Source organism: Haemaphysalis longicornis, unplaced genomic scaffold, assembly GCF_048455015.1.
Source record: "Haemaphysalis longicornis isolate Haplotype H1 unplaced genomic scaffold, Haemaphysalis longicornis Haplotype H1 scaffold_14, whole genome shotgun sequence".
Lineage (NCBI taxonomy): Eukaryota > Metazoa > Arthropoda > Arachnida > Ixodida > Ixodidae > Haemaphysalis > Haemaphysalis longicornis.
The window spans coordinates 2,312,688-2,384,776 of NW_027526245.1; the positions used below are offsets into that span (position 1 = coordinate 2,312,688).

At 47.6% G+C, this 72,089-nt stretch overlaps 1 long non-coding RNA gene across 1 annotated transcript; it reads left to right on the forward strand.

The window, feature by feature from the left end:
- Window positions 1-16,370: 16,370 nt before the first annotated feature.
- Window positions 16,371-32,907, forward strand: LOC144164946 (uncharacterized). Its single transcript, XR_013321263.1, has 3 exons — window positions 16,371-16,487; window positions 27,643-27,700; window positions 32,631-32,907. It is a non-coding gene; the product is annotated as an uncharacterized LOC144164946 (long non-coding RNA).
- The last annotated feature ends 39,182 nt before the right edge of the window (window positions 32,908-72,089 follow it).

The window sequence follows — 72,089 nt, forward strand, 5'->3', positions numbered from 1 at the left end:
CGTTCCACTGCTACAGGCCGGGTTCCTCGATGACAGTGCTCCAGTACGGCAGAGACGTGCGTGAATCGACACGGCGGACCTTCAAGGTTTATGGAACCGCGTGGCCATGCTCAACGCGCGTTCCAAGGAGAACGTGAAACCTAGCTAGTGGAACCTTTCCTTACTGTTGGCGCATTGTTTTTCATATATCAGCAGGAGGTTCCGCGGGCAACAGCAGGCGGCGGTTTTCTGCAGTAGCTGTAGAATATCATTCGCTATCAAAAAACCAAGCATCCATGATTTTTTTAAATAAAAGAACACTGTAAATATGCCCTGGGTACTAATTTCCTGTCTTATATTTGCTTAACTTCTTGTTCTGGTTCAACAAAGTTGACAAGTATGTTACATATAAACCGGGCTTACACGTTTACCTTTTGCGGTGAGGATAGACTACCATTGCGCAATATCTATTTTACTTTGGCCGGGTGACTGAATCGAGTCACAGACAGACCAATATTTCTGGGTTTAAATACCCCAAGAAAGGCTATCGTCTTTAAATGTGTATTTTAGATTAAAAAGCCCCTACACTTTTCGTTATGTACAGTCACTTTGACTCAAGCTTCGCCCACGTTTCTCTCCTGCTAAATAATACCGCCATTTATAAGCCAAAACTTGGTTTGATAGGTTGAAACGATCCTCCATGTGAATTTCTGTAGTTTGTTGATTTATTTATTTATTAAAATACCAACAAAGCTCGAAGGCGTTTCAAAGGGATGTGTTTAACGATTCATACAATACTAGTTACAGCCTTTTTAATTGATGTAGGATCCGCAATGCTGGCGATTGAGGCGGGGAGGTGGTTCCAGTCGTCGGAAGTTTTAGGAAGGAGCGAGTAAAAATAGGTGTTTGCATGACGGTTAGGAACCCCTACCTTGAACCTGTCATTGTTAAGTGCAGAGTTGTAGGATTTAGCAGAAATAAGAACCTGTTTTAGGGTGGCGTTAGTTAGATTAGGGGATGAAAAAGGCACAAGCGCGCAATTTTCCTTCTAGCACGAAGGTCACTGAGTTTAGGAGAAGATTTAATTGAAGTTATGCTAGCGGTTGGGGAGCAGTTTGTGACAATGAAACGAGCATCCCGGTTCTGAATCGCTTCTAAGGATAAAGACAACGCAACCACATGAAGGTCCCCAATTTTCTAGGTCCTTGCAGGCCAGCTGATCTAAATATTTGCGTTTGCATAGCCCAAGAAAGTATTTCGCCGATAGCAGCTAATGAGAGGGGAAAGTTGGGCAATTTAGTAGTGGGCTTACTACTTATGCGTATTTCTGGCATAAAGTAGACGAGAACAGCGAACAAGAATGCGCCAGGGAGGGTTAAACATAACAAGCCATTAACAAGTATTCTCTAGCCTCTGTCCATCCGCATTATGTTGTTCGTTTTGGTGTATTTTGCACTAATAAACATTTCCCCACTAGTAATGCTATTTCGTAAAGCCCCCAAGCTAATCTTTTGGTTAAACGTACAAGCGGCTCGGCCCGCTAATCGTTTTGGGCTCTTTTTCTTGATCTACAGAGCACAGCGTCATGTATTAGGCATCTCCTTCAACAAGGAAACGCCTTTTTATGGCGAGAGTTTCATGGGGCGTGCGGGTAACATACAATGCACGTCTATCAGGAAGACTCTTTCGCTGCCCGTTCGGGCACGTTGGAAAAAACACCCGTACATACAACCAGCAGCTGCTTGTGGGGTCTTCAACCGAAGTTCGGGACCCTTCCCAAACCAACCCCGGCTGTGACGACGTCAACGGCGAGCGAAGCCAGCCTGCAAACCGGGAGGGCCCCGCCATCCTTGTTGAGTATCCCACGGGCCCCGAGATAAATCCACGGCGATAGGTTTGTAGACGCCGAAAATTGGCTGGAAATCGACTGTATGGCGGAATTTAGTGCGTGTGGCGAAGATAGGATTCTAAGAAATTTGTATTTCTCCCTCAAAGATATCGCAATGAAAATGTTCGAGAACAACGAATCTTCGCCCATGCGGCACAGAAAGTGTGTCCGCTTTGTGGCATGTACGGCCAGCATCAACGTTCTGACATCCACGGATCATGGGATGAACGGCCAACATTCGGCAAACAGCTCTTCGGTTTATCTCCGGCCACCCGTGTTAAGACGCACAACGGCATCCACCCGGCCGCCAGATACTCAGTCCAATTTCGGCTTCCGATGTTGAGAAAGAGAACGGCCGAAGCACGACTTTAGGGCATCCGTGAAAACAACATGCAGAATAGATTGAGAATGAAAGTACTTCATTCTGGGCAACCGCGCGAAAAAAATGACGTGCATGAAGGGAGCGGACAGCACGAGCGCTGACTCACAACTAGTTTATTCACGGGATCCGTGCGGAAAATAAACGTTTACAATAGATGAGAAAGAGAGAAACAACATTCAAATCAAACACGATCCCTCGAACCCCCTCCCCCACACCGTTGGAACTTAAAACCTTAACATGAAACTCATGAAGAATGAACAGAGGGCCACACCTGGCTGATAATGGGGATACAAAACATCGGAACATCACGAATAACGGCACGTGCTAGCCAAGTTGATGCTCCGATGTTTTGTATCCCAGTTATCAGCCCGGTGTGACCCGCTGTTCATTCTTCATGGGTTTCATGTTAAGGTTTTGAGTGCTGACGATGTGCTTGAGGGGGTACGAGAGAGTGTGTTTGATTTGAATGTTTTGTTTCTCTCTCTCCCTGTCTCTCTCTTCTGTTGTAAACGTTTATTTTCCGCAGGAATCCCGTGAATAAACTAGTTGTGAGTCAGCGCTCGTCCTGTCCGTTCCCTTTGTCCACGTCTTTTTTCGCGCTGTTCCGCAGACTGACGCCATAAAAACTTGTCCAGCTCACCCCTCTCTTACATGAAAGTACTTGTTGAATCTCTCCTAGGATCAGCCCTGTGAAAGATCACGGTAAAGTAGATCCAGTAGACAATTTTTTTCAGAAAAGATGGGCAAATACTGGACATACTTTTTTGTGTGAAGGAAAATATATTTAATGCTGCTGAGTGTTTTGTGGAGTACCAAATCCTTCGTAAAGGCATTCGTCCCCGTTTTATATACAACAAACCTGGTCAAGCAACTGTCGTAAAAATAGTTCATTTAGTCAGAGCATGGAAGTGTTCAGAAAGATTGTCCTTAAAGAAATTGGCTACAAGCGGCACTTTTATCTTTGTGAAATTCAACCCACTCAATTATGGGCCTTCCGTCCCCGCCGACTTCTCCCCGTTTATTACAAGTAAGCCGCCCCACAGAAGATATCAGGACCAGGACAATACATCTATTCCAGCTCTGCAAAGCATTGAATATTTCCTCTATTCGCAGTAAAAGAGGCACAGCAATTAAGGGAAAGACCATTTGTGAGCACTGTCTAATAAATAAATTTGCGTGTCAAGTAACGCTGATAATTAAGCAAGGCTGCGCTGAAGGCTGGGCGGCTGGTGGTTGCGCGCGGGCTCACTTTGATGTGGATGCAGTGGACTCAAACTGCTGGGTTTTGTTCTGCTGCACAGCGCGATTGAGTCATCTGCTTGCGCTGAATGCAGTGGTCGTCCACCGGCCTCTGTACAGTCCTTAGCACGGCCGAATTGCCGGCAGCGTTAGTCCGGCTGGAGTCCGACGACCGCATCTCGGCTGTCCTCCGGTGGCCGCACTTCGGCCGCACACGGGTGGCATTGGTATGGCCGGAGCCCTACGGCTAGAATCTGGCCGTATGAACGTAAGCCGGTCGACTGGCCGACGTACAGTGGCCGTTGGACAGCTATTGGAGTACGGCCGTATACGGCCGAAAGGCCCACATTTGGACACGGGCCAAACATAGCTGCCGGAAAAAGGCCGCGCAGAAAATCACCTGCCAAAGTACACCGGCTTGAGTTACGCCGAACAGTCCTGTGCTGCCTGGGCGATTACTCCCTTGCCGGAATTTGGCCGGCAGCTGCTGACCACATAACCGGCAACGAAAGGAAAGACAGCGCAGAGGTCACTCTGGAGGTGCGAGTGGAAAAGCCGAATGAGTCGGTTGGCCTTTTTGATTGAGGACGTGTGCCAGCTATTTAGACAAGCCGATGTAAACATGTACGAAACAAAGAAAGTGCGCCATTTATTGCGCGGTGTAAAAAGCTACTACTGTTTGCGGGGTTTATGCGTTATACTCCGGGTACATTATCCGACTTCATTCGGGACACGACCACAAATAAACATGCAGTCCAGAAACCGTTTCTCTGGTACGCCCGTTTCCCCGACCTTGCCACCGCTAGCTGCTATGCATTGTCGCAGGGTAATGGCAGTGTTGCTACTATGCGGGAGCCCAAAGGGAGGATCGTACCGGAGGAACTACAGCGCTCAGAGCTCCATCCTCAGCCACGGGTCATCGTCATCTTCAACGTAGTTCCTGACGAGTTGCGGCAGGTAATGCTCCTGCGTTTTCGACGAGCACTCCTGCTCCGTGCTACGAAGCAGTGTCCTCTCACCTCATTGTGTACACCGACGTGCCACTGCACAACTGCTCCGTAGACCCCAATTATAAGGTCCCGCATCTCCAGAATTTCAGAGCTATAAGAACCGTGCTACGTGACATAAACAAAGCCAATGTGCGAAAAGCCGTATAATGGCACATGGTGGACAGTCAGGCCGCATGCTATCACTGTTGCGAAGCGCGATATGTTCTGCGCCATTGCCATTCTCGCCGAATATGCCTAGGGAGATTTTTTCGCGCTTCTCTGCTGACCTACTAAGGGAATGCCCTAACAACATCCAGAAGTGTCCAGGGGAAAATTTGCGCCCTTCGCAGCCGCCTCAACCACTCCAGTCCCTGCCTCTCTCGCCGTGAAGCTTTATGTCGCCTAGACGCCCGTCCTCAAAACTATTAGTGACCGGACCTCCACTTCCCGCAGGGGGCAACTAAATGCGACGTCCTCCGATGGTAGTGCCATCTTCACTAAAGTACATCATCCATGTACTCCACGAACCGATTAACATCCCGATTCGACTTCGACGACCCTGTATGATGACTACCCGACAGATGTCGCCGATGCGTCGTCACAACTTGGGAATGGTGTCGGCAGAGATTGCAATTATTAGGCCTCTTGGATTATAGTGTTCGAATCGTCCTAGGACAGCCCGGGACGTAACCCGGCGCTCGATTTTTTATGCATTTCCATGTGGCTTTGGACCCGAATGCAGTACTGGGACTGCCTGCGAACCACCCAGGAATAATAAATTGTGAAGCCCATGGTCGAGGAGCTGCCTTAAATAAAGAAGCTACCTTTTAAAAGCTCTTCTAGACACTGATGATGAGTCGTCAGTGGTGAGCAGCCAGTTATCAACCGAACGGAAGGAGTTTATAACTCGATGACATGGTCCGCAGATTCTAAAGGCTGGCAGCCACCAGGCGACGGCGATCGTCGTGTTATGGCCAAACCTCAAATACGCGGTACACCTTTTCCTTGCTTTTACTTTGTCCTTCGCGAGTGTCCAGAGATGCCCATTCCAGGTTTCGACTTGCTTCACGACTACGGCGAAATTATTGAATTGAAGTTTGGGAGTTACTCGTCACATTCTCCGCCGAGGGAGCTTTTAAAAACGTAGAGCAATCACCAAAGAATGACAGAGCCGCCAGGAGCCCGCATGTTTGTATGAGTACAGTGCGAAGAAGGCACCGCAGGCAGAATCACCGAAGGAAATGGGTTCCGTTCACTTGAACGATGAGTCTGCGTAGCCAGAGGGCTTCTTCAGCTCCGCATCCACCAGACTGAAATTGTGGTAACGAACTTCAGCAATACAGAGTGACGCCTGGCTAGAAAACTGGGGTGACCTATCTGGACGAAGCTGGGGAGTTCACCAGATAAGGGGCATCGCTGGAGATGCAGAAAATAATTAAAGAACTCTTCTCGAGAAAGGCGACACCTCAATCCCCTACTCATTCGCGATGTGAAAGTTCGGATGATCTTAAACCTAATGAAAGAGCAAACACGCCGACTACAGAGCATTATTTATTCTTTTGATGACTGCTTTGTTTCCTCGTCCACGATAAGGTGCCCGTGAGAACTAACCAGCTGATAGGCGGAGTTCCTCGAGTATGAATGTGATTGTTTGTTTTATTTATTGAACATGCACATTTATTTTGTTTGTGCTCATTAGGTAGGCCTATCGAATGGGGAGAGCCTAGCGATACGTTTGGCATTTTTGTTCTTTATATTAAACATCGAATGGCGCGTCCTCCAATGTTTGTCAAAGGGACCACCTGACACCCTGACAGCTGAAAAATTAAAAAGTAATATGCATATCCGTTTTCAGTGGACGCTATTGACACTGCCAAATTTTTAGTGAGGACGCAGTTTAGTTCATGTGCCCTTGTATCATAGGCTTCACTTTATTCCTTGAGAGCGCACCGTTTCTTTTTTGCCATTGTTCGTTTTACTTCAAACACAGTATTCGGCGCCGTTCACGATTTGCAAATAAGAGCTTGTGGTGGGAACCAGGCTGCGCGAAATTGTGTAACTATTTTGCTAGCTTGTGTAATTATCCACCTTTGAGAGTATAATTTTTAAAAAGAAATATTTTATTTTGTTTCTGCTCATATTGGAGGCCTTTCTTTGGTTTGCCAGAGCTCAGCGGCTATTTTTGGCCGAGTGAGGTATGTACGTTCACCTTTCAGCACTGGAATTTTTATTTCGAGTAAAAATTCTTTTGTGCATTTTGCGCACAGAATTAGTCCTCACAGTCGTAGAAACAATGAAGTCAGCTCAGAGTGCAAGTATTTATGAATTTACGGGCATGACAAATAATTAGATCGTTAGGTAATTAACCTTTTTTGGTTTAGTTGAAAAGATTTCCGTGTGTTCGTAATGGCTGTGACACGCTGAGCCTATAGAAAAAAAATACCGCTTATTGTGGGGGTATGTGCAGATTCATGGGCATTTTTATAAACCAGGATTTCAGTTTCCCCAACCGCCCCTTGTTATACAATGGGTCCACTGAAGCTATGTTTGTTTGTGTTGATATATGTTGAAAAGAGGTGTCCTTGAAGAACTCACTCCCACAAAAATATATTTTCTGTTTTGTTCTCAAGGCGTGAAAGAATATTTTGTGTAGTGTCAAATTATAACACCACGTCCGAAAGGGTTGACGCCAGCGTCAATCATAGTCGCCAGACGTTTCTTTGGACGTTTGATGAGCATGGCAAGTAGCGACGCCTATTGCACAGAGAAATACACTGAATGAACCTATTGCGCTGTTACCTTAAAACAGCCGTGCCATTCTTGAGGCTCCTTCATATTGGGTCACACTTATAAATGCCGGCCGAGTTTGAGACTACGCGTGTTTTTAAACAAAGCATTTATGGCGCCAAGTCCTTTAATTAAGTAGCGTACGAGTTCTATCGGCCGCTGTTTTTGATATCGGGCTTGAGAGCTCATGTTTGTCTCAGTACATTCGCATTGCCTATTAGCACTTAAACTTGCATGGGCGTCTGATAGCATAGACCTTTATATTAAACGCTCTCTACATTTTTTCCGTCGTATATTTCATGCCGGCACGCGCTCATGCCACGACACGGTGCAAAGTGAAGTGATACAACATTATCGAGCATTCTGAAATGTACACAAAACTCTAAAAGTCGGCCTACAAATACTCCGCAAAAACAATTAGCCAAAACTTAATCCAACCTACTCCAGTGTCAGTCCCCCGGAAACAGCGCAGCTGTGTTTCTATCAGTGTTGCAGAATGGGCGTCTCCATTCTATTCCAATTCCATTCCGGGGAATTACAAGTTGCCTAAATTCTATTCCTTTCAATTCCTCGGAATGCCGGAACATCGCCCATTCCCACTCCGGGAATTGCCGGGCAGTCCAATTCCATTCCTCTAATTGTTCAACGTTTTATTGGGTGATTAACTAAGTTACAATGAACCCACCATTAAGCTGATGTTATTACACGCGTTAAGAACTGCTGAAATACGCAAAACACGTAACCACGGTCTAGGGATAGTGGCTTTGTGTCATATCTCGTTCAGTGCAATCACCCTACTAATTCCCACAGAGGCAGTTCCACAGGTAGGTATTATAGTATTTGCATGGTCAGCACGTATTTACAAGGTGCAATGCTTTATTATTGTTTAAGTGTGAATGTGTTGATGCTAACGTGACGACATTTTCTATTTTTGTGTTGACAAAAGTATGGTTGAAGAAGACATTATATTCCTTAAGCAGTTAACACGCGTATGGAGCGGTCGTGAGCATGGTTAGAACTATAATTTTGTTAACAAGGAAGAGAACCTCCGGATCTGGTGGTATCAGTTGGAAGAATTACCGCTCGAGCACCTTTTCCTGCCTTTGCACCAAATACGGATCACGGGCCACACAGGTCGTCAGCACTCGCGCATGTCAAGCGCGCCTCGAAAGCACGGATGGGTTCAGAACTTCCTGTGTTTGCGTGTTCGTAGGTAGGAATGCAATGCCGCCCTTGCCGAAAAGCTTAGTTACGTGCGTCAGGTATCATCCACTGCGCACGAGCGAAAGTTCGAACAGGCTGTGCTTAGAGTATGCGCGACCTTTGTATGGGTGTCTCGATAAGAACCAATGCGCAGGGAGAATTCTTTTTTCTCTCGTTAGTGTATACTGGGATAGTGCATTGGTTCGTATACTAATCTGCGTCTTGTTTTTTTTTTCTTTTAAAAATTGGGAGATTGTTCACACTTTAGCACCACGCAACCTTTGGCTCCAGCTAACTGAAGGACCTGGAGAATGCGTTGCGGCCTTGGACTTAGCAAAACTGAGTCCAAGGCCTGCGTAACTAATTGTATAACTGAGGCCTGTAGAACTAATTTGAGGAGTTGCATGCAGTGGAGTAGCAATGAAGGTTCCCCGAAGTGTCCTCTGGTCTGGGCGATCAACCGAAAGAAAAGCTGTAAAGGAAAATGATAACGACAATGACACGTTCGGCAGCCGGTCAGTCTAGGGTTCTGGAAATCCCTACGCCAGAAAAAAGTGCGTAGCTGTCCTCGTTGATATATTGTAGGGTTTAACGCGCCGAAGCAACGCAGGCTATAAGGCACGTCGTAGTGGAGGGCTCCGGATTCATTTTGATCACCTTAGGCCGGAATCTCGTACACACGGGCGTTTTTGCTTTTCGCCTCCATCAAGAAAGCGGCCGCCGCGGCCGGGAATCGAACCGCGACCTCGTGCTCAGCAGCGCAATTAGGTCTCCTCGTGAATTTTAAATGCAGAGCATTTCAGTACCTCACGATGTCACCCGCGTTGACGTCCGTAGTCCGCACCGTCGTTGTCCCTACTATATAAAATATAATACTATCCGGTGCCCGGTTTCGATCCCTCGACCCTGCGGGCGGAACGCAATGTACATGGTGCCCTACCCACTGCGCCACAAAGCCGACACAGAATGGGACGCTACGAACGCGCCTTATATCGTTGACTCATTCAAATTACTGCTGACGAGCGCTCTCTCGTCAGCAGTTGCCACAAGTGCAACAACATTAACGTAACGCAAACTACTTAACGTCGCGCGCCCCCGGAAATGCTCTGAATTTGATCGTGCCCCTCGCGAGGGGGATGTTTCACTGCGTCTTCTCTCGGTCGCGGGACCCGTGGCGCCATCTAGCGGAGGCGCGGCACAACTCGTAGCACTTTGAAAAGATGCGGCGCCAGCCAGCTGTGTGTGTGCATGCCGCACTTGTACAAATGGCGAGTGCATTGGCTGTCCACAGAGCAAAGCATTCGCACAAGTAAGCCGCTGCAGTCAGTCAGTTAGTTAGTTAGTTAACAACTCCCCAAGAATTTGCTTTCCTTGCTTTGTAAACAAAGCGAAACACGCAAGAATGACGAAATTTCCTTGACTCATTCAAACTACGTCAAGAAGCTGCTGATACAACGCATTCACTACCACCAACTCCCCAAACACTAAACGTTAACGCAATACACCCACCCCCTATGCGACGCATTTACTCGAGTCCCCCTCGCGGGGAGATGGGCCCAATTTGTCGTTCGCGCGCGCTCCGGTCGCTAACATCTGTGGCGTGATCTTTGTCATCCGTTTGATTCTCACAATAGCGGTGAGTAGCAATACACAGTAGTCCCTTTCTTTTTCCTTTTTTATATGCTGCAATACAGGTCTCAAGCTGCCTTAAAGGTCGAAAAAAAGTTTATTTTGGTTTCATTCATCAAAATTACGTAACAAAATGGTGTGAGCCAAATGTGCGCTTCGCCGTTCAGTTCTGAGAACACAAAGTATAAATGACGGCTGCTTCAACGAAAAACAAAAAAAAAGTAAACTAATACAGTTGCCTTCTACCTGTGTGTTGCGCTTGACAAACGAGCTGCTTAAAGAGGTGTTTGAGAGCCGGTTTTGCTTCGTCTGTCACTAAAAGAGATGCCGTGTAAAACATGCGTTCCACGTCAGCTGACGTCACATTTACAACGGAAACTGCCCTCGCGAGTCGGGAAAGCAATGGAAAGTGGCTAGCGTTCGCTTTCCGTTAGGTCGGGACCGTTTAGGAACAAAGCTGGCAGCGTGCAGCTTGCAGGCGCAGGCGTGACCGCAGTTCCTATCGCATGGGCTCTCCTGTTTCGGGTGGATTCTCGAACCAATATTTTAGGCCTTTAGAACCAATATTCCAGAAGTTGTGAGAAGTTCAAACAGGAGAAACAGATCATTGCCTTGAAAGTAAACGAGAACATCACCTTCCCCGAAGCGTGAAAGAGGTTCGCCTCCTTCCCTCTGGGCAGGTACGCCGAAGCAGCTCGCCGGGGCGGAGCGGTGTCTGGTTTCGGCGGGGACCAAGTACCGCGAGTCGGACTTGGTCCCGTTCCTCCACACCGTTCGCTGAGCCAGCAGCGGTTGTGGTGGCAACCTCTTCCGTCGGGACCGGTGCCGCTCCCGTCCGTGCCTCCCCATCGTCCAGTGCGTTGGAGGGTGCCATGGACACCACGAGCCCCGCACCGGCTCCCACCGCCACCGCACCGCCCGTGCCACTTCTGGTGCCTCCGACACCACCGGCGGTGGCGGCTCAAACGAAGGGCCCCCGAAGGGGGGTAAAGTCCGGGGGGCCCAGTTCGACGGGCACACCCAGGACATCGGACGACGAGATGGACGTCGTGCCGTTCTTGCCTGCAACGCAGCGCAAGGAGCGGCCTCCGACGTCCAAGCCTTCAGATAGGCCGCCCAAAAAGCCCAATCCAAGAGCCGCAGCCCCGAAAGACGACACATAAACATACACACTCCAGTAGCTCTCACACTACATAATGGGAAGAGAAAATATTGTTCAATGGAACTGCAGAGGCCTTATGAATAATCTTGACGACGTGTATGAGATTCTGCATACCAATCAGCCAAGTGTAATGTGTGTTCAGGAAACACATTTGAATTCTAAACACACAAATTTCTTGAATAGTTACCTGGTATACAGGAAAGACAGGGATGGCTGCACACACTCTTCTGGCGGTGTGGCCATAATCGTCCGGAAATCCTTAGCATGCCACCCTGTCACCTTGAACACTATCCTTGAGGCTGTAGCAATACGCTTAATAATATTTAATAGGTTGATAACGGTATGCTCCATATACATTCCTCCTGATGTTTCACTTACGAGCTCCGACTTCGAGGCGCTGGTTGACCAGCTGCCCGAACCATACATCCTTACAGGCGACCTTAATGCTCACAACTCTCTTTGGGGCTCTTCTCGTACCGCGGCGCCCTATCCCTGTGTGTTTGAGAACCGGTTGCTGCGACGACTTTGGCGGCAACACCACTGCTCCCTCAAGTGGGGGTCTAGGCTCCTGCTCCTACGCCTTAGTGACGTATGACCTGCCGTAGACTTAAGGAAAGCCTGGGCCCGCAAAACCCAAATTTTGCGTGCAGGACGTGCACGTTTCACTGTTTGCGAACAAATATAACAGGCAACAAAAATTCCCCAATTGTAGTGCCGGTTTTTCATTTTTTCCGACGGTCTTTCATCGATGAATATGTCGACGAAAGACCGTCATCTTTTGCCGACATTGGCCAAGATAGCATCAGATACGTGTCAAAGTTTTTAATACATGGCTAACGCGGAAAAAAAATTAGCAGTGGCTTAGCTCGGCTATGCCAGTATATTTGTAGCCTGAGTTAAGATTCAGCTGGTTATTCTTAGCTTTCCTTTTAGTCTAGGATTGGCTTGTTTAACATGATTACTCCTGCTTCAATGACACACACACACAGTAAACGTAATATGTTACACCGTTATATTTATCAAGCGGCTCCGACGCCGCGTCACCAATCGCCACCAGACCTAAGCTGGTTCCACAGGTGCACGCCGGTGTTACTGCGCGCACGAGTCATTGGTTCCACACCCAGCCACCCATCGCATGATCATCAAGTGGACCAGGCCGCCACGTGCGGAACGGAGGTCGACGAAGACGCTGGGCGCGTGGGGTGTGTGAGAGATGCTGGGCAACAAGCAACGTTCTGGGCGCCGTGTGACGTCACTGCTCCTCGCGCATGCGCAGCACGGCTCTCCAGGAGCCAAGCGAAACTGCTCAACCTCGGCCAGTGTTCCTCACGCTACAAAAGACTAGATTGAGCTTTAAGGCATTTTACTACACTGAGCTAGCATAGTAGAGCTGTTGGCTGCCCGAACAGACTATTAGGGGACCGCGGCTCGATCCTATGATCGTTTTCTTTTGTTATTGCATTAGTGGCATTGGTTTTTGCCCCCTATAATCACGCACAAAACTGAAAAAGCTCCTAGCAGCAGAGTGAAAATACAAGAGAGGTGGAGTTAAACAGATGCCACATAAACATGGTGGTTTCTGCAGTGGTGAGGTTTGATTGGGGCAGTTGACCAACCCCAATCATACCCTCATCGGTTACCCCACCCAGGTTCCAACAGAACCTTACTGGCCCCACAAAGCACCTAGACGCGTGCATGTTGCTGATGTCTGATAGTGCCCCGATAAAACCTCTTATTGGCCCCCAGGAACATATTCAGCCCACCAAGAGGTTATTGTTGGAATTTTATTTCGGCACCTCGAAACATTGCTAGAAATAGGCCCTACAAATCCGATCTCATGTACGTAGAGAGAAAAAAATTCCAGCCATTGTATTTTGCAAGAGCGGCACCCTAGCGGAGCTTTATAACTACAGAGATTAGACTTGTGAGAGTAACTACAATATAAGTGGGATTTATTGCACGATAGGTAAGGCCAAAACCGCTAAACAAAGATACAGCGCTTCATGACGCTGTAATCCTCTCCCGCATGCCCCCATACACGAACAAAAGGCCAGCATCAAGGATCTTGTAAACGCTGCAGTCTTCGCCCAGCATAATAAGCTTTAATGGTTTTTTACTCGCCGTCGATGGCGCTGTGAAGTTTGAGGCGTAGACTTGAAAAACAAAAAAATTTGTCGGGCGGTAGAGTCTGCTCATGTGATTTGAAACGTGTAAGCTTACCGGGACTTATCAAGAACTTCTCACCTGCAACACCATGTTTGCGTGTCTGTGTTCGCACCATTTTTTTTTACGTTTAGTAGAACTGCTTTGACTGGCTGCACCATAAGTAGCAGATTCTCTAGAATCATAGTTCCCTCAGTCTGGCTTGTACTTGTGCTCCAGCGTCGACACGCCCCATTGCCAAGCGACACCTGGTAGACTAACTCTTGTTCTTGCATTGTCAAACGTTGCCAGCTAGCACTGAAGTTCATTCATTCATTCATTCATTCATTCATTCATTCATTCATTCATTCATTCAGCTTTATTCACTTTTGTTTTACATAGTTTTTTCTCTGGTCTGCCTAAGCACCGAATGCTTGTTGGCTTTCCAGGCAGTTGGTGTAAACATACACAAAAGAGAATAAGCACACTCTACAATTTGAACATGAACAATACTTTTAAGTCAAAAATTACATAGCAGAATTATGCATTGCAACACAATATAAACAGCAAAAACGTACCTGTGGACAGCACAAATGTATTCCACTCTTCACCCATATGAGTTTCCTGAGACACAATATTCGCGAATTTTCTTAAACGTTTTCCTCCGTGTTTTTAAATTATACAAATGGTTTCGGAGAGCACTGAAAAATTCTGGCACGTAATGTTTTCGCATTTTTTTCCCATAGTTTGTGAACACTCGCGGCTTCACGAACCTTTCTGTTTTTCTTAGCGTTCTACTTTTCCTAACCGGAACTTTGAACTGCTTGCAGAAGTAATATCGAGTTAGTGCCTCATACCGAAAAAGCTGGTGCACCTGAAGTATACCTAAATAAGAATACTTGTCCTCTATTTTTGCATCTTGAAACTTTGTTCCATAGGCAATACTGTTTGCTATTCTGTTAATTACTCGGTTTATACATTGTTGTTTATGATCTGAGCAGGAACCATACAGGGTAATTCCATAATTCAAAATTCCTTCCGCCAGTGATTTATATATGGTTTGTCTTAATTTCAATGGGGCCTTCCCTCTTAAGTTGTGAATCATAGCTGCTACACCCCTTAATGTCTTGCATACAAACAGCACTTGTTTATTCCACGTGAAGTGTTGGTTAAAGAAAAGGCCTAAATATTTTACTTCGGGTTCTAATTCTAATTCAAGTAAAGCCCTCTAATAAATATTTCTAATAAAGTAATAATTCTAATAAAGTAAAGCCCTCCGCTCGTAATTTGGAAACGCTGGTTAAGCTCCCGCACGAATACAAACATGTTTTTACAACCAACCTTTATATGACCAGGATCCCAGGGTGACGCGCCGGGGGCAACAATTTACATAGCTAGACGCATTGAGTGCATAAAAAAATCATAAATGGGTTCTGTGGCCTCTGTAGTTTCAAGTGAGACGGCTCATATTGTCCGGGAAAAATATCTTCCTAGCAACGCACTTATATTTACAAGTAAAATTGAATTTAAGAGTATTGGTGCAAGCTTGGTCTTTCTAAGCAGGCATTCCCGCATTGTGGCTTGCACAGTCAAACATTGCCGTCTGCCGAAGGAGTAGCCTTAAAGACCCCCTTTTAAGTGCAGAGGACTTTATGGGCTCGCCTTGTCGTCTTAGTCCGCTAACGGTCGATGCGGATGCCGGAATCAGGCGGCACAGCGAGATAACGGCGAGATGTAGAGCCTTCTGTACCGGGGTCAGGGAGCCACGCTGAGGCTTCGAAAAACCACGCGGTATAAATAGTCATACCCATTCGAACCTCGTGACCCGCTGGCGCTTGTGATACATCTGCTTGTTGTTTAGTGCGAAATCTGTGTATATAACCGTCAGCCGCCGCGTTTTTTTTAGTTAGGAACGCTATGCACTTCCGACAACTTTCACATTGAGTGGAACGGCTTTAATTTTCTTATTTATTTCTTGAATAGTGTACATGTCTAACAGGAGACATGTCTAACAGGAATTTATAGTCCTCTCCATACTGTCGCCTCTTTCCCGGGTCTGTAACGCGCAGCGTCTCTCTCCCCCCTGATATTGTGCAGTGCTCTGAATTTTAAGACGTAAGAGGGGCACTAGAGCCTGCCCCGTGAATAGGGTAGCCCGGCTTTAATTAAATACAGTTGGCTATACTAACCAATCTCGTGTGTCCTTCGTCTGTCATGCGATATTGCGCCACTGTTTTTGATAATTATAAATAGCAAATACACAACATAAAAAAAAACAATGTAACAAACCGCACGCTGAGCTTCCGTCTTCACCCGGTGGGAGGACTCTATTTTTATTTTAGGGTGCCCTACGTTTGAAGGCACACACGTGAAAAAACTGGGTGGGTGACCTCCTACAGGTCTGGCATAAAACGAAGAGGCAAGTAGCTCGCAAGATGTTTTTTAGTTTGCTTTGGGGAGTATAAAAAATGAATGTGTCCAAAAAGGATTTTCCCCAATATCAATCTGTGCTACACTTTTAGAAGGCTCCTAAACAGGTCGTATCGGTTGTTGCTTTTAACTTGGTTGAAAAAGCAACTGAGCTTTTGATCCTCGACATCCTGTCTACACACTTTAGGCGCCCTCAGGATGGTTTTATATCATCCTTACTGACTGCGTAACTATTAGTCAGGTTAGTACCATTAGTGGCAGGTAGTGTTTTTTTTACTACCGCCTTATAAGCTAGCTGCGGAAAGGCCAGCCACAAGACCCAAATTTTGTCTACAGGCATATGAGACAATGTACCTCTCAAAAAGACAATCTTTCTGTTGTACGCGCAAGACGAACGTGAAAGGTAAAAACACAAAAAACTCAGGGTTCTATGACAACACCTTCTATTGTTTTTTGCAACGATTCTTTTTCATATCTAAAGGAAGCTTGTCATAAAAATAGTTCTCGGTGTATGGGTTTATGCATTTATCTTTCGTCCTTGAGAGTATAAAGTGGGATAGGCGTTCAGAACAAATCTGCTGCTGGCATAGAAACTGTTTAAGCAACCATGAAATCAATTGGAATTTTTGTAATTATCTCTGTCTTAACTGCTCAGCTGTGAGTATTGCTTTCAGCAACAATTTGATTTACATTATCAGAAGGTTGAACCAGTGGAACAGGCCCATGCGTCTTGGTCTTCGAACGAACAAAAATGAATGCGCTTGATTATGTGCTTCTTTTATGAGAGTTGGGTTCTCTTTAATAATTTCGAGTATAAGAAAAGTTTTTCTGCGCGAGAAAAGGCGATCCTTGCTCGTTTACTGCGCAGTAAAGCTCATCTTTGAATGCCCTTTTTGCAATCAATTACCAATTTTAAGCTGGTTAGCGGAAAAATATCTTTAGGAAACACTTAAACTCTTACAAAACCCGAGTGGAGGGAGATGTTTTAAAATTCGCTATAACTGCGCTTGTATTAATTGCACATTAAAGGGATGCGGAATAAATTAGCAAGCATGAACACCTTATTTATTCGAATTATAGACATACTTGTAACCTGAGCGCCAAGCTTTAGGCAGGAGTGGGTGAACGTGGTACAAGAACATAAACAAAAAAAACGCAGAGATAGAAAGTTCAATTTTCTGTAGAACGGCCACTACTATACAGTATTTACGCAGTTGTACCTGCACTTGTATGTACAACAGAGTGGCTTTTAAGGCATGGTTATGACAAACATATACAAACAATGCAATAAGTAGGGCCACACGCACTCAGTGAATAGCAGGACAACAGAGAAACGGTCAGCAACTTTTTTGCCACAATACCAACAGTAAAAGCAATTATGAAACTTCTTTTAAAAAACGGGAATACAGGGTAGCAGTTGACCGTATTAAAAGGTAACGCATGCCAATCAGCTGCCTTAACATAATATATAACAGAATAAATATATTTGCATATGGGCGTAATGTTTTCACATCATGAAAACAGTCACATCAGAAGGCCCGACGAGAGACTGAGCTCCGAACCCCTTCGTTAAGTTTAAGCTTGTTACCCTACCCAGAGAACCATTTTAAGGCCTTGGTGAGAAACGGGAAACCCGCACAGTAAGTTACCATCTGAGGGGTTACCATAAGGACATTGATTTGGACAAATTACGTAGCAGTTTTTAATAACGAGTTCGTAGCTGAAGCAACTTGCAAGTACCAATGTGCACGTACTTAGGCACTGAGTACCCTCGCATAGAGAATTCTGTTTAAAGAAATGCCGTTATAAAAAAATTACGATTTTTACGAACTTTTAGTGAAAAAATTACGAACTTTTAGTGAAGCGACAATATTTCAATTTCAATAGCCTCGTCTACATCCGTATTTTTCGTACATATTGACGAAACCTTTCAGCTTACTAAGCAACATGCATGCTTTATGCGCATCACCTATGAGTGTACTAAGGAGTAGTGTTTGTAACGTTTAGTGCGCACTTAAACCGTCAACCTTTTATTGGTAGCATACCAATATCTCGACAATTTTTTGTTTTGTAATGTCCATTTTTAGCATCGTCGTTTGGTGCTACTTTCTCGTGCCTTTTTTTGAAGCCGTTTGTTTCTGACAATGGCCGATGTGGCCGCGTAAACTATTCTGGTTTAACAGTAGCTAGGACGGCAAAACGTACATTGTTTCTCTCACGGCACCCCTGTTCTCCCCGAAATAAAGAGCGATGAATGAATGAAACTTTATTAACAAATCGGGAGCTTCGTAGCGTAGTTGGGGAAGAAGGAAGAAGCAAAAGGGAGTAGGATAGCCGTCGGGTCTTCCGGCCAGATTTGCCTCTCGCACGAGCTCCCACAAGGAAAGGATCGTGCTCGCTGCGTCCGAGTGAGGAGCGGGGTGGTCCATTCCTCCAATGAGGTAACGCATGTACCCGTGCGCTTGTTCCTCAGCGGTGAAAAGCCGGGGCAGGCCCACAGTGGGTGCCTTAACGTTGACGAGACATCGGTATTGCACGTGCTGCAGGTCGCAGTGGCTGCCTGTTCGCCCTCCCCGTTTTGATCGGATAAATACCTTCGCGCACCTGCTGCCTATTGGATTTCCCAGGCCTCCCAAAGGGTTGCCTGGGGAATCCGCTAGGTTGCCGATAACTAGCCGAAGGCTAAGGACCTGGACGTTGTTGCTTGTATTTGGTACCTGTGAAAGCTTCACAATAAATAATTTCAATTTTAATGCCAGAACGGCTTATGCCTGCGCGACTGGTTGGCGCTGGGAATCTTGGTCTGAGCAGCTCAGGGCCAGTGTTCTTTATTGGTTGGAGGTTATTTAGGGGTAAGGGTGGAAGGGACACGCTTACTTGTGGTGGTGTACTCAGGATACTGAGGCGCAGCTTGTGCAGAGCAGAGAGTGGCAGGCTTAAGCATTGATTTTGTTGATAGATGGCTTGGTATGGAAGTGATTTAATTCAAAGGGGACGCTACAGTAGTTCCTCTTAAAGCTTGGGATTGGTGAGCGGAGGGGTAGCTTGTTGTGGGAGATAACGTAGAGGTCAGTAACCTTCCTTTGAGTGGTGAATGTGTCCCTGGCACCGCAAGTGCATTGACAGGAACAGGTCACACCAGGTGCACGCGTGACAATTTGCCATGATGCATTATTTGCAGAGCAGGAGCGCCTGGACGTGACTGCGGTTTAAAGGTGGAGGCGTGCGGCAATAATCAAGCAAAAGTATGAGTATTGAGCAATCTGGTACACCCGCAAGCCTACAGCTTTGACCGCATCGCCACCGGCTGATACAACACGATAATATCATGTCCATAAATATTATACCGTAGCCGTCGTTAGCGAAAAAGGGGGACGTGGAAAACATCGCAAAAAAGCGAAGGGGAAGAGTTTTGAACTTGTGCGATTGCCGACAGGCGGAAGTTTTCAAAAACCGAAAAGAATGGAAGACAAAAAAAATTGTTAGGGGCAGAGCGCTCTACCTCCGTGTATTTTGTTTTGCTTTTGTTGCTTTGCGTTGTTTAATGTTTTAGAATATTCCGACTTGCCCGATCTCCCAGTCGAACTTAGTAGGTATCCTATTGGACGATTTTCAAAGAATGCTTTGCCGTAGGTGTAGGCACGTTCACACCGATATAGACGGGGATGCCTTGGAGAACGGCTTGCTGAAGTTACCTGTTCAGGTGTCTTTTGTATGTCTCGGAACAGAACGGCCGATGAATAAAAATGTCTGTAAAAGAGCCAATGTACAGTCGTCAAACCTCTTAACAACAACAAAACACGAGGTGCCTGCCTCCGCCGAGAGTGGCAGCTCACGATAGCTACAGCCTCATCTTTGACGCCTGGTTATCGGCACGCACGATGCTGCCCTACAGCACTCGGGTGCTTCAGCGCATGCACGCAGCCTGGCATAGCAGCCCGAGCGCTATCGTAAGCTGCCGCTCTGTGCATACGCTTGCCTTTCTTTCTTTGTTGTTGTTAACAGTTTTGACTACTGTAAGTCACCAGCCTTGAGGCCCGCGAGGACTTCATACATGTGAAGGGAAAGTAATAGGTTGTCGTCAACATCTGTACTAAGTCAAGCAACCACGACTTCCTCCATGAGTTCCGCTAACATGAAGTTAGCGATGTAGGACGAAACTAGGTTGTTGGGTGGAAGAGTTTTCTTGAGGTGGTGATTAATCTGTTCTCAACGCAAGTAAACTCAAAGGGAACGGTTTTTGTTTCTCAGTAACTATTGAAAAGAGTTGCAAGGTATTACATTGAAGGGTCGTGTTGAATAGGGAGCATTTTATTTAGCCGCGGTCACAGTCAGATTTTCAATAAATTTAATGCTGCGTAGAACCGCCCCTACATTCACTTCTAGCGATCGGGGCCAAGAGAATAGTTAAGTAACGGTCCTTTAGAAAAACAATCATTCCACTTCTTCCTCTCAATATGGCAGATGTAGTGAAAATTGTAACCGTATAGGATACGTTTTTGTACCGTGTAAACACTTTTTCCGGCGTGGGAGCAACTCTCACACTATAATTTCCCGAATGGGAACACGAAAAATGAGAATTGACCTTATGGTTTGGAGTAGTAACGTACCACTCTAATGAAGCGTGGCTGGAGGCCGCGGTGTCATTCTTGCGTGGTAACTACTGCATCCACACAGTACAGCTCATTGGTTGGACATCCATTACAGCTGAACATGGCCAGGCTGAAGTCTGGCGAACTGCGCTAGCGGTGGGCGATCCGTTACCATGCCGGGGGAATAGGGAAGCCCTGTAAAGGTTGCATGTATGGGGCATGCCAAGCGAGCTGCTCTGCGCCTGGGAGGAGCTGATAAGCTGTTGTGATTTTATTTCTCAGGGGAGAGAGTGCGTCGTTACAGCAAGTTATGCAGGAGTGGCTCACCGGGTGGCCATTAGCCTTTTCGAGGTTTGTGGGGGTAACAGGCGGATCTTCCGAAGAGAAGTTAGGCTAATATGGCCACCCAAGGCAGCGAGACATGATGGCGGCCGTGGTAGGGGTGGTAACCACCAGAAACACAATCCACTCCAGGACTCCGGGAAAGTCGCCAAGCTGTCCTAGCTCCCTGCCGTGAGAGACGTTGGCACCGAATCGAATTTAACAGAGAAACGCCACAGGTGGAGCCAGGTGCGTCGTATCTGCGAGTAAGTAGGCAAATCAGCAATAGGCAAATCGTCTGCTCAGTGGTCGCTATCGCTTCTAGCCTTCATAGCGTTGCTAGACGTGCGGTACCTCTTGCGGCTCATAAGTTTGGGTGGAACATTCATGGGGCGCGCAAAGCCGTGTCATGGTGCGTCTTCCCACTTGCTCGTCCTCTTGTAACTGATACGTTAGCAGCGATGGACTGGTAGGTGCAAATACATTGCTTTACCTGCAGCTCCCCCTTCCGGGACGCCCTCCTGTGTTAAAGGGGAAAATCACTGTGTTTAATCACGGCTCGTCTCTTTGAGGGAATGGGCACTCTGAACGGAAGAGTTGTGGATAGTGCTCCAGAACGAGGTGTTCTTTAGTGATGGTGGTCGCAAATATTCCGCCCGGCCTACGTTTACCACCACAACTAGGACCCAGAACCCGGGTTTGAAGCAAAGGCATAGCCAGACGTTGTCGTGGTGGTCTTTGCAAAGCCGCTATATACCTGTTGACAGAGTGGCAAGATATTTCACTGAAGGATCGTATCAAATAGGTATAATTTAGGTAGGGCGGTAACTGCCAGGAGTTGACTAAAAATGGAAGTCGTAACGAACCATCCTTATTTACACTTTAAACGATTTCGGTAAGGAGGATGATTATGTGAGTGTCCTCCAATTAAAACATATTCCACCACTTCCCCTCTGTATAATAGACGTCGTGAAAAGCGTAAACGTCTCGGACACATTTTTACACACTGGAAACACATCTGAAGTGTTGCGGCAGGAATGGCTATGTCTTACGTGCCGTCATTGTAGCAAGCAATAGAATTCGACCAGACTATAGTACCAACGGCATGTCAAGGCTACGTAGGTTGTTCTTTCGATTTGTGACCCGTCTTCACTGATTTTCCGCGCCGTAGCGTTAGTGGCCTTCTTATGTCTTAATGACGTGTTACTTGATTCCGCCTCTGGGACAGCAAATTCGTGCTTGGACAGCGCCGACTGTCGCTGTTGCAGGGAAGGCTTCGCTGTCCGACGGGCTGCTTTCTGCAGTCATTCAGCAGCGAGGCGAATGAAGGCGTGCTGGCGTAAATCTTGTGGCTACATTGGGAAGGTTAAAGATTGGACGAAGTGAGCCACGTCATCTATGAGGTGTTCCCTCACCGCTGGAGACCAAAGCGACGTACGCGCGTGATCGCAGACTGTAGTCTGTGAGCACGCGCACTTGTAGTTTTAGGCCACGACGTCAGAAGTCCTTGATGCTGGCGAAATGTATATAAGGTTAGGTGCCTGATATGTCATTGAACGCAGCAAATAATGCCCGGCTCAAGCTTGTGTAATTAAAATGGGAGTGAACTTCGATCAAATGCCACGATTGGACAGAATTGTGCAGGTGGCCTGTAAACGACCATTTACATCTGTCAGTCACCATTCAACGCATGCAGTGTCGTCCGAGCTGACATATTGACAGACGCGAATTCACGCGGAGGCTGCGAATGAGGCTGTCTTTTTATGTCTCATTCAGGCAGAAAGCGAGATCACTCCCTAGCTCACAGACTCCTCGTTGTATGTTATCAAATACGTATCAGGTTAAGCCCAATAAGTGAGTGCTGCCGTAAACAGACGTCATAAAGAGGATTTACCATTTGCTAACTGTTGCCCAAGCACTCGAATTACTGCATGAGTTTGATGAAATCTCTTGTGAGTTGCACAAGCTCAGTTTATTGAATTTACGTTGCGCGGTAGCAATCATAGATAGAGTTGACAAGCCCAAAAAGAGTGTCAGAACAGGCCAAGCGAGAAACTACAAAATGAACGCGTTGGTAGATTACCTTGGAGGCCGAAAATTCTAAGAAACCAAGAAAGCTGAAAAATGTCTTCTCTAGACGGCAGATTCTTTGTGAAGCTATGGCCTCTAAGTCGAAAGGAACGTCATAAGTTTGTGGCGAAATGTTTGACGGATACATGGTTTTGCAGCTTATGTTCTACGAGCTGCGAAACAGCACACCTTAATGTTGTGTGCATGGAGTAATGAACACGCCTAACGAACCCCTTCATAGAGCAATGAATATGCACCAAAACACGCACGGACAAGTCGAGTCTACACCATCGTCATCATCATCATCATCATCACCAGCCTATCTACGCCCACTGCAGGGCAAAAGCCTCTCCCATTATTCTCCAATTACTTCGGTACTGTGCCAACTGTGACCAATTTATCCCCGCAAACTTCTTGATCTCATCTGCCCATCTAACATTCTGCCGTCCCCTGCAACGCTTGCCTTCTCTAGGGATCCACTCTGTTACCCTTAATGACCAGCAGTTATCTTGCCTCTTAATCTCTAATAATATGTCTTTAACACCAGTTTGCTCCCTGACCCACTCCGCTCTCTTCTTGTCCCTTAATGTTACACCTATCATGTTCCGTTTCATTGCCCGCTGAGTCGTTCTCCATTTAAGTTGAAACCTCTTAGTGAGCCTCCAAGTTTCTGCCCCGTAGGTGAGTACCGGTAAGATGCAGCTGTCATACACTTTCTTCTTCAGCGACAATGGTAGGCTGCTATTCATTGTCTGAGAATGTCTGCCATATGCACCCCACCCCATTCTGATCCTTCTAATTATCTCTGCCTCATGGTTGGGATCTGGGGTCACAACTTGGCCTAAGTAGATATATTCGCTTACCACTTCCACTGCCTCGCCATCTATCTCAAACTGCTGTGCTGTCCCGAGGTTATTGATCATTACTTTAGTTTCCTGCATATTAATTTTCAGGCCCACGGTTCTACTCCGTTCGACCAGTGCGGAAAGCATGCTTTGCAATTCGTCCCCCAAACCTCGGCAAACCTCCAAACCACCAAACCTCGCCAAACCACCAAACCTCGGCAAACCTCCACATTTCCATGAATTCAGCGACCTGCGTCTGTCATTTATGTAACCCAAAAAGAAGCCACTGATATTCTATGAATGGTTAACACCCACTCCCGTAATTTCCAGGCGCGCCAAAAAGGGGCACTGTTCCGCAGAACAAAATTGTACGTAAAGGGTGAGGAATCTATGGCCAACCTCATTAAACTGCCTTCATACAGTAATATCAAGACGTTTATCTTGTACTGCACTAATTTCTGCGGCTTTTGTATGGTACCGGTACGTAAGAAATGACCCCTGTAAGGTATTAGTCGTTTCTGTTCTCGCATTGACGGTGACACGGATGCCAGTTTTTAGTAGACAAAGACACGGCTACAGTTAAGCGAGAAAAACATATAATTTCAGAATCCAGTGTATTTACAAGGCCGTTAATATTGTGCTTGTACAACGAAAGATGAACTTAGCCTTAAGTGCTGCTGGAGCACCAGTGTATGATAAAAAGCTATTTGTCCACTCTCTCGCTCATTGCGAACTCAAACTTGTTCTCCCCGTGCACGGTCTCTCACCACGTGACGTAAAATGGAACAAAATACTAAATGTCTTTGAACTGCGTTATTCGGACGCTGCTCTATCTCCGTTCTTCCTTTCCCAATCTCCTTCCCCCACAATTTCACGTTGCTCTCAATATTTTTATCCGCGTCCGACATAAGGAGAAAAAGTGTTTCAAGTCATCTTTTCTCTTAAAAAGAAAGCCCTAGGTTTAAATATGATTCATTCATTAAAAACAAAGCTCGCGCCCAGAGATATATGGCCTATTTTGGCCGAAACAGTTAATAAGTTGTTTAAATCCTGCGCATTTCCTGCTGCTCTAAAAGTCGCACAAATAACTCCCATTTTCAAAAAAGGCCACCGCTTGTCAATAATAACTATCGTGTCATTTGTTACTTCTTTTTTATCAGTTAAATAATCGACAGAATTTTTACGCACGTGTAATGTCGTACTTGCGGAATTTTAACCTACTGTCTTTCCATCAGTTCGGCTTTCGATCCGGCTACTCGACTGAACTCGCATTACTCAGCTTTACTGATCGAATGAAATTGGCCGTTGATGAAGGGTTCCTTGGTGGAGCAGTATTTATTGACCTCACCAAGGCTTTCGATACAATAGACCACCAGTTACGTCTACATAAACATGAATAATTTGAAATCACTGGTCCTGCGTTTCAGTTTACTCGCAAATACATAATAAACCGGTCCCAGGTAGTTCATATCAATAACAATGCATCGTCTACTAAGCCAGTTGACATGTGTGTTCCCCAAGGTTCAATACTAGGCCCTCTCGTGTTTTTAGTTTTATCAATGACTTACCTACTTCCCATAAACATACCACCTCTCTTCTTTACGCCGATGACACTACTATTTTGCAACTTGCAAAACAAGCACTGAATTTGTTGGACGCGTACACTTATACTTTTCTAGCATTTATCGGCGGTGTGTTGAAAATCATTTGCACATGAACGCTTAAAAAGTACATTTGTAGTATTTTCATTCTCAAAGAACACATATCGTTCATCCATATCCTTATTATTTAACAATCACAGTAATCCTGGGTCAGATACCACGCCATTTCTGGGCGTTATACTAGACATCATTTGAAATTTAACCAGCACGTGCTATCAATATTTATGAAGCTTTGTTCGGCATTCATATTCACCACAATTCACCACAATTCATTCATATTCACCACAATTCACCACGATTTATGTTTTGAAGAGCTATCGTCGAGACATCTTATCAACACAGATATGACTAGGTTTTCATCTCGTCACAACTTTCTTCTCCCTAAAGCCCGTACAAAATATGGAAAGCTAACCGCAGAATATTACAGGTATATCTGTTTGGAACAACATACCATAGAAATAAAGTCTTGTTCCACGTTACGATCATTCCGCAAACAGTTTAAACGGTACTTACTTTCGACGCTTTAGGTTTGCTAACTTAGTTACTGTCTTGTTTCTTATTTTACATCTTATTTTTCCTCTCATGTATTCTTTACGCCACGAGATGCTGTAATTAAATTTTGTTGCCTTGTTTCCGTATTTTTTATTAATTATTTGTTTACTTTGTACATCACTGCTTGTTGCGTTTATTCTATACTCATTGTATTTATTCACAGTCGTCCCCCCCCTTTTTCTAACTTCGGGACCACCTCTGTACTATAGCTTTCTTTAACAAATTCCGTGTATTCTCTTGTATTCTAGCGAAATAAACTGAAACGCGAGATCATGTATCCAGCATTTGCAGTGGGCGGCTTTGTACTTCTTTAGTAACAAAACCGAGCTTTCCACACATCTTAAGGACAACACGTTACGAGCGAAATTTACAGGGTTCGAGAATTGTAGAACGTCGAACAGAATGTCATTACTGACCGCGTATTTGATCTCAACACTGCACAAATTTTGGGCGCTGATTATGCTAAGGAATGGAACACAATTACATTATTACAGGCTCTTTTGCAGCAGCCGCCCCAAAAGCAAGCACGTAAGCCAAGAAACAAAAGCACGTACACGAACGCCGGCACGTGGGAACACCTCCCGCTCCGAATACACGCGAATTAAGTCGGCGTCGCCACAAACCGCTTTTCGCGTGAAGGCTTCGACATATGTACAGAAGCCTCGCCTAATGCCGCTCTTCTATAAAGTCAGCGTGTACAATTCAAACGGGATCATACCTTGCGAAGGATGCGCATATATATGACTTTTAGCACATTATATTATTGCGTAAAGCAGGATAGTAGAGATGTCTGGGTATTTGTTTGTAGTACTTTTCCGTTTGTTCTTGTGGCGCGTAAATTTCGCACTGCAGTTGGCACGAAGTGGTGGTCCACAAGTGTATAATTACGCGGAGCTTCTTGTGGGCTTCAAGTTTGCCTGTATTGCTATGTTCCATGACAGTTGAAATTTTCGTTTTTTGTGCTAACACAATAGCTTCTCCAGCAGATTTTTTTCATTTGTAGACTTCTGGGTACTTGAATAGTGAAGCTGTGACTCCTCATCTCCGCATTACTAACGTGAGCTTTGAGGTGGTGAATTTCCATATAGCTGTACAGGCAGCAAGCACACTCATCAATGACGTCGCTACATGTCAATACGAGGGAACTGGGGGCAAGGGCATGCCAGGAACTGACACGGCATACTGACCCGCCCACGCATCAACCCTCCGGGCGGCTGAGTACGCAGTTGAAACTATAAGGCACGTCGGACACAATGAGAGCATCGTTACCCTATTAAACGAAAAACGATGTCCAAAGCCGAAAGAAGCACCCAACATTTCCAAAACACTCATGCGCAGGGATTCAGCTGCATTCAAAGGGAAACAAAGACACGCTACCGACTGCAAACCTCGCACACCGATCCACGAAATTACCTGGGAACGGAGGTGCCCGAAATATAGGAACTACGCTGGCATTTTTCCAGTCCCTGGGCATCCACATACATCATCAATGTTACCCCGCACCCTCCTTCATGTCGTAGGAGGATGGTCGACTCCAGTGCGGTAGCACAGCGAGGACTGGTGAAGCATAGATGGCCAAGTCTTGCAGTTGCGGTTTTTCTGCGCTCTCGATATAAAAGTAAAACTGAATGTCCTATCTTGCTTGTTTCAGTTGTCAAGTTTAAAATCTCATTTTTTTTTCGTTCAGCATTTCTAACTGCTGATTTGGTGTTCGTAAAATACTACACAAATTAGGCCTGATTGAAACCACTACGCTTTTTTCTTTCTGCAGTTCCAGGGCCACAGCGGATAATTGGACATCCATCGACCAACCAAAATGTGGTGGTATTGTAAGCACATTATAATGATGCTTCCCCGGTGCAATACTGGGCGAAATCACAATGTTATTTTGAATGAATACTTTTTTTGCTGAGTGGCACTTGTTTCATTTACAAATTCCTGCACATTTGGGCTTCACTGACGTACAGAGGATTCACTGCAGTACAGTAAAATATTAGGCCTTCGTGAACTTTGAATGTCTCCATGGTGCCATGGATAATCCAGATTAACGTGAACGTATGTAACAAAACTTGAAGTAAGAATTGTTCATTTTTAATGCACTTACGCCATAACGTTACCAAAAGTAAAGTGGTGTGCCTGTTAGGGCGTGCATATCACCGTAATTTACGATATGTAGTCAGTTGCGGTAGAAACGGTGCGGTACCAGCCTGTTGCAATACATAGATTCTCATCACCGCGGTGCGACAACTGTACACAAGGAGCGACTGGTACATGAAGAAGTATCCAACTACACAAGTCGCTATAATAGTCACCCCTGGGGAAAGATGGGCTATTTGTTTCAGGAGCGAATTCTTCTGTGTTTCCTACCACCGCTTTTGTCCCAAATCTTTGCGCTTTGGTATGCGCAATAAATTGCAAGGCCATACGTCGTAGTCGTAAATGTTTTGATACTAACTTAAAATACCCAACGTTACCATACAATTAAGTAAACTTGGCCAGAATTCTGTATAGCCACTTGAGCAGTGTTGTTATTTACATCATTGCATTTTAAGGTTTATAGTCTGTCTTGTGCGTTGTCCCTTTTACTCGTACTACCGCGCTGCTAGTGGTTACACCAGCTTTCATCATCGCTTGGACAGAGCCACAGTGCCATAGTTTTACGCCTATATGAAGCCGTAATGTAAATTTACCATAATTCAGGGACTTTCAGCGTGCTCAGCAACATCAAAGTCACTTCACGTGCAGGTTTGTGTACCGGTTGTCTCGTTGTGAGTGTACAAGACCACACCATACATTTGAGATCTACCTTTATTTAACCTAAGCCCTTTCCGCACTGGTGTCGGAGGTGCGTTCTTGACTGGAATCCTGGCGCCCTTGCACATAAGACCATCCATTTCCGGCATTTCCTATTTTCTTCGACTCAGACAAGAGACTTGCATGCTCTTTGCCCCACTCTCTTCCACTGCCATACACTTTGAACGGTGGCTTTTGTGTAAGTGAAAAATGGAGATAATAGGAACTGCCAACGTCAAACCGTACCACTATAAGGACACTATAATTATGACCAAGGGTTCGCAGTAATACTATGTTGAAGCTGGCTTAGGAGGATAGGGTCTTCTGTTTGATTGTATGCGATGCAGGTCAAAAGATTTCTTATGCATTCTACGCGCTATGTAACGTGAATGTGTTATATCTCCTGAAAAGTTTAAAGGAGTACTGATAGCACGTTTATTGCAACCAATTTCAAATTTGGTCGCCGCGCGGGAAAATGGCCGTTCGAAGGCCAGCCTGCAAGCGGGCCAGCCTTACGTCATGGTCTCACCCGTGACGTCAGGGACGTTTTTCTTTCCTCTATGCGTTCGCCACATCGTCTGCTACGATTACACATGGTCCGCACTCGCCCACGCAGTCGACATGTCGTCTGAATCGTCAGACTCGGATGAGTCGCTGCCACCCGACTGACAGAACAACTTTATTTGGCCAGGCGATTAGGCCGGCGATGTCTTCGCCGTCGTCCGTTTTTTTAATTTCACTGCGGCTCGAACCGGCGCAGACCGTGATAGCAACAGCTTGAGGCCCCTCTTCTAATCAATCTGATCGCGAGAAAGAAGTTCCACATGCGAGAAAGTAGATGTTAGTGTGTTGAAAAATTGTGCTAGGGGTTGTTATCAGTGCTTAATTTAAAAGTGGCGTTCAGATATTTGTCGCGATGGCAAGCCTACGCTGACCGGCAGCGGAGGTTCGGCGCTCCGACCCAGCACTGCCGGCACCGCGGTGCGGCGCAACCTGGCGCAAGTTGCGCAAGATGGCGCAACCTGCGCGCTAGAATCAAAACAGGCCGCAGCAGATATCTCGGTCACCGATCGCTGAAACGGAAATTATTGCCAAAATAAAGCTCTCTATGCGAAAAAGGGGACGATAGGGTGGTGAAAAGTTGTGTAAGGGATGGTCATTCGCAGTTGTACAGATACCAGCAATTAAATAGTCGCCACGATACTAAGCCTAAAGTTCCCAACACCCAAGGTGACCCGTGCAACACCGAGCCCGCTGGCTTGGGCGACAGTTCTTGCGGCTGCCGCCGCGCACGAACTGAGTCCACGTTTAGCGCTGCATGTCGTCGCGTGGAAAATAATGCATCTTGGCGTCGTCGTCGATTTGCTCGGACAGGCTTCCACGAGCAGTACTTCGCATACCGCGAGCTTGCCATAGCACAACGTGGGCGAGCTCGGCGACGCGCACCACCGCGTCGCCGCGGTGTCCGTCGACATCGCGCACCGCGCGGTGCCGGCACCGCGCAGTTTTCGGCACCAGTGCAAGGGAACACCATGCGCCGGCCACGAACTGAAGAGCAAAGACGTCGAACACGCAACGTTTACATGCATTGCTCACACAGCTACGCCCACGTCTCCTGCCCAAACGAATACCACCGACAACAGCAGCGCAGGATATCGTTTCCAGTTCTGAAAACGACTATATGACGTCACCCTAAACCGGCCAGACAGGCAGGCCGATGTTTCGTCACGACGAAAGCGACTTGGCTAGTGCTGCCGATTTGTGGAAGCTCGCGGCCTGGGCAATCAAAATCGATTTTAGATGTGATTCCGGCCTCGGATCGCTGCAAAAATGTCTGTGAGGCATCTGTACAAACTACTGAAGCCAATTATATAATTTTAGATGCAAGGCATCTCCTACACTCAGCCTGTCCCTCTATCCGGCGTCCGTCCGCAATCCTCCTCTATTCCCCTCGCCCAGCAGCTGCTTAAGCACCTTCTCCTCGCCATGCCAGCTGTGCGTTAGTGCGCATGCGTGTCTCTCTCTCTCAGTCCGTCCGCAACCCTCTTCCTTTCACCTCGCCCGCCAGCTGCGTTAGCACGTTCTCCTCGCCATGCCAGCTGTGCGTTAGTGCGCATGCGTGTGTCTCTCATCACTCTATATCGCGGAGCGGCTATACAGGGTGTCCCAGCTATCATGCACCAGGATTTAAAAAAAGAGAAATTGCGTAACTCGAAGAAAACCTAGTGCATAATGTTTGCAGTACTGCGAAGAAGCGGAGAGTAATTTTTTCGTTAATTAGACTTAATTATTTATTTATAATTAATTATCTAACTCGAGAAATACTGTCCTAATCACTAAAGTGTCAATGAGGCACTTGTAGGTAACCACGAGGGGCATCTAACTGCGGTATTTTCAGCGACTAATTGATTGCGTACTCATTTATTCTGACTGATAAAGGAAACCCGCGAAATATGAAAAATACCACGTGACGACGCTTACGCGCGCATTGTAAAGTAGCGTCCCCAAACAAAGCTGATTGAAAGCAACTGCTTCGCGTGTTACCAGCCCTAAGAGACAACGCATCACCTTGATAATAGCATGCATGGAAGGAGCAGCAGCAGCAAGATTCGCGGGACGCGTGTGCAGATAAGGAACAAACTCGGTCGCGATTTCTTCTTTCTTCCTTTTGTCTATTTCATTCTGGCTAACTCAGAGGCAGCCTGTTTGGGGGCGTTGCTTTACGGTGCGCGCGGAGGCGCCGTCACGTGGTATTTTTCATATTTCGCGGGTTTCCTTTATCAGTCAGAATAAATGAGTACGCAATTAATTAGTCGCTGAAAATACCGCAGTTAGATGCCCCTCGTGGTTACCTACAAGTGCCTCATTGACACTTTAGTGATTAGGACAGTATTTCTCGAGTTAGATAATTAATTACAGTTAGTTAATTAAGTCTCATTAAAGAAAAAAATACTGTCCGCTTCTTCACAGCACTGCAAACATTATGCACCTGGTTTCTTTCGAGTTACGCCTTTACTCTTTTTTTAAATCTTGGTGCATGATAGCTGGGACACCCTGTATAACCGCGGTATCTGCAGCGCGCTCCTCAGTCGCTCCGTCAGTCGCTCTCGCTGCTACTGCTCCGACTGCTGCTCCGATGAGTTGAAATGGACCCTAACATGCCTGCTAACGTGTAATTGGTAATGTAAGTGTGATTGAGCATCATTTAAGGTTCGCTACACTTCAACCACATTTGGGTAACCAACATAACGGAAACGCGAATTGAACCCCGTGAGATGCCTTGCATCACCACAAGGTTCCCCTCGCGGAAGATGGTGGCAATTGTTTTAGGCGCCAAAATTTGGTGTCAGTACTCCTTTAATATAGCCAAAAATAGTTTAAGGGAGAGTTTATTGATTTTCTTGCGGGTAATTACGCTTTAATGTATGAAATCTTCAGAGCGTTAGGTCAATATATATATATGGTTATATATGGTGTGCCTATACAGTGTGGCGTGCTACATGTTGGTGGTTGTTTCCGTATTTCCTGCATACAGATTTTCTATGACAGAAATAACAAAAAATCTCAATTCGGAACTTCAATCCTTATTAGTGACTCCGCTGTCGACTTTGTTTCTTTTCCTTTATTCCGCGAAAACACGTTAACCGAAACCGTGTATTATTCCAGCTGTGTGTCTCTCTTGTCTTCTTCGCCTTGTAACGGCTTCCTGCGCCTTTGTCAAGCTGCCAAGGATCTTTTAGCCACAAATCCGATTAGTTTTTGTAGGAAATAAACCCGAATTCAATTGAAATAATTAGTGGCTTCCGTAAACTGCTTTATTTCATTTTCATGTAGAATAAGTGTAGGAGTTTTGCAATATTTTTTCAGCGTAACAGGCAATAAAAGCATGTTCACGATTTTCTCAGAAGCCGATATATTGCACTGTTTTAAAGAACCACCTTCTTTTTCCTCATCGGCTTTTTTTAGTGCGGCTCAGGACTACGCTGCCCCCGGGAGTGCCGGTGCCGGTATTGTGGTTATGAAAGCACCTTGGGCTTCTGCGGCTACAGCAACATGCTATACGCAACCCCACCACCAACAGTTATCTCGTAAAGTTAGACGAAATTAACGGCAAAGAATTACTAAATCTATTTTGTTGGCGTAAAACCATCCTCATACTTTGCGTTTGTCATTTAAAAATTCTATAATTGAAGAAACTCGGCCATATGCCTTAAATAGGTACTCACCAGTTATGACTAATAAAAGAATCGATTTTTCTAAAGTGGGTATGCCTATTATTAATCGTGTCAACGTTTTGCCTTTGCAAAATTTTCAGAGTGCCACCAATTCCGCACATCACAGGACAGGTAATTGAGGTATTGGTTTTTAAGAAACAAGCAAACTGCACAAAAAAAGTTCATTTACCCTGCCTTTGTATATTTGAAAAACCGTTTGGTGCTCTTTATATACTTATATGACTTACTGCGTCCTTGTTTAACGAAGACCAAAAACCACCTACTAGCAATTAAAAAAAAAACGATTCCACATATTCCCCGCAGATATCCACGCTCACAATAAGCCACGTTTGCCTCGTTTAAATTCAGTTTTAATTATCAGTCTTTACTCATATCGTTTGGCGATAACGTTCCTGAAGATTTACAAGCTTCCCTTCAATATCTATCAACTTGGCTTTCGACATATCACACTTCTAACACGAAACCTTGGCAAATATCTTTTCGAGGATATTTTATGGGGAACAAATACTTTCTCTCTCAATTGTACTAAAGAGCCTGCGTAGTAGACGTTATCTATACAAACCATTAGCAGAGAAACAATGCGCCCTTTTGTGTTCACGAGGTTTATGAAATTTTTTCAACGAAAATTAACCTATACTCATAAGTTAATCAACAATATTTATGCTTATTTTAGTGTCTGAGTTTATGTAAACTGATCATCCCATTATATGTACATTATACTGTTGTTTGCTTTTGTATTTGCCACCCTCGCTGTGCATTGTAAAATGAGGCCCGAAAATTTGTCAGGTGGACTTCTCGTTACTTTTTGTGCGGGATTTTTCCACATGGTATTTGGAAAAATAGAATGATTTATTTTGTTTGTTTCGCTCATAGAATAACATTAGTTGTCATGTGAGTGTAACAAAAACGTAATCGCAGGAATAACTGTAAAATATATGGATACTCTTTTCTATTTCCTAATTTGTATTAACAGCTGGATATTGATGCAAATAAATTGTCTCAAAATTCTTCTTCAAGGAGTTACTTTGGTAACAGTTAAATCATACTTACCCTGCGATGATTGCTTATTCCAAGTTATGTACTGTTCTAAAAACAAGGTCTCTCCATCACATTTTTCAAGCAGGGATGCTGTACGTAACAAAATCATTCCCTCTTCACGTTCGTTAAATTTGTCTTACCCTATTTGGTTTGAGCAGGTAGTTGCCTAAGCCACAGGCCGAGGTTTTTCATTAGGCGGTTTTTAGAGACAGGCACACATTTGCTCCAACATGACGAAATAAACAAAGCCCTGCTTCCTGTTGTAAATCGCAAAACCGTCTTCACCGCGCTTTCTGCGTGCCCTCCTTTTCGCCACAGCAAAAGCTCCCAGCGTGGAGTGGAAGCGCAAGGTCGCACGCTTACGTTTCCAGTTGCTCGCTTATTCTAGCTTGTGCTGGCAAGTCCCAGTTTACGAAGGATTACAGAGCACAGAGTACTACCTCCCAACGTCGATTTCCCTTGTTCGAGCAGCGAAGCACGCGTAAGCGTGACCGGTACATCGTATATCATGGCGCTCCACTCGAGGGCCACACCGGAGCTGGAGCTGGTTCACTTAGTAAGGTTCAAGTCTGGGCTAGTGGTTACTGCACTGTAGCTTGAGTCATGGTTCCCTTGCTTGGTGGCCAAACGTCAGCTGCAGTGGCTTCGCGAAAGGCTCGGAACTCGTGCGAACTAGTAAATAGCGAATTGAAGGCAGTGGGGATTCCACCCAGCATGCGGGTAGTGCGGAATCCAACTGCTGCGTAAGTTGCCTGGCCACCGATTTTTAGACACTCCAATCAGGCAATATATCGGCTCATATCTGAAGGTGGCCTGATATTCAAGGATGCTGGAATTCAAATTGGATGATGGAACCGAGAAGGTGTTGTGGTCGCCTACAGTGTTGTCGGTATAATTCGACGGTTCGAGAAGCACCCGCGCCGAAAGATAAATGCATGCAGAGCAGGCGACGCGGCATTTGAATCGCCGACACTCGCCTGCATGCGTCAATTTATTGACTCCTGCTACGCTGCCTGTGTATTCTTCGAGATCTTAGGGAAGCGCAAGTTAGCTCCTATAAACTTGATTTTCCTTCAAGACACTTGCGTCGTCTTTGGCTAAGCGACATCCGGTGCTGGATGTTACCATTTGTTATTTCGAAAGGACCGTTAATTCGCACGTAATTACCGTTCTTATCAGCACTACCCACCACCTGTGAGCTGTTCATGCTTCCGTTGCATGACGGCACCTATTTCCTCTCTTTATCTGCTATGACTGTAGTCGGAAAACTTCGGTTTGTTTTTTTTGGAGTCAGTTCTGAGATCATGCGAACGAAGGCGAAGTTGAGCGAACACAAGGAAGCACACCACTGGTTAGGAGTTTCTACTACCGTCACCTTCATTGTTTCGCTGTTGAAGAAATGAAACCTTAAGCTAAGAACACCACATCAAAATCAGTCCAAAGGCCAGAATCAGTCCAATTAATAGTGAGGATATCTAAACCAGTCGCTTTCCTGTCTTAGGTGTTCAGGCATAAGTAATTAAAAAAGTTCTAGGGACGCAGCTACTGCGCATGATGGGCCCCGTGCGTAGTGGTGACAGTGCAGTGAGCTCGTTACGAACACCGATTAAGACCTCAGTCGCCTATGTGCTATGTGCCTTATGCATGTTTGTGGGATAAACAGTGAGAGGCCAAGGTTCACGTGGGTTGTGCGCATGAAGCCCGGATCATGCGCCCAATTACCACGTCTGGTATAAAGCCAGCTCTCGTCTGCGGTCGCGTTAGTTTTACGGAAGAGCCTGTCGGCAGCACAAGCACAGGATGGCAGCAGCAACAGGCAGACAAGCGGAACAATGACCCTTGCCCAGCTCACCTAAATAGCACATCTGCTGGGCTCTGACTATGCGGCTTGGTAAAAGGAGTCGAACGTTCAGTGAATGTCGAGCGAAGTGCCGTAATATTTTTCTGCACAATCGGTGCAGTGCGTTATTCAGTGTCATCTTGTTGGCTTCATCGTTATGTGTTTCAAACTGCTGTTTCTTTTGATGTCAGTTTTTTGTTGTGTCAAAAAACACGGTTATTCCGGTTTCTTGCGTGTCGGCGTCACTTCGTCGGGCGGGGTCGCACTCAGGAACCCTACGCACGTGAAGGAGCTTCCTTCAGTGGCGCCCAACGTGGTCTATATTCTTTTTGAGCCCTGACTCACCGTGCAATGATTACGTCTGCTTAGGATGTGTGTGCTCGAGATTGGTTGATTTTTATTTTGAAGTATATCCTGATTTATGCACCAGCCTTAATCAGAGCTGCTGCCCCGGTAGGAGGCCTGCCAAGAAACTGGCCGTGCCAACTGTGCGAGCATCACTCTATTTAACCAAGCGGAGAAACACACGGGACAAGGTTACGGAACTGCGTACACAGCGCTTGTGTACGTCTTTTCCTTCGTTTGTTCCGTGTGTCCGGCTGTTTTGTTATATTATGTATCGACATGCCCAACTACAAACCCTGCACCACTCCATTTCCCGAAGAAGACATCAACCACGCGCATGATGCCAACAACGGAAGAGGCACACGTTCAATCGACTTGAAGCGGTGCAAGTAGCGTTGTGACTCGCCGCCGATTTTGCGCTTATCGTAGATTTCAAACTGCCCCTATGCATGCCGCAATTAGGGTTTTTTTCACTCCGCTCACTACTTGCATGCTGCATTCTGGGCCACTTTATGAACATCTCGAAAGCACAGCCATGTCGAACGATACTGCGATTACTAGTTCCAATGGCCGATGGTAAAGCGCGTTTAACACCGAAGCAAGCAAAGTCCGCCAATAATGCACTGTGATAGTACTGAGCAGAAGGAGCAGATATCGGGCAGCACGCAGCTAGTTACCGAATTGATGGCGAATTGGTTCGAGTTGAAACACCAGCTTCTCGAGCTTGGGAATGCAACACCTAATAGCACTGATCCATCGTTTGCCCGAGTGCCATACGGAAACACGGCAAAGTGTCCATGTAGCACGTCACTGCAGTTAAATTTGACCGTAAGAAGTTACACGGGTTATGCCAACAAGAAACCGGTATTTGACTTTATGTACAAACTGTTCCGTTAACAACAAGCCATGACAATTTCGGACGATAGGACAGGGTAAATACCACGCTCCTGCGAGTAGCTTTTCGCTCGTAAGCAGCGGCTTGGATGCGGCATCAGAAGCCAGTTACAAACATGCTGTACTTTACGATGCACTTCAACCAAGAGTTCCTGCCCCGCGGATTCAACTACCGCAGGAAGGATGAACTGCGCTGACGTACTCAAGATGAGAACTAAAGCCTATTGAAATATGTGTGCTCATTACAGGATTTCTAAGAGCGAGGGAAACTGGAAGCACCCGAAGTATAAAAGGTCACCCGGGCTATCCCGACAGTACCTTTCAAGGTTCCATCCATAATGGCACTTCAGGTGGTTCTCGAGCTTTGGGGACCTTGCGAAAGAGGATTCGGTAATTGAGGCTTCCATGTTGGCAAAAGCAAGTTACCAGCCGGCTCCTCCTCGAGAGCCTTTTTGGAGCCATCGTGTGCGTGGACAACACTGCAATTCACGGGCCAGCCCCGTCGACACACATTGCAATGAGAGCACATTCGCGGCCCTCTCACAAGACTCTGTGCATTTACTCTTGCGCGACAATTTGCTACCGACAAAATTCCAGAGACTAGCAAAAAGTGGTAATCAGAGAAAGGTGGTTCGGCAACCGAGGGATCGCCGATGAGATCCATCCACCCGTGGCCCCATGCCTGTGGAACCAGCAGGCTAGAGCCAACCTGCGCTATCGCCGCAACTACTCATGCGGAGGCATAGAATAATTACTCATCATTCCTTGCCATTCGAGTTCCAAAGTTTGCTCTTACTACCAGACTAATACACAGTGCTCCGACGCTAGAGTTTTCCAAACGTATCAGCGGCTCCGCTTGCGCTACTACTGGTGCGTGAGGTACAAGATTTTGACTAGGTACATCCGCTGGTGAACAGAGTTTCAGCATCGCAAATAGCTTGCGCAAAAACCACAGGCACATTGCCCCCCTGCCATGTCCAGGAGGACCTTTTGACCCTGTTGGGATCGACAATTACGGTCCGCTTCCCAGCACGGCCGCAGGCAAGCGCTAGATCATTGTCGCAGTTGATCTTCCCACAAGGTATGAGGAGACAGCTGCACTGCCCGCGATGACACATACTTTTTCAAGGTTTGATTATGTGGCACAGAGGACCCAGGAAACTGTTGAGCGGCAAGGGACGTGTCTTCTTGCAAGATGTTGTGGAAGCGCTGCTCACTAAATCCTGCTTTGTTCACATCCCACTAACCACAAACCAGCAGGCTGACTTAAAGATTTAACCCCACCCTGCCTTACGAAGATGTCATATATGGCCCTTATATCAATCGTATCTGGTCATATATAGTTATATATGTGTTCATGTGTGACTATTATTTGCCATGAAGGACGGCAAATGGGGCCACATATGGCGCGATCAGCCCGTATATGGCGTAAATATGGCCATATATGGCCTCACGTAGAGCCACATATCGCGCAGCCCACCCATATATGGCGCCAAGTAAAGCCGTATATGGTCTGGCCAAGCCATATATGGTGCCTTGGCCAGACATATATGAGGCTAGATGCTTCCTTGTATGGTATGAGCAACACGTATATGACAAAAACAGATTTATGTAGTACACCACATCCAGCCAGATATGTGACCAGTTAGTGCAATATACAATTGCCTCACGCAGTTCCAAGGCACTATATATGCAAATGCTCTAACTATTTAATTAACAATCCGAGGACTAAGAATTCCCCAAAACACATTCGCTTATTTTGCAAGTTACGGTGCTGATAGTTTTTATTACATTACGATTTTCCCTTGCGTATTGCAAAAATACATTATGTTTTAATGCACGTGCCTTACTTCTTTATTTGTCATATTTGCAACAGTACAACAAACGGTTTTTATTTTTTTTTTCAACACACACACACACACACACAGATACACACACACACACACACACATATATATATATATATATTGTAAAGGAGATAGTCGGCGTTCCGGTAGAAGGCTGGGCTCGTTTATTCACGAACGAGGCGTCGACGCAGACGGGGTGAGCCGAAACGACCAGCTTTTCTCGAGACCGACGGTGAACGAGCGCGTCCTCTTCCTCGAGCGGCATCCGGCGCAGCATGTCCACGTAGGGGGATTTGCCCGTTGTGGCTGATGCTCATCACAGTTCTCATGGGCGCAACATGCTTACTTAAATACCCCCGCCGGAAAGGGGAGCCATCCTGGCGACCTACCGGGAACACAAGACGAGCGGGTCATAGTATGGCTTCAGCCTCTGGACGTGAACCGTCTCGCGACCACGACGTCGGCGGTCCGAGGTGGACGTTACGGGTTCAACAACATAGTTCACTGGTGACGTTTGTTCCAGTACTCGGTAAGGCCCTTGGTATTGAGAAAGAAATTTCGACGAAAGACCGGGAGCCGGGCACGGTACTGAAAGCATGACCAGTGATCCTTTCGTAAATGTTGGAGCTGTAATGGAGTCATCGTGACGCGCCTTTTGGCGTTGCTGCTCTTCCGATGTAAATCGTCGGGCTAGCTGGCGACATTCCTCGGCGTGTCGAGCGATGTCAGACAGTGGTGCGTACTCGGAGGCGTCAGGTTGGTACGGAAGTACTGTATCTAGCATGCAGGAGGGCTCGCGACCACAGAGTAAAAAGAACGGCGAGAATCCTGTGGTCGCCTGCGTGGCCGTATTTTAAGCATACGTCAGGAAAGGAAGAACGAGGTCCCAGTTAGAGTGGTCCGAGGAGACGTACATGGCGATCATATCGCCGAGTGTGCGGTTAATCCTTTCGGTCAGGCCATTTGTCTGGGGGTGGTAAAACGTGCTATTTCGGTGGACCACGTGGCACTCGGCTAAAAGGGCCTCCACGACTCCAGATAGAAAGACGCGGCCTCTGTCGCTCAGTAGTTCGCGAGGAGCACCGTGCCGAAGAACAAAACGGCGTAGAACTAAAGACGCAACGTCCCGAGCCGAGGCGGCCGGTAGCGCAGCTGTTTTGGCATACCGCGTTAAGTGATCAACGGCGACGATGATCCAGTGGTTACCGGCGGCTGTGCTTGGGCGTGGGCCGTAGAAATCGATGCCTACCCGGTCGAAAGGCCGCGCTAGTCAGGGCAATGGCTGGAGTGGGCCACTGACGTGATGCGGCGGAGACTTGCGACGTTGGCAGTCCGGGCAAGATCTAACAAACTTGGCGACAAAAGTATACATCCCGCGCCAGGAGTAGCGGAGTCGGAGGCGCTCGTAGGTTTTAAGGATTCCAGCGTGAGCACTTTGCGCACCGGTGTGAAACGTGGTACAAAGGTCCTTGCTCAAGTGGCGAGGAATCACGAGTAGCCATTTTCGACCTTCGGGGCAGTAGTTCCGGCGATATAGGAGCTGGTCACGAATAGTGCAGTGGGCAGCTTGACGGCGCAGTGATCAAGGCACAGGAGCTGCCCGTGAGTGCGACAAATATTCGAGGATCGAAGAAACCCTAGGGTCTTTGCGCTCCTCAGCAACCATGTCCGTCATGGCCAGAGAGGTCAGGCTGTGGTCTGCTGCGAACAAGCTATCTATATCCGACGCAAGCGGGGATCGAGAAAGAGCGTCGGCGTCGCTATGCTTCCGTCCACATCGGTACACAACACGGATATCGTACTCTTGAAGGCGGAGTGCCCAGCGGCCAAGACGGCGGGCGGGATGCTTCAGCGACGATAACTAGCACAGAGCATGGTGGTCCGTTACGACGTCGAAAGGGCGACCGTACAGGTAAGGACGAAATTTGCTGATTGCCCATACAATCGCCAAACATTTTTTCTCTATTACGGAGTAGTTGACTTCGGCCTTCGTGAGTGTACGGCTCGCGTAACTCACCACGTATTCGTCAAATCCGTCCTTTCGTTGAGCGAGCACAGCACCTAAGCCAACACCACTGGCATCAGTGTGGATTTCAGTGGGCGCATTCGGGTCAAAGTGCCGCAGTATCGGTGGTGACGTAAGGACCCGACGTAACGTTAAGAAAGCGCTCTCACACTCGGGGGACCATTCGGAAATGTCTCTACTTCCGCCGAGAAGCTGTGTGAGAGGCGCAGTGATGGAGGCAAAGTTTAGTACAAAGCGGCGGAAGTACGAACAGAGGCCGATGAAGCTTCGCAGGTCCTTCAGCGTTGTTGGCTTCGGAAACTCCGGGGCGGCACGACGTTTTCCCGTGTCCGGGAGGACACCGTCTTTCGAGACAACGTGTCCTAAAATGGTGAGTTTTCGAGCAGCAAAGCGGCACTTCTTAAGGTTCAGCTGCAGACCAGCGGAGGCAAGGTATGTTAGCACTTGTTCGAGGCGTGTGAGATGGGTTGCAAAATCATGCGAAAACACGACAATGTCGTCTAAATAGCCGAGACACGTTTTCCATTTCAAGCTCCGCAGTACGTTGTCCATCATTCGTTCGAATGTGGCCGTCGCATTACAGAGTCCGAACGGCATGACGTTGAACTCGTAAAGGCCATCGGGCGTCCTAAAGGCCGCCTTTGAACGATCAGCGTCGGCCATGGGCACATGCCAGTAGCCGGATTTCAAGTCTAATGACGAGAAAAACTCGGCTCCCTGCAGGCAGTCGAGCGCGTCGTCTATGCGAGGCAGCGGGTAAACGTCCTTGCGCGTGATTTTGTTCAGGCGGCGATAATTCACACAGAATCGAATAGAGCCGTCCTTTTGTTTAACGAGAACCACAGGAGAAGCCCAAGGACTCACGGATGGTCGAATGACGTTGCGTTTCAGCATATCCGCGTCTTGGTCATCAATGACACGCCGCTCGGTGGAGGACACGCGATAGGGTCGCTGTCGCAACGGTGCGTGCGTGCCAGTGTCAATGTCATGACACACAGTCGACGTGCGGCCCAAAGCGGTGTCGTAGCAGTCGAAGGATGAAGTGAAGAGGGGTGTAGAAGAGTAAGTAGCTCGTTACGTTCGGCCGAAGGAAGGTCGTCTTCAATGGCGCTTCTCAAAAGGGTGTCATCAGGTGGAGACTGAAGACCAAGTGCGGTGATGTCAACGGGCGTCAATTCCTCAAATACACTGACAAGTAGACCGGGATGCACTTCTTCTACAACGCCAAGGCATTCGCCGCGAAAAATTGTGGTAGGGAACGACGTCGGGTTTGAAATAAGCATTGTGCCGGCACCAGTTGCAATATCAAGAACGGCGAACGGCAGCGACAACCCTTTGCGAGCACAAATCAGACCGGATGGCTCGAAGACGACGGTGGCGTCAGAAATACTGTTGCACGACAACGGCACAAGCGCAGATGAGCCAGGAGGAATGTGCGTGTCGTCATTGACACGCAACTTGGCGGTTGTCTCGTCCTGCGGGTTTTCTACCTTCGGAAACAGCTCAACTTCGGCGCGATCACAGTCAATGATGGCGTGGTGGCGCGACAAAAAGTCCCATCCGAGAATCACGTTGTGAGAGCACGCCGACAAAACGATGAGCTCTACTACATATACAACCCCTTGAATTGTGACCCGAGCAGTGCATGCGGCCAGTGGCTTTAACGGTTGCGCACTAGCGGTTCGGAGAGTAAAACCACCTATAGGTGTCGTCACTTTTCGTAGCATTCGGCAAAGTTTCGCGTCAATAACAGACACCGCAGCTCCAGTGTCAATAAGCGCCAGGGTAGCAACACCATCAACACACACTTCGATTACATTGGACGGCGAACAATGAGGACTTAGGCATTTCGCCGTTGACGCAGTTTGTGCCTCCGAAACTGCGGCGTCTAGTTTTCCGGGTCATCGTTGGTAGTACGATGGCGCATCGGAGAGAGTGAGCGGCGTCGTGGGGAAAGCGAACGACGGCTGACGAAGTCGCGGTTATCAGACGGAGCAGTCGTCGGCAGCCGGGTCGGAGCGTGCTCCATGGGCGGTGTTGACGTATAGGGTAAGGGCCACGATGCGTTGCGCCCACCCGTCATGCCACGACGGCAGTAGCGTGCAACATGTCCGGCAATCCCACACGAATAACAGATAGGGCAGTTATCCACCGTGCGCCAAGGATTCGCGAATGTAGACACTGGATGCGGGGCGACACGCATGGACCGGACGCGTTGAACCCCGCCAGTGGCATGACTCCCAGGGCTGGCAGCAGGCGGGCAGCAGCAAGAAACAAGTGGAAAGAAACGTAATGCACGACTGGGCGCGCAGGTAATCTATCTCAATATACAACGCGGCGAAAAGCAAAAGCCAGGCACTTAGGAAGCGTCTTTCCTTCAGCCACCACCCACCCACGTACAGCAATCTTATGAAAAGTAAAAACAAACTTCCACCTTCCCTCGCGGGAACCCCTGTGTACATGCGACGCATAGTGGGTTCACGTTGCAGCGTTGGACAGCGGAGGAACGGCGCTGGAACGATGGAGCGGAGCGGCGCAGGTACCGTGTTTTATAGCACGCATAACGGTGAGGAGACGAGCCGGCGCCAGTGCGCCTGCCGCGGCTTTGACGCAACACAATCCAACACAATCCACTTTAATCCAATCCAATCCAAATCCAATCCAATCCAAGCCAAGCCAAGCCAATTCATTCGAATCCAATTCAATGCCCCTCGCGAGAGAGTGTTCGCTATCGGAGAGGAGAGGGGGTGAGGGGCGCAATGCGCAGATCACGCGGCGAGGAGAATGGGGGAGGGGCGGACGCCGACAACAACGCCGACGCCGGATGCAGGGACAAGGCGAGTGAATGAGATGCAGTCGCATCTAACAAATAAGGAAGGGGTACTGGGCATCTCACTCCAAAGGAGCGGAAACAACCTGCCGCAAAAGGCGGAACCGTAGAATCGACAATTAGTCATCCATACACTGGGGAACGAAAAATGGCAGAAGGCGATGTTGAAGTTCAAGAACCCAGGCGGGCGGATTAGCCAGGGGACCACGTCCTGAAAGGAAAATGCCGCCGCTTCCCGAGGAGGCCAGATAATAGCCACAAATGGCTTATCCGCGGCCCGCGGCCCGGGCACAAGGCGCACAATGACGACCCCTCGATGGGCTCCGACGCCGACAGAGGTGTGCGGGAGCCACCCAAGAAGAGCGCAGTTTGTGCGAGGGTCTTGAGAAATGAAACACAAGGCAGGAAATAAACAAAGAAACAGCCCACAGAAAAAAGCAGTTGAACAAGCCCCCGGCTCATGACATGAAATAGGGAGATACAACAAATTGTTAGCTTACATTTGATATTTTTGCAAGTAACAAGGCGCTTGCCCATTATGAAAAAAGTAAAACAAAGATGTGACGTACGTACGAGAACGAATCTCCAGTGATCTAGGAAGAAAATGACACTTCGTAGCTAGTCATCAATGGCAGTATGAATTCGCACACAGAATTCTTTAGAGAAACAGACGAACTAAATAACAAAGAATGAATACACGCGTACAAATTCTTGTCAGTAAATACTATTCTAGGCGGCTGCGATCTACGTATACACAATATTCCTAAAAGTAGACGGGATGGAATGTGTTGGTTGTCCTGTATATATATATATATATATATATATATACATATATATATGTATATATTGTCACGTGACAACGCAGAGATAACTAGTCAGGAAGAAGGTGTATTTACAACAGACACCATAGTCACCGGGAGAGAGACGGGTTGATGGCGCGAACCCAGTCCAGCGGATGCTCGGACTTCGTCTACCTTCTCTTCATTCCGTTGGTCATCTACCTTTATCTTTCAACACCGGAGCACATATCCAGATAGGGAGAGATTGGCCTCATGAATATGCGGGTATGCTCCGTGTACGTTTCTCGAGAATCTGGCCAAAGTCTGTGACACAACTCCCCCGCCGCAGAAGCACCATCTCGGTGCCTGTTATGAAAAAGGAGCAGTAGGCGGTAGACTCCGTCAGTGGTACGGCTTGAGGCGGCTCACGTGAACGAGCTGAGGCACTGAGTGCCCAGACGAGGTCAGAGGCAACACAGGCACAATTTAGCAGGGGACGGGGGTAACGGCACGCTCGATGCGGCAGGGGCCAGTGAAGGGGGACCAGAGTTTCTCAGACAGTCCAACTCAGCGAGATGGGGTCCACAAAAGAACCAAGGAACCAGGAGCAAAGTGTGCAGGGCGGTGACACTCGTCGTATCGAGACTTCTGCGATGCTTGTGATGCCAATAGTCGTTCTCGGGCAACCTGGCACGCCAGTTCAGCGTGGGCGATGACGTCACGAGCATATGCAGTGGTCAGCTCAATTGAAGTCGGTAGGGTGGTGTCGAACGGTAAAGTAGGCTCACGGCCAAAAAGAAGGAGGAAAGGGGAATATCCAGCAGTGTCGTGCCGGGAGGAATTATAGGCAAATGTGACATAAGGTAGTACAACGACCAATCTCAATGGTCTGTGGAAACGTACATTGCAAGCATGTCAGTGAGCGTTTTGTTGAGTCGCTCAGTAAGGCCATTTGTTTGAGGATGGTATGCAGTAGTCAGTTTGTGCTTTGTTTCACAAGAGCGGAGAAGGTCCTCGACAACCCGTGACAAAAAGTACCGGCCACGGTCGGTGAGCAACTGTCGCGGAGCACCATGACATAGGATGACGTCCTCCAGGAGGAAATGGGTGACATCTGTAGCACAACTCGTGGGGAGCGCACGGGTGATAGCGTAGCGGGTTGTTTAGTCTGTGGCTACCGCAGTCCAATGATTCCCGGAGGAGGACAGCGGAAAGGGGCCTAAAAGGTCTAAACCAACACGATAAAATGGTTCGGTGGGAATGTCCAAAGGTTGCAACTGGCCGGCGGGACATAATGGGGGCGTTTTTCGACGTTGGCAAGGATCGCACGCCGCGACATAGCGACGCGCAGTCCGGTAGAGCCCTGGCCAGTAAAATAGCCGTCGGACGCGGTCGTAAGTGCGAGCAGCACCAAGGTGGCCAGCCATCGGGATGTCGTGAAGCTGGCGGAGGACATCCGGACAAAGTTGCTCGGGTACCGCCAGAAGCAGGTCAGGTCCATCAGCCCGGAAGTTGCGGCGGTATAGGGTACCATCCCGCAGCACGAACGCGTTCAGAGAGCGTCCGTTGGGTGTGAGTGGAGACGGTCGATAATAAGCCGAAACGTCGGATCACGGCGCTGGTGGTCACCGATGTCTTTGAAGTCCCACAAAGAAAAGACACAAATATCCGTGTCGAGCTCATCAGTGGGAGGCTCGCCGACGGGATGACGAGATAAACATTCGGCATCTCTGTGCAGTTTACTGGACTTGTACACAACCTACTAATCAAAGTCTTGGAGGTACAGAGCCCATCGAGCAAGTCTTATAGAGAAGCAAGTCTTATCGAGGGATCTTATAGAGAAGAAAGCCAGCATAAGGCGTGGTTGTCGGTTACAACAGTAAACTGCCTCCCGTACAGATATGATCTAAATTTGCCGACATCCCACACCAGAGCAAGGAATTTGCGCTCCGTTATAGAGTAGTTGCGCTCGGATGGGGACAAGAGACGGCTTGCCTAAGCTATCACCCGGTCGAGGCCCGCCTGTGTTTGGGCCAGCACCGCTGCTATTCCGTGGCCGCTGGCGTCCGTGCGGATTTCCGTCGGAGCTGAGCTGTCAAAGTGAGCCCGGACTGGCGGGTTCGATAGGTGTCCGATGAGCGTGGAAAAAGCCGACTCTTGCACTTGGCCCTAAGAGAACGCTGGATCGTTCTTAAGAAGATCAGTGAGGGGGCGAGCGATGGCAGCGAAATCCTTGACAAAACGGTGGAAGTACGAGCACAGCCCTATAAAGCTGCGCACGTCGTGCACTGAACGCGGAATGGGGAAGTCTTTAACGGCACGTATCTTCTCGGGATCGGGTTGAACACCGGTGGAGTCGACTAGGTGGCCCAGAATCTTGATTTGGCGGCATCCGAAATGGCCCTTTTTGGAGTTCAGTTGCAGACCGGCTCGGCGAAAAACACCCAGAATGTCCGAGAGACGTTGCAGGTGAGTCTCAAATGTGGGTGAATACACAACGACGTCGTCCAGGTAACAAAGGCAAGTTGCCCACTTGAATCCGCGAAGAAGAGAGTCCATCATCCTTTCGAAAGTGGCCGGCGCCTTACAGTCCGAATGGCATGACTTTGAATTGGTACAAACCGTCAGGTTTTACAAAAGCTGTTTTTTCTCTGTCTTTTTCGTCAACAGCTATTTGCAGGTATCCGGACCGCAAATCGATGGATGAAAAGTAGGAGGCACCATGTAAGCAGTCGAGGGCGTCATCAATTCGAGGGAGCGGGTATACATCTTTCTTGGTAATTTCAAGAGTTTGTAGTCATCACAGAAGCTTCATGAGCCACCCTTCTTTTTCACCAAAACAATCGGTGATGCAAATTGTCTAGAGGAGGGTACAATAACATCCCTTCTGAACATTTCGTCGACTTCCCGCTGAATGATACCTCGCTCGGTCTGAGACACGCGATATGGGCGTCGACGTATAGGACTTGCATCCCCGGTATTTATGTGGTGCGTCACAACGGACGTGTGACCTAAGGGCCGGCCGTCGACGTAAAAATGTCGCGATGGCTGGCCAGAAGATAGCGAAGCTCGTGAGCATGGTGTGCTGGAAGGTCCGGGGAAATTATTGTTACAAACTCCTCGGATTTTGCGAGGTTGTGGTAGTTTTCTTTGTCAACTTTGACTGTGTCAAGCGCCATGGCAGAAATCTCGCAGTTATCCAATGGTGAAAGCAAGGCAAGCGCTATTCCCTGAGGAAGGAGTTGAGTCGAAAGTTCGAAATTTAGTAACGGCAGTGTGATCCGATTCTGGGCAACTGTTACGACCGAAAACGAGAGAGCCACGTTGCGGTCGAGCAACACGTCTGTAGCCGGAGAAACGATGTAATCAACATCCGGCACGGGCGGCGACGAGGTCAGCGGAAGGTAGGTCACTGCCTTTGGGGCCAGGCGAATGTGCTCAGTGGAACGAAGCCGGGGCTGAGGTTCGACATCAGTAGCAAGGGGGCTCGGTAGCTCGAGCCGAAGAACACCTGAGGCCCAATCGATTAAGGCTGCGTGGTCCGCGAGAAAGTCCAGACCGATAATAACTCATGAGGGCACGTGTCCAGGACAGCAAACGTAACAGGGATTTGGTGGCCGGCCAGTCCAACACGAGCAGTACACATTCCGGCTACGGTGGTAATCCCACCATAGGCAACTCTCAAAATACGGGACAGGGCAGGCGTGAAGACTTTCCGTAGACAGCGGCGAAGGGATGAGCTCATGACGGACAACTGCGCCCCCGTATCAACTAAAGCAGTTACCGGAACATTATCGACATGAAGGGTTAATAAGTTGTGCTTTCCAGAACGAAGAGGTAGAGGATTTTCGGGCTAGGTCGGAAATGCAGCATCACCTCTCGAAGCTGCCCTGCCTAGTTTTCCGAGGGGTATCGGGCGGCACGGTCGGGTATCGGGGACAAGCGGCGAGGTTGCGGCGATCGGGACTGGCGGCGTTTGGGCCGGGGGTGAGTGGTTGTGCCGGGTGTGCACAGGGTCAGCATTGAAGTGTTGGGTATCCGAGGTTGGGGAAGTACGGCGCTGCGCATCGGGAGCGTAGCCGTAGGAGAAAAACTGAGAGCCGTAATGAGGTGGCTCATTGGGTGGGGGTGGAGTCCAGCGGCTCCTACAGTAACGAGCGATGTGGCCAATACGGGAGCAGTTGAAGCATATTGGTCTGACGTCCGGCGTTTGCCATTCAGATGTATTGCGGCGGCGGTTACCAAAAGGCGCTTGGGGGCTTATGTGCGTGGTCGGCCAAAACTGTTGGCAAAAGAAGGATGGGGATGCCTGATACAGCAGACTTGTTGAAGGCCCATGCTTGCCATTTCATCGCGAACGACAGCAATCGTAGGGAGTTGGCAGCGATCATCTGCATATGGCAGTGTGGGGGTCGGGACCATAGCTTCGATATCGCGGCGCACGATTGTGGTGATATCCGCAGACGGGGCGACAGGGTCCGGCCTGCGTGGAGCAGGAGCGGGTAGATGGACGTCATCACAGGAAGACGTCGCAGCAGTGTGCGGGAGCCGGGCAAATTGGTCAGCTATACGGCGTCCCTTGCCCTGCTGAAATCGCCGGCACTCGTTAATGATGGAATCAACGGTGGCGCAGTCCTTACAAATGAGCAAGTGAAAGGCGTCGTCGGCGATGCCCTTAAGGATATGGCCAACCTTGTTCATTTCTCACATTCCTGGGTCAACTTTCGAGCATAGGGCCAAAACGTCGTGGATCTAGGCGACGTAACTTTGAGTAGATGTTTGGGCACGCGTTGAGAGCTCTTGCTGGGCCGCAAGCGTCAACCAACGGGCTTCCCGAACACCTTTCTAAGATCTTTGAAAACAGCCGAACTGGTTAATCGTGCTTCATTTGTGTCAAACCATGTCTCAGCAGGTTTTTTGAGGCACAAAGCAGCGTTGGCGAGCTTAAGGGTGTCGTCCGATCTGTTGTGAGCACTCACACGTTCGAACCTACGGAGCCAATCTTCTACATCAATGTCGTCCGTCCCAGTGAAGTCGCCGGGGTCCAGAGGGTGGGACACAACGACGAACGGTGAAGGGGATCTGGGCTCATTCGTAGGCATCATGTGGCCTCGAGCGTTGCGCCCACTCCGAAGTTCCGTGTTGGTATGAAGCCTCGCTGGCAAGAGGTACAGGAAACAGGAAGTCCAGCGCCTCCACCAAAAATGCCACGTGACGACGCAGACATAAGTAGTCAGGAAGAAGGTGTATTTACAAAAGACACCGTAGTCACCGGGAGAGATGGGTTGATGGCGCGAACCCAGTCCAGCGGATGCTCGGACTTCGTCTACCTTCTCTTCATTCCGTTGGTCATCTACCATTATCTTTCCACTGGAGCACATACCCAGATAGGGAGAGCTTGGCCTCATGAATATGCGGGTATGCTCCGTGTAAGTTTCTCGAGAAGCTGGCCAAAGTCTGTGATAATATATATATATATATATATATATATATATATATATATATATATATATGTATATATATATATATATAGCAAAAAAAGAAAGACACACGAAAAGGTTTAACGTTTCGGCCGAGGGACCGGCCTTCGGCAGAATAACAGCAGGGGCTGTAGTCACACATTATATCACGGTGATCGTTACAAGGTCACGTGAGGGGATGACAAAGTAAACAATTCAAATGCGATATACCGAGGCCCCATGCGACAATCTTTTCGGATGAATACAACATAATAATAAGTGCGGCACGTGCAGTATAGCGAATAAGCAATGTCGAGCACACGCGCACAAAAAGTAGGGGGAGAGAGAAGTGGATAGCAATATTGATTACAGTCACTGATGCAAGCAACTAAGTTTTCCTGCACTTTGATTTAAACCACGTGCTTTTGTATCGAATTTAAATATAAGAAAGGATTCGCGGACTTCTCTGTCATGATGCGTACGGAAGCCAGACTCAAGTATCGTTGCTTTGATATGGTCAAATGAGTGGCCCGCGACAGTGGCATGCTTTGACATCCGTAGGTGAGGTAGTGTATAGATATGAGCCTTGTGGTTGTTGAACCGCTGCCGGAAGGGGGTTCTGGTCTCGCCAACACACTGCATTTTAAAGATATCGCATTCAAGCAGATAAACCACGTTGCTCGTGTCGCAAGTGTAGTTCCCATTTATCTTTACTCTGAAGTTATTTGCTGTGCTGCTTGCGCTTATGGATGTAGTCATATGATTGCACACATTGCAACGTGGCTTGTTTCAAGGGCGGCAGCCAATAGGCACTTTACGTTTGTTATTGGATGATGTAAGCAGGTCACGCAAATTTTGAGATCTTCTGTACGTTACGCGTGGTGGTTCTCGGAATATTGATTTTAATCGCTCACTTTGTAACACTATGTTATGGTGCTTTTTTATAACGGCATTTACATTTTCCGCAGGCGCGGAAAATGTGAGAATGAGGTTTGTATGTGAATAAACCGGCTGTCTTGTTTTGCGGCATAAAAGTGCTTTGCGGTCATGGCTATCAGCGCGCTTAATGCCGTCGTCGATAATCTCGGGTGGGTACTTCTGCTTAATTAATGCATTAGGAAGTTGGGCGCAATTTGAATTAAAATCAACCTGTTCGGAACATATTCTTTTAAATCGAAGCGCCTGACTATACGGTATGCTGGTCTTGCAGAGCTTTACATGATAACTATTGAAATGCAGGTACTGTTGTTTGTCAGTAGGCTTCCTATAAACTTTTGTAGTCAGTTGGCCATCACACAAAGTCAGAGTAACATCCAGAAAATTGATCGTTTGGTAGGAGTAGGTATGGCTAAAGGAAATGGATGGATGAGCGTTAATAAATTCGTCAATAAAGGATAGCAGCTGAGCTTCCCCGTGCTGCCAAACCATGAAGATGTCGTCAATGAACCGCCTGTAGTAGAATGGTTTCAGCGAACGGCTGGCCAGAAATTCGTTTTCAAGTACACCCATGAAAATATTCGCATAATTAGGGCCGATGGGTGTGCCCAAAGAGGTCCCGTTTATTTGAAGGTAATAGATGCCATTGGATTCAAAGGTGTTATATTCTAGTACCATTTTTAAAAAGGTGACCAAAGTGGAACTGCCAATTAATTTTTCGCAGATCGACTCATTGTAGGCATGGAGTGTTGCCCGTGTACCGTCTGCATGTGGTATGTTGGTGTAAAGGGATGCCACATCTAAAGTAACCAGTAGCGAATCAGGGGGGACAGAAAGACCGACAATATCGGATAAAAAGTGCTTAGTATCTTTGATATAAGATGAATAAGAAGGAGGATACTGGTTAATCACTGTATCCACAAATTGGGAGATTATTTCTGTAACCGTACCGATGCCGGAAACGATCGGCCGACCGGGGTTTCCTGACTTATGGATTTTTGGAAGAAGGTAAAAACGACCCGCGACAGGGCTCAGTGGAATGAGTGATTGCAGGGCGGAAGGCGGAATTTCATACTTTTCAACCAGGTCTGTTACTTTACTCGTAATAACGGATTTAAAATTCGCAGTGGGATCCTCATCAAGCCGCTTGTAAAACGAGCTATCACCAAGTTGTCTGGACGCTTGGCGGTCATAATCAACTTTCTTCAGTAGTACAATTGCGCCACCTTTATCGGCTGGCGTGACAATAATATCGTCACGGGATTTAAGGTCCAGCATTGCCGACATTTCTTTTGCTGAGAGGTTTCTTTTGAAGTGGGCTTGTTTACGACAAATTTCTAGAGCATCCTGTTGAACGGCGGTAATATATAGATCCAGGCATTTATCTCTTTGAGTAGGGGGGGTCCAGTGTTTGGAAGATGGAAGAATAGGAGCATTAGAATCAGAAGGATCTTTGTCAGCAAAATATTCGCGCAATCTCAGGTTTCTGGAAAAATTATCCAAGTCCTTCATGAGGTCAAATTCGCCATAACTACCTGACGCTGGACAAAAATTGAGTCCTCCAGACAACAGTGAGATTTCGTCGTTGGATAGATTATAACTAGACAATTTTACTACATTACTAGATGACAGTAAGTCATACGTCGATGGAGTATTATTTGAGGTATTTTTTGAGGTCGGAGGCAACATGGCGGCAGGCATCTCAAGGGGTACATGAGGTGCAATAACTTTATCTCTCAAAAGCTTCTTACGTTTAATCGCACCTATTTCAATCGACTTTTTTTCTTGGTATTCAGCTAGTTGTTCCGACTCGCGAGTGCTGAGTTTATGGTGGCAACTCAGTTCGCATTCTTGATTACAAAGAGATTTTAGGACAGATTCGTGGGGGCGAATTGCAATGCGGACCAAACCAAAAGACGCATTTAAAAGTACCCCATTCCTTGCGGCAAAGTTTGAAGGAGACATATTTGTTATGGCAGGCTTTACAAGAATTCGGAGGCCCTTGGGTACAACACCGGCCTTTCAATAGGTCTTTAGCGTAGAAATATGCATTTGGCACCGCAGGCGCTTTTCTACAATTTTTCGTATCCCCATGAATACTCTAGATAAAGAATAACTCGAGCAGTCTTTACCGGAATGTGCAGTTCGTAGTCACTGTGTCCTGGATGCTTTCTGTCCACGCGAATTCTGTGTTCGGAGGTTGTAGTGAAGGCCTAGACCAGTTGGTGCAGAAGAAGGTGGAGTACTAGTAGTTTCGCCTGAGCTGGTCGGTTGCTGTTGCAGGCACGGTGGACGGGAAGGGGAATCGTTCGTCGTCGATTGTAGCTCCGCATGAGGCTGTGCGGAAGGTGACTGGTTGGTTGCTGGATTGTTGCACGTGGAGGTTGGGTTGAGTAGAACCGGAATTGGTTGGAGTTTATCCTTCGAAGTTGGACTCGTTGCGGGCAGTGTAGTAGAACGTTGGTTGCTTGGTCGTTGGCGAGACGTTGAGCCATTTACGCTTGAAGAGTTTGCAGCATGAGCGCCAGAAATACTTCTCAGAGGGGCAGTTCAATGGAGGCCAAGTGGCCGAGTCATTGCGTGATGAATGCAGGTCAGCGGATGCGTCATTTTCGGTCTCGCGATTTAGTTCCACAGGAATGGGGGAATCACTGGGTACGGAGTTGCTCCAAGACGATGTGGTGTCACTGACTCTTGTGAACAATAGCTGTCGGAGGTGACTTGCTAAGATTGCCGTTCCCTCAAAACTTAGATGAATATCGTCGGCAGCCGGCAGCCAAGACGCGGTTAGAAGGGAGCCCGTAGAACCCGTGGTCGATGAAGTGGTCTTTCTTTTTTGCTACGACTTGCCAGTGTCCAAGAAATATTTTCCTGCGATGTCTTCCACAATGGACTCTCGGTCAACCACGTCGAAAAAGATCGCTTTGAAATACCCGACCACCACTGTTTCCACGGTAGTTTTGGGCGACTCCCAAACGAAGTACGCCTTCCAGCACTTTGATCCGAATGTGTCGGGAACCCCAGCATTTGTGTCGCAATCTGGTGCCCTCATCAAAGATATGGCAAACTTACTGGACTTTGTACCATGCACTGCTACAACCCTTGTCCTTCATGTTGGAACGAACGACCTGGCTTCCAACACGTCCCACAACACCTTTGACAGCCTTCGTACACTTTTTAATGTCATTTCAAAAGAGCTTCCCCCAATTCAAGAGAGTATACGTCAGCTTGGTCCTGCCACGATCCACAAATCGCCGTCGGCAGAACTTCAACCACGCCTTCGTTCGAAAGTTCAACCTCAAGACTCACCAGTTCAACGCCCTTCTACGAGATTTTTGTCGCCACTCCTGGCTTGTTTACTTCATCGACCACGGGTTCTACGGGTTGCCTTCTAACCCCGTCTTGGCTGCCGACGGTATTCATCTAAGTTTTGAGGGAACGGCAATCTTAGCAAGTCACCTCCGACAGCTGCTGTTCACAAGAGTCAGTGACACCACATCGTCTTGGAGCAACTCCGTACCCAGTGATTCCCCCGCTCCTGTGGAACTAAACCGCGAGACCGAAAACGACGCATCCGATGACCTGCATTCATCACGCAATGACTCGGCCACTTCGCCTCCATTGAACTGCCCCTCTTTTCGAAGTATTTCTGGTACTCATTCTGCAAACTCTTCAAGCGTAAATGGCTCAACATCTCGCCAACGACCAAGCAACCAAGGTTCCACTACACTGCCTACAACGAGTCCAACATCGAAGGCTAAACTCCAACCAATTCCGGTTCCAGTCAACCCAACCTCCACGTGCAACAATCCAGCAACCAACCAGTCACCTTCCGCACAGCCTCATGCGGAGCTACAATCGACGACGAACGATTCCCCTTCCCTTCCACCGTGCCTCCGACAGCAACCGACCAGCTCAGGCGAAACTACTAGTACTCCACGTTCTTCTGCACCGACTGGTCTAGGCCTTCACTACAACCTCCGAACACAGAATTCGCGTGGACAGAAAGCATCGTGGACACAGTGACTACGAACTGCACATTCCGGTAAAAACTGCTCGAATTATTCTGTATCTAGAGTATTCATGAGGATATGAAAAATTGTAGAAAAGCGCCTGCGGTGCCAAATGCATATTTCTACGCTAAAGACCTATTTAAAGGCCGGTGTTGTACCCAAGGGCCTCCGAATTGTTGTAAAGCCTGTCATAACAATTATGTCTCCTTCTGACATTGCCGCATAGAATGGGGTACTTTTAAATGCGTCTTTTGGTTTCGTGCGCATTGCAATTCGCCACCACGAATCTGTCCTAAAATATCTTTGTAATTGAGAACGCCAACTGATTTCCCATCATAAACTCAGCTCTCGCGAGTCGGAACAACTAGCGGAATACCAACAAAAAAGTCGATTGAAATAGGTGCGTTTAAACGTAAGAAGCTTTTGAGAGATAAAGTTATTGCACCTCATGTACCCCTTGAGATGCCTGCCGCCATGTTGCCTCCGACCTCAAAAAATTCCTCAAATAATACCCCATCGACGGATGACTTACTGTCAACTAGTAATGTAGTAAACGTGTCTAGTTATAATCTATATAACGACGAAATCTCACTGTTGTCTCGAGGACTCAAGTTTTGTCCAGCGTCAGGTAGTTACGGCGAATTTGACCTCATGAAGGACTTGGATAATTTTTCCAGAAACCTGAGATTGCGCGAATATTTTGCTGACAAAGATCCTTCTGATTCTAATGCTGCTATTTTTCCATCTTCCAAACACTGGACCCCCCCTACTCAAAGAGATAAATGCCTGGATCTATATATCACCGCCGTTCAACAGGATGTTCTAGAAATGTATCGTTAACAAGCCCACTTCAAAAGAAACCTCTCAGCAAAACAAATGTCTGCAATGCAGGACCTTAAATCCCGTGACGATATTATTGTCAAGCCAGCCGATAAAGGTGGCGCAATTGTACTACTGAAGAAAGTTGATTATGACCGCCAAGCGTCCAGACAACTTGGTGATAGCTCGTTTTACAAGCGGCTTGATGAGGATCCCACTGCGAATTTTAAATCCGTTATTACGAGTAAAGTAACAGACCTGGTTGAAAAGTATGAAATTCCGCCTTCCGCCCTGCGATCACTCATCCCACTGAGCCCTGTAGCGGGTGCTTTTTACTTTCTTCTAAACATCCATAAGGCAGGAAACCCCGGTCGGCCGATCGTTTCCGGCATCGGTACGGTTACAGAACTAATCTCCCAATTTGTGGATACAGTGATTAACCAGATTTCTCCTTCTTATGCATCTTATATCAAAGATACTAACCACTTTTTATCCGATATTGTCGGTCTTTCTGTCCCCCCTGATTCACTACTGGTTACTTTAGATGTGGCATCCCTTTACACCAATATACCGCATGCAGACGGTACACAGGCAAGACTCCATGCCTACAGTGAGTCGATCTGCGAAAAATTAATTGGCAGTTCCACTTTGGTCACCCTTTTAAAATTGGTACTAGAATATAACAACTTTGAATCCAATGGCACCCATTACCTTCAAATTAACAGGACCTCTATGGGCACACCCATCGGCCCGAATTATGCGAATATTTTTATGGGTGTACTTGAAAACGAATTTCTGGCCAGCCGTTCGCTGAAACCATTGTACTACAGGTGGTTCATTGACGACATCTTCATGGTTTGGCAGCACGGGGAAGCTCAGCTCTTATCCTTTATTGACGAATTTATTAACGCTCATCCATCCATTTATTTTAGCCATACCTACTCGGACCAAAGGATCAATTTTCTGGATGTAACTCTGACTTTCTGTGATGGCCAACTGACTGCAAAAGTTTATAGGAAGCCTACTGACAAACAACAGTACCTGCATTTCAATAGATATCATGTAAAGCACTGCAAGACCAGCATACCGTATAGTCAGGCGCTTCAATTTAAAAGAATATGTTCGGAGCAGGCTGATTTTAATTCAAATTGCGCCCAATTTCGTAGTGCATTAATTAAGCAGAAGTACCCACCCGAGATTATCGACGACGCCATTAAGCGCGCTGATAGCCATGACAGCAAACCACTTTTATGCCGCAAAACAAGACAGCCGGTTTATTCACATACAAACCTTATTCTCACATTTTCCGCGCCTCCGCAAATTGTAAATGCCGTTCTAAGAAAGCACCATAACATACTGGTACAGAGTGAGCGATTAAAATCAATATTCCGAGAACCACCACACGTAACGTACAGAAGATCGCAAAATTTCCGTGACCTGCTTACATCATCCAATAACAAACGTGAAGTGCCTACTGGCTGCCGCCCTTGCAACAAGCCACGTTGCAAGGTTGCAATCATATGACTACATCCATAAGCGCAAGCAGCACAGCAAATAACTTCAGAGTAAAGATAAATGGGAACTACACTTGCGACACGAGCAACGTGGTTTATCTGCTTGAATGCGATATCTGTAAAATGCAGTATGTTGGCGAGACCAGAACCCCCTTCCGGCAGCGGTTCAACAACCACAAGGCTCATATCTCTACACTACCTCACCTACCGATATCAAAGCATGCCAATGTCACGGGCCACTCATTTTACCATATCAAATCAACGATACTTGAGTCTGACTTCCGTACGCATCATGACAGGGAAGTCCGCGAATCCTTTCTTATATTTAAATTTGATACAAAAGCACGTGGTTTAAATGAAAGTGCAGGAAAACTTAGTTGCTTGCATCAGTGACCGTAATCAATATTGCTATCCACATCTCTCTCCCCCTAATTTTTGTGCGCGTGTGTGCTCGACATTGCTTATTTGCTATACGCCTCGAGGGCGCCCTGTAGGAGCGCCACTGAAATCCCCCTAGCGGCCCGTTCGGAAAGCAGGCGCGGGAGTCCGCTCCCCGCTCCCCAGTGTCGCCGCTGCTTTTGCGGCACGTTCACGACTGAGATTTACCGTTTGTGGGCGTTTGAAATTCATGTTTGTGTGGAGCAGTCACTCTGTTCGCAAATGGGGTGTGTTTACGAGAGTGTAAATGTTTCCGACGCCATCTTAGTGTGTTATTTTCGGTCTGTATAAGCACCAGGTGTGTGTCACAGGCCAGCGTCGCGGAACCGGCGTATGATGGAGCCGATTGTATTTACACTGACCTGAATTTACTAGCCATGTCTGCGTAACCACCGGTTCCTCAGATGTTCATGCTATGGCTATACACTACGATTTAAATCGGTTTTGTGCGCTTACATAATCAGCCGAGCACTCATACCTGACAGCACACCTGTTACGTTTGCCAATATTATACCTCAGATATTGATCACCACCATTTACAAGCCAATCTGTGTTAATTTCGGGAATATTCAACAAAAGTACAATGGACAATGCATAATTATACTCGGGGATCAGCACACGACAGAGTCATCTTTTTACTGAGGTGCGCGCCCACAGACCTTCATCTGCTACATATATCCTCGGCGAGCAGCGCGGAGACGGGCTTAGAATATAATCCGCGTCCGCGACTAAATCCTTCTTCGAAATATCGTCATATGGCACAGGACGCCTGCAGAATAAACCAGAAACTGAAATCAGAGGGCCTTATCACACACCACACTCTTCCAACGACACATTTCATCGCTTGTTGCCTACCCTGTATACTTCCAAAAATGCGTCCGCAGTACGATCAGCTCTTCGTTGAAGTAGTAAAAACAAAAGGAAAGTGAACGCGAGATTCATGTGTGGGATTACTAAAACCTTCATTGCTTGATTCCGCTCCGCATTTGTACACGGAGCCAACCTCTCATTGTGCCAGTATCAGGTCTAAACGAGGCGTCAGTAGAATTCATTTGTGCCTGTTGTTTTGGAGGTGACATGGGTGATATGTTGCTGCCGTCGCCGACGCCCGGAAGAGCGGCGACGAAGCGCGCAGAACCGCGTCCCCGGGTAGCTCTTGCAGGCGATCGCGTACTCGATCGAAGACGCACCTGCTTTTTAAGTGACCTAAACGTACTCTTTGCTTATACTCGCCACTATAACAAGTTTTTTTAGGGCGCGGAAAGGCGAAAGGTGGATAGTTAGTGGCTTTGGAGGGGGTATTGAACGATAGCTTTGGATCAGCAACTGTTTAAGAAACAGTGAAGCAACTCGATAAGTTAACGATACAGCACGGCATCGAAGCGGCGCCACCTGTTGCCTACCCAATGGAGCGGTCGCTACAGCATGACGTGCGTGGCGCGTGATTGAAGTCGTCGTCCCGTCGAGCGCTTGTCCCGTCGTCCTTCTTTACCTTCGTTGTCCAAGTCGCGCTCTATTTTTTTAATCATAATGCACCAACTTTCCCGAGATATTTGCCTAATGAAGTCATTAAACCACGCGCCTCAGCGCGTACATTCAAAAGCACATGATTATCTTGAAAATCGGTTGGAAAGGGTAAGTACAACTCTACTTGCAGAGTGATTGCAAATAGCGGACCGCACCTGTGCCTTGAGAAGTAAAGATACGCGGAATTTCCCGGTCGGAGATATTCTTGTCTCCGCGAGTAACTGGCGCATCTTTAGCTAAATTGAGGTTAAGTTTGTTTTATGAGAGTTTATACTGTACGCATGAATGGCAAAAGATGATATTGCAACCAAAAAACACAAAGCAAAATTTTGAAGAAACAGTCAATCGTTCTATCGGCGTCTTCCCGCAATTTGAATACTCTGTATCAACAGTGGCCGTAATAATGTAGAACAAAACAAGTATACAGAAATAATGATTAATATTGTTTGTTCTACTATAGTCGCAAAAGACAAAAAATCGAGGATACCTTCGCTTTACTTTGCTTTTGGTTCTCCAAGTGCTCAGTTCATAATAAGCCAACTCTGAAAAGCGGAAAAAAAATTCACCCCACCTCCCCGAAGGGAATCGTGAGGAAATGCGAATGCACCGGGATCCGCCCGGCGCCGCTGCCGCTTGGTCTCGGCCTCGCGCCTCTTCACCTGAGGATCGACCGAGCGAACGGGAGAGTGGGGCGAGCGTCGAGAGAAGCACCGAAGCACCGCGCCTACCCTCGCCTACACTCTCCCACACACGCGGGAGCTCCGGCGAGCTCCCGCGATGCGAGCGCCCTCACACGCCCGAGCGCGCTCCTCCTCTCCACTCACTCGCCGCTGATCCGCCCGCACCACCTGCTCCGGTTGCTAGGGGAGAGGAGGAGCGCGCGCTATCAGCTGTTGCTATGGGAGAGGGGGTGAGAGCGGAGAGATAACACCTGCGGGCGCGTGGACGCCGCACGGCGCCTGACATGGCTCGACTAAGAAATGCATTCGCATTTAAAAACAAACTTCTGACAACACCCTCGAAACAATCTGAACAGTCAAGCCAACAACAAACTCCCATTGGGCAAATCGATTTACGACGCTTTAATCGATTTACTCGACGCTTTACGCTTCAGAATTCTCTCGAAGAAAGGTCGCCGCGGCAACCTTATTTGCTTTAATAGAATCGCTCTTTTAAAGCTCACCCTCTGTCCTCTCCGCCCCTTTTCCGCCTAAGAAAATCGTCTTAACGGAGGGTCTTCTACTCGGTAATTTGTCGTGCGCGTACGTCTTGAGGTTGCTGCTAATGCGTTTCCAAAAGTCATGAGGGTGGGAGGGCTTAGTTTTCATCGATGCCCTTCACATGGAAACTCAGTGTTGCCATGTTTTACCGCCTTTTCCTGCATCTATTTCTCAAAAACCAAATGTGGGCCACTCGTTCGGCAGACGCACTAGGCTCTTTATATTTATCGAGCTCGTGATGTTATCAGCCGTTTTTAATAGCCCAGTGTTCTGTTATTTGCTCCGAAGTTCAATACACAATTCAGTGGAGTGGCCTTGCCTTTTGTGGAAGATGGACAATGAAATTGTGGTTCATAACGACAGGCCCACTATTGAGACAAAAAACGGGTAGGTTGTTTGTTTTCTTCTATGCATCATTACAGGTTTGCACTGCTGTTTTGCCTCCAGATGTGGCAACTGCTATTCTGGCTCACCTACCAGAATTCAGTTAGAGTGGTGACAATGTGCACTGGAGGAAACAGGGAACGACAGCAAGGGGAAGAGTCTGGATGCTGATACTGTAAAGAGAAATCGCGCTGTACCTCGGAGACACAGGGGGCAGCTAGATGATGCACAGCCTGCCTTGACACAGCGCGCAGAGGGTACTGTGTTTAGTTGTTCCATTGCCGGCAATGCCGTAGGCGGAAGCCGCCTGAGATATGGCATGGCTTCCACTATAAAGTTAAGCTTCGAAACACAAACAGATGTTCTCAATATTTTGGGCTGGAGCCTATAACAACTTTGAAGCCCCCCTGAGAAAGAGGAGCAAGGGCTGGGGGCTGTAGCGAAGCAGGACTTCGAAGTGGCGTCCCACTACCTTAGAAGATAAATGTCCCAATATATGTCTTAATGGAGCTTATTGCACCACAAAGCTTCGCTCGGAGCACACGTCGGTTAGGCAAACAGCTCTCAAGGAGGAACAGCGAGATATGAAAGGTTATATTGATCAATACGTCACACTGAGAGACACCGGGGGTCATGTTATGTAAGCATGCCTTGCCATTTGCTACAGATGCTCCTGTCCAAAAGGTAATTACTCATCCAGTCGTACATGCGTCCTGCGATGCCTGCAGATCTCATCGCTATGCGGATAGCCTAATCGAGAAAGTATTGACATGCCGAATTGATGTCGATGAAAGCATGCGTTGTAGCGTACAGTCGGCTCTTGGCTTGAATAACATATGTTAAGAGGACAGTTACCTCGCCAATGGTGCTCCGCTCATGGGCAAAGCAGACATCTGCGGCGGATATTCGCATCTGTCAGTCAGATCCCAGCACTACCGCATTTTACATGTGCTTAGAAAGGCAGCTTAGAAGCGCATTAATAGGTGCATTATGCTCACACTAAGCAAAATTTATGGGGCGTTTGCCCGGCTTCAAAACTGGCACAATGCGACCGCGCTTCTGTATTAGTTAACGTCTGCTGGTCTTCCGGAAGCAGTTAAATGTTCACAGGAGTCATCCCTTTGCATTGGCGCCTAGATGACATAAAATAGCATACTTTCCCCAATCACAGCCTGGAGAAGATGCTTTGCTGAGGACTAAGCAGCCTAAAGGCTTCTCATACGGAAGGGTTCATCCATAAATGGTGTGTTCGGTGATGGGTTCACTGTTTTTTAGCTAGTCGGAGGAAGGAACCCCGGTGGGGCGAGTATTTTAGGACGAAGCTTTAGCGACATCCAAGTCGGTTACCTTTATTCTCTGAGAAATACAGTTTAAAGGGGCAAAATAGCTCATTGTGCATAGAGGCCGTGTTCTCCGCTCCATATCCTTGTCAGCAGACGTTCTAGGGTCTATCTTCGAACGGGGAGGCAACCCTCCATTCATGTCAAGCTTCTACAGATGTCTCTGAATGAACACTTGTGTGCGTCTGGCTTCTAGTATGCCTTCTAACGCGCAGGGCTCCTGCACGAGCCTTTCCGTCTTCTACGGATGGCCCCTAGATTCTTGTCCTCGACGTCAGCCTCTGTATTCTCCTTTGGCAGGCTCGTGGGTTTGCTGCATAACCTCCGGCATTTTGCGATGATGTTAATAGCCTCGTCGTATTACGATAAAATACAAGCGTTATTACAATGACCGCCATGAAGTTGTTGAAAAACTGAACTGCTGATTTCCGGCGACCAATATGTAAACGTTTGTCAGTAATTTGAATTGCTACGTTGTCGCTTCCGCGGGATTAAACATCTGCAAACCAGCTTGTAGTCATTGTTAATGCTCAGAAAACTCTCGCGACATCAAGGACGGCTGATCATACCTGATACATTTTTGCTGAGTTCGGTGTCACTTATAAATGTGTGCCGAAACAATTCACTGGTCATCCCCTTTTCCAGAGTAGAACGTATCGTAATTTTGTTCACTCGTTCTGGCAGCACTGTGCGGGATTTCGTTCAATTTGATCCCCACTTGTCACGTAAATCCTCCTTTGTCACTTGGTATTCTTCAGCAATATACGTGCTTGCTGGGCGTGCTGTTAAAGTTGTTTTGTCCCTTAGCCTTTGGTTATGCACCCTTATGAAGTGCACACTTGTTCTGTGATTGAGGGAGTGCCTAAATTAGGAGCTTTTTAAACCTGAAAGCTTTACGTGAGTAGGTTTGGCGACTGCATGAAGACAGGCGCGTGAGCCGTATGTCATTTAGATATTGTACGCAAAAAAAGTCCCCTACAGCTATCCTTTTTTACGCGTACCATCGCATTCTACTCTTTCTATAGGGCGTGTGTATCACAAACTCAATCACAGTACCCACACCAAAAACAAGAAAACAAATAAACAGCATCATCTTGACACCATCTAAGGTCAAACTAAGTTTAACAGTTTTTAAGGCCACCGAAGAGGGCCTGAAATAACCACTTTATATCACTTTGAAAAAGTTGAGAGATTTCACTTTTACAATACAATGTCAGCGCGTGGAGGAAGGAATCGGGACAGGTCACTCTATTAAAAATGTAATCAGACAACATGATATACATGTCACAGGTCAAGCGAATGTCCCCGAAAACTATCTCCCTACCGGAAAACATGAATCTAAACCTACAAAAGGGGGCGAAGATAACATTCTCTGTAGGAGGGTTCCGAAAGACCGAAAACACAGTATACACCCACGCCGGAATATACGGAAGTACGACGGCAATCAGTGTCGCAGTGTACTACATTGGCAACTGCAGTACCCTCCTACACACACGAACTCAAGAAGTGAAATTGGAGCCATCCTCTTCGGTGTCCGCCAAAAGGAATGATTTGATTGAAGCTGAAGCATTATTACATACTCTCAAAGAATCATTAGCTTTGCGGCTGCAGGCAGACTACCTATACGCTTGAGAAAGATTCTTCTGTCCAAACTAAAGAAAGCTGACAAGAACACATGAACACCCGGGCAATGGCTTCTGACAGAAAATGAAGCCACCGATTTACAAGCACGCGAATTCTCACATTGTGGCCTCGCGACTTTAAAAAAAAACTGAAAACTTGTTCTTATCCCACGCCTTAGAACAAGCACCTTTACCGTGAGGCACAGGTTTCCCAACGCCGAAGGATCAAGCTCTGATCAGTATACAAACCCACAGGTGTATCCACAAATATAGACGGTCGAAAATGTTGCTCAGAGATTCTCCTACACTAATCTAAAGCTGTGCTAAATGTTAGGAAGTATCCATCCTATTCCACGCAACAGGGTTGTTTAAGAATATTCTAGGAGGCAACAACTCAAACAATATATATCTCACACTATCAAGACTTGGAAAGCAGTCCTCACCACCCATTAGCTAGTTGAGCTGCTGCCTCGAAGGCCGAGGACTTTGGTTTGCACCCTTGAATACCTCAAAAGTTGCTTGTACCCTTTTCTCAAATCAGCTATTTCTCACCGAATAAAAGTCTTTTCGCCACCCTTCTCGATCTCTTATTAAAAACACAAAAATGTTCAGTCCTCCATGAAGTTAGACAAAAAGAAATTTTAAACAATGATCTCGTCGTTACCCACTCAAACTGACAAACACACAGAAGCTGCACGTTTTCATTCCGAATTTCGTAAGCTTCACAAGCGTAGGTGGCCTTTGTCTTTCCTGTGCCGCTCCGGCTAAAACAGTCGCAGCTAGTTCCCCTTTCTTAGCTCACCCCAAGGCTACAAAAGAGTGAATAGAACAAGATGCAACCGTGCGTTCCAAAATGACCTTCCTACACTGAAGTTACCCTCTCGCGTCGCTCAGCTTGAGACATAATCGCGGATGTCCTATCCAACATGCTGTACTGGTTTTATAGATAGAATCAAACTAAATATAGTCTTATAAAAACTTTTGTCGCCTTCTATGCGGCTCTTCTTCGACGTTATAATTTTTTTGGTTCTAACATCACCACTGACGTGTTTGCTCTTCGACTACACTGTGCTCGTTCAACGCCATTCGTACTTAGGGTGCTCCTCGGAGATTGTACCCCATTTCTGCGTGACTCCACTAAAACTGCGCTCACACGACTGATGCGTCATATAAGACCGAATAATATGGGCGCCCGAAGGAAACTGTGTGATCACAACCAAAATCATGACGTTTCAAACCCCTCGAGGTATGATTGATACGATGCCTCCTTACCTATGAAAGTTTTTATTTAGCATATATCCTAAATGGTTCAGAAGCCTCTTGGTGCAAACTGAATTTTTTTAACTTTATATTTCAAGCGCAGTCTTCATCCCAAACCAAATTTTCAGCTTTATTGGAGGCCCACTAAAGAATGCAGACACATGGAGGATCTTTAAGGTGTCCGCAACGAAACAACGCCATTGACGCGAGGGATGTTAACCGAAGAGCAATTTAAGCTTTTAGTTCCGCCGTCGAGCGTCACGAGAAAACGCAGCCCGAGCGCACGTGAGCGTGCGCCTCATGAGGAGCGCCTCCCGTCGGCCAACTCGACCTTCGAGAGCACTCTGCCCACGTTCGTGGCGTGAACTCGCGTGCTGTTCTCTTCGCCAGTTCACTCCCGTTCACACCTCAAGAGGGGATTACAAACTCCTAGTTCGCTCTACAGACGCCGAGTTAGCAAGCCCTGTTGCCGTGGGTTCTATCGCGTGCTAATGCGGTCAACTTTGGAGAGATGTGAGAGGCTGCGGCCAAAACGACCCGGGCCCGCCAGTCATAGAGAAATATCATCGGTAACTTCGGAAATCTATGTGGGTGAACCACCGGTCAATCATACGTGTCGACTTATGAGTATTCGTGCGGGTGCTTGGGCCTGGTGTAGCTACACACTTGTCATGGTTGCGGCAAAGCGTACAAGATATTATAGATTACGCCAAAACATGCGATCCGGGATGTATTTTAAGAAGGAACATTGAGGGGTGCGTGGCACCAAAAAGCAGGCGCAGACTCTGAGCGAGAAATCTGGAGTGCTACTTTGCGACGCGCACCCGAAGCCCGGAGGATCGTAACTAGCTGCCCCCACAGGTGGCGCTGCGAGCAGGAGCGGAAAGTTCCCGCAGCTCACGGGGGCCGCTAGGGGGTGCGATACCGTAAACTCTTGGATGTAATATCCAGTGTTAGCAGAATGGGCTATTTATAACCAAGTTATGTGACTTATTTTTTATTCTTTTGGGGCTGGGGGTAGGCCGCTAGGGGGCCGAGCAGAGTGCACGTTCCTCCATATTCCGCTGTGTTTCCACAGCTTTGCTGGCGGAAATACCTACGCTTGGAGTACTTTTCGTGCTGGTTAGTTTGCGCAAGGGACACCTTACACGCAACGTTCCCACTACGAGTGCCCCTGGACGCTTGCGTGCGTGTAATCCCCACCAAACCCACCGTCTTAAAGGAACCTTTAGTAACACTTTCAATGGTGATGACAGGGCCGCGGAGTCAATGGTGACATGGTCACGGCCAGCCAACAGCCTGGTCGAGCATGTCTGATGAGACTAAAGCACCGGGGGGCTGAGAACTTCCGAAGCAACCATCCTAGAAACAAGAGGTCTACAACCGATGGCCGTTGAAGTCTAAGGTGAGACTACTGATCCCTAATCCTTCAAAAGCGAGCCCGTATAGCTCTTTAGCTACTCTACAAGAAGCCGACTCGCTCTCGCGGAGCTATGCCCAACCTATAAAAAAATGTCGCAGCAGCAATCAGTCGGCGCTGCAGGAATCAGCGTCCGCCAATATGCGGACAAGGCGAAGGAATTAAAAATAAAAAGACCCTGTTTACCCAGGGAGGACATTAAGATTGTACTCCGCTCCCGAAAGGGGCTGAATGTGTCAAAGCACCGCCAAGCAAAGCTCCATGGCAGCATCGCTAAAACCACAGGAATAGGAAAGGAGCTAGAGGTGGAGGACGCCTTGAGAGCTAACCCTCAACAAAACACCGTGGTGATCAGTACCCCATCACTAGCCAGAGCGGCCGTCTACGGCAAAATTAAAAAAAAACTCTCGAACGGCGGGAGGTAGTACGAGGTTATGGAGCTCAAAAAGAAAATATTGAAACTTGAGGGTGAAACCCAACCCATGGATACCACGACCGCAGACCCTTCTGCAATACCGCAGGTTCTCAAGGCAAACGGAGAGCAAGTTCCTGGAAACGAAACACCTGCACTGGACAAAAACCACGCCCACACTCAGAGCCTCAACCCACTGCGAAAGTGCGGAAAAGAAATTTGTTAACCCGAGACGCAGAGGAATAGGCTAAACAATTGTGGTAACAGCCTGAAGACCGAATTAGGAGGGGAAATGAATGCGGCCGCAGAAGACGCTATAACAGCGACGCAAGAGATAATACAACGCGTCGTAGGAGACTTGAGTGACCGAATAAGCCAAATAGAAACAACGGTGAACAGCAGAATGAGCCCCATTAAGGGTTCCAAATCGGAAAAACGTTCAAAATACTGCAAGCCCTAGGACACGTACAGCTCCACCGATAGACGTAGAAGCACTACTCCCAATGACTACAACGATGTAGACTACAAATAGGGATTCCCAGTAGTGTGTCTGGCAGTAAAACTGAAGAGGTTTCCTGAAACACCGAAGCCTCATGCAACTATACCTAAGTACCCAACAGACGCCCCCCGACATCTTGGCCTTTCAGGAAACAAGAGGGAAAAGCTACTCTTGCAAGCTACAGATCTTTCATAGATATTAAAGCACAGAAAAGACAGCCAGCGTTACTTCTTTGGTAGGAAGGGGTGTACCGGCTCTCCAGCAAGACATCGAAGAAATTGAGCACGTTATAATCGAGCACGTTATCCTGAAAATTTTCCGTACATCTATTAAAGGTCACACCAGCCGGTTCATCCTCAATCTATATAGCAGCCCCCCAAAAAAGCACACATTCGCCAACCTCTTCCGCAAGACAACAGAAGCCGCCAAGGGGCACCCGCTGCTCATACTCGGTGATTACAACGCTGCCCAGCCCACATGGGATTACATGAAAGAATTGGTCACGGACAGAAACGTATGGGTAGACTCGCAGAGGGAAGGCCTAATTCTGATCATGGACCCCACCCAACCCACGCGGCAGCGAAATAGCCTCACGTCAGATACAACCCCGCAGCTCGCGTTCGCATAACGAACCTGGCTAAAGGCAACAGTGCCCATTGGAGCAAATTGGGGCAAGCTTTGGGCAGCGATCACATCATCACAGCCACCTAGATAGCGACAGGCACGGACAAACCCAAAGAGGCAGCTTGCAAAATCATTAACTGGGGAAAGTTCAGGTACCATTCGCAAGACATCGGCGGTGAAATACGCGACATCGATGAGTGCACGTCTAGACTTTAAGAGATGGCGGAAGGTGCTACCTCAACAATCCCCGAAGACACTGAATTCCAATGGGTGAATTCGAGGCTCTTACTGTAGTGAAGGGCCCGGTGCAGAGTGGTGGCCAATCAGCCGGTACCGGTGGCGTAAAGCTTCCGCAAGAAAAAGCCGAATCGAAGAAGGAGAAGAAGAAAAAAGCAGTTCGGAAGCGGTCGGCCAAGACGACAGCAGGACGGCGCCCCCGCGGTGTAGGCCCAAGGTCCGCAGCCGGCGCTGTCTTCCAAGTTGCCATCCGTCGTGGTGTAGGCCCGACAACAGCCCTGGACGCAGCCGGGAGAAGCCTGTGTACGGCCCACGAGTGAACGATGTGCCGGTCATGCCGAGCGTGGGCAGTGAGGTCTCGATTCGTGCCTCAGCACTCTCCTCCCGCCGCCAGCCATCGGCACCGCCACGTTCTTCACCGTGGGCACTAACTCCGGTTTGGAGCTTCTCTGCGCATAGAGCTTAGCAGCCTTGTGGACAGCGCCGTATCGCGTCGACTCGCTCAAGCCACCGGCCCGTCTCCCCAATGGCTATACCGCACCGTGCCAGTCTCAGCGGACTGAAGTGGACCAGTTCCTCGTTAGTCCGCTCCTAGTGTTGTAAATATTGTTTTCCCGCTTTCCGTACCTGCGTGTTTGGATTCCTGTTTAGAAACCGTAGCCCGTCTCATGGCTCTCCGCGCAATCCTGCCCATCCAATCATAACAAAAAGTGGCGACATTTCCAGGATTCACATGTTACCACTTGTAAAGAGGAGTCTGCCTGCAAATATTCAAACATGTATCTAGCGCATCCGGAGAGAATAATCAAAGCGGGGCAAGACTTGGTGTGACAGGTGCACCGCTTCGCAACTACTTTGATATGGAGAAGGTGAAACTGAAAGAACAATTAGCTTTGAGTAGGGAGGCGAGGCGACTTGGGGTCCATGCTGTTCTATTAAAACGAGGTGGTGACAACAAATAAGCGTTCCAGAGGCAATATCAAGAAAATAAATATTAAGAGAAACCACAGGTCATTTAGGGAGTATGAGAAGAGTGAGGACGAGGATGAAAAAATAATAGCCGCCCTCAAGAAGCAGATCATTGGTCTAGAATTGCGTATATGCCTCGTTAGTCCCAATGACCTACATCTTCCCCCCGTACATGGGCCAGGCTCCGAACCTAGCCACCCAGCTAATCGTTCAGTGCCTACTCAAACAGAGCTTGACTGACAAGCACCTCACACTTACGACGAGAACGTAGAACGTTCTGAGGCAGAAAAGGGTGATTGTTCACTTATTCTAGAAACGAATTCCAACAATTATCTCATAACCAACCATCAGTGAAACGTTCCTGTACTCACAACGGCTATCGGGGAAACGAAAGAGCCGCAAAAAGACTGTGATGCATTCGGTCATATAAACAGCTGTCTGCACCTCGCATGGTCGCGCATCGCACCAGTGAAAGTGCCATAAGATTTCTAAACATCCCCGGACTAGATATCTTCCTAAATTTAGCGCAAAAAACGTATACCACGTAATGCATCAAAGTAAAGCTTTCTGAAGGGCTCATGACTGCGGGATATAATGGTTTGCAGTGTTCACGCAGGACCGACCACTGCTTTCCCGATTACCCCGCTGAGTGGTAGCACCGTAAAGCGACTCCACCCAAGCATTCACACAGATCCGTTAAAAGCAGACGCCAACGGAGACAAAAGCCACCAAGGCCCAAGAAATGTGATATGTTACCCGCTCTTCAATACAGCCCTTTTCTTACTGGAGTGTGTGAACACAATCACCCTGCTAAGGGACGCAGGAAAATAAACCAGAGCGTCTTTTACCCAAAAGGTTCATGCTGCTCGAAGCGGAAGAGGCGCAGAATGTAGAAGGCAACCGTAGCCTCTTCCGGCATCCACACATGTATGGGCATTGCAATATGACTCTGAATAACAATTTCTGGGTGTACATAGCTTTTTACGCTTTCTTTTGTTCTTGTAATGCACTTAAGCCCACTACGCCGTAGACGTTTCTGTAAGCTTGGAACAATTTATAATTAACACGTAGGAGGACTTGTGAAGTAGCTTGTGAGAACTATTTTAACTGTTTTTGTGCCCGTGCCAAGTATTTTTGGCGACTTTCCTGGAGTTTGGTGTGCGAACTGTTTTTCTTTTCTACGAACTCACATATAGTCACTGGCCTGTATGACTTTACCAGATGAATTAGTTTTTCCACCGTCAGTTCGATATGTTCTGGCCTTCACCATCATCAGCGTATCAAGAATAGGTCTCCTAAGAACACTCTGAAGAGCGTGGCAATGTAGTAAAGGGCCGGTGCAGAGTGATAGCCAGTTCTCCGGTACCGCCAGCATAACGTTTGTGCAAGAGAAAGCCGCATCAAAGACAAAGAAGAAGGAAAAAGCAGTTCGGAAGCGGTAGGCCAAGACGACAGCAGGATGACGCCCTCGCCGTGTGGGCCCGAACTGCGTCGGCGGCGCTGCCTTCCGAGCACGGTGTAAGAATATTCTTACACCGCGCTTCCAAGTTATCATCGGTCGCGGTGTAGGCCCGACGGATGCCCCGGATTAGCCGGTGTCTGGCCCATGAGTGAACGGCGCGCCGGTGACGCGGTGTGCGGGCAGCGAGGCCTCGTTTCCGGTCTAAGCTCGGCACCACCACGTTCTTCGCCGTGGGCACTGCAACTGTGCCGGTTACAGCGGACTGAAGTATGCCATTTTTTACCTACTCCTCAAGGAATCTTGTAATCGTCTTTTCCTGCTTTCAGTTGGTGACCGTTGGATTGTCATTTAAATATAACGCGTGTATTCATGTATTCACGGCTCATAAGTTTCCGCGCAATCCTGCCCGTTCTCTCAAAACACTTACACATTGGACAGGCCGAAGAGAGCCTTCAAAAATGTCTCAAGAGGAATACATTTATTAGGCCACTAAAAAACAGCATAGCGAGAATACAACTCGAATTCCAATATTACGCAGACGCGCGCACGCTGGAAAATTGGCACGCTCGATATGAATGCAGGGGAACTCCAGATGGGCACGGCTAAGCGTGGAAAATATCTCGCCACCTTATTGATCCCGCCAAGAATAAATCGGAACAGTGCAGGAGTTTAGAAAAACGTCTTCACGCGCACAATCAGGGTAATGTACACAAGACAATCCACGACATGCAAGCTAGATGCGCACCCGAACACCCCTGCGAGAAGCGTAACTGCTATAAAGGCGTTCCCAATGCAAAATGTACCAACCGTTCACCATAGAAGAGCTCACGGCAGCTATAAAGGGACTAAAACCGAAGTCATCACCGGACGCAGACGGAATCACTCACATGCTTCCCAACCTCGCATTCGAAGGGTGCCAGCGCTTACTCAACTACCTGAACAAGTGCTGGCACGGCACAACGCTGCCCAAGCAATGAAACAAGATGCTAGTGCAGCTCATACCCAAGCCCGGGAAGGCACCTAATGTGGGGAACCTTAAACCAATCTCCCTGACATCCTGCCTAGGAAAGCTCCTCGTACACATGGTTCTCAATAGAATCGACAACCGCATAGATAATGTGATTCTCAAAAGTATCACCAACCGCACAGAAAACAACCAGCTCTATCCAGAATCTATGGTAGGCTTGAGGGCTGGTTTCCCAACCCAAGGTGCCGTGCTGCGAATACAGCCCCACATATTCAACAACGAGGATAGGGCGGCCACTGACGCCCGCGTGATTGTCACGCTTGATCAAATCAAAACCTTCGAAAGACTCCAACACGATGCAATTATCCACCGTATCCAGAAATTACAGGTAGGGGAAAAGATGTGCACCTATATCTGGGAATTTCTGAACGGCAGAACGGCACAGCTCAAGCTGGAACCTCATGAATTG